Source organism: Zingiber officinale, chromosome 11B (genome assembly GCF_018446385.1).
Source record: "Zingiber officinale cultivar Zhangliang chromosome 11B, Zo_v1.1, whole genome shotgun sequence".
Taxonomy (NCBI): domain Eukaryota; kingdom Viridiplantae; phylum Streptophyta; class Magnoliopsida; order Zingiberales; family Zingiberaceae; genus Zingiber; species Zingiber officinale.
In genome coordinates this window covers 9342548-9414636 of record NC_056007.1, presented here as the reverse complement: position 1 = coordinate 9414636, position 72089 = coordinate 9342548, and the positions used below count along the sequence as shown (strand labels likewise).

Below are 72089 nucleotides of genomic sequence, written 5' to 3'. Positions count from 1 at the left end.
ATTATAAATCGTATATCTTTATTTATTATTTTACATTTAATATTTCTATATAATTTTTATTTAATATTTTAATTTATTATAATTTTTAATTTAATTTAATTTAGGCTTATTTTTAATTTAATTTAATTTAGACTATTAATTAATAAATTAATTAACTAATAATTTTTAATTTAGTTTAATTTAATTTATAATTTTCATTTAACAAATTTATAAATTTTAATTTAATTATAATAATATATATTTTTTAATTTATCAAATATATTTATTTTCAAAAGCAATAAATATATCATTACTCAAATAAATAAAACATTATAAATAAAACAAACTTAATATTTCATTATAATTAAATACTTCACAATTGTTTCGAATAGTGAATATATAATATTATTTTATTATTAATTATTGAAAATTTTAAACATATTCTTAATTAAAAATCTCAAACCTCATCTTCCAAATCATTCAAACTTTTTTGATTTTATAAACCTTTCAAAAAAAAAATGCACTTTCTCCTAACAAATTAGCTCATTTGGTTCACTCTATCGATTAATTTGCACATCCCCGCTCCAACTGTACGTACTCAATCGGCATGTTCAACCCAACTCAAGTCCGAGGTGTTCATGCTAACTTGATATTCCTAATCAAGTCAACACTGACTCATATGGTTCGATTGAGTTGATTTAGCCAATACGACTCATCCTAACAAACTGACTTGACTAACCTACTCAACCCAATCAACAACTCAATCGACATTGTGCCCCGATGGGTTCACAATGCCTGCAGCTGTAATTAAAAAAATGTACAAAATAAATTTCATTGAAGAAACAAGATTAAACAGTTCTGTATCTCAAACCAAACAAAGAGATTTCTATTTTATTCTATTTCTTAAGAAAGCATGAACTCTTCCATAAACCAAACATATACATAAGCAGTTATGGAAATATCTCTCATGAGCTTCAACTTCTACCAAACTGACCATGCAGCAGATTCAGGTAATTCATTTGAAGGAAGATTTCATATATATTCCTTCAGAGAGAATAAATACGATATGTAGACCGTCTAATTCGTACAAAGAACCGAACTAATGTGTTATTACCGAATGTAGTTTCCATACCTCCGGTCATAACCTGAATAGGATGAGCAGAAGATGAGATTTTCAGTGCCATGGTATTTTCAGATAGGAGGTTTGTGATCTTTTGATTTGGTTGGCACTCGATGAAGGTTTAGTATTTACACGCACCATACTTCTCGGAGGAGTTTGTGTCTAACTGAATTAGCTTGTGAGTTTTCTTTTTTGTCACCACTACTAGGGGTGGTTTTGTCTGTGATTCCGGCAAGAAGGTTGTCTAATTCATCCAAGTCGTCATCACTAGTATACCCCTTCCTCTGCACCATGGATGCTCTCCGATCTAGCTCGGCTCTACCACTGACATCACCCACCTTCTCAGCCACATCATCAGCTGCAGGAGGCGAGTACACTACCGGAGCAGCTGCGCAGGGGAAGCCCCCGATTAGCTCCTTTTCAGACAATCTGCGTTCGAGAATGCTCTGCATTTGATCCCCAAGGCAAATGTTATAACTTGATACCTATAATTAGTCATATATATCGTAAACAAATATTATTTGAATACTTTAAGAAGCGGGCAGAAATGCAGATTTCGGAAAGTTTCAGAGCATGGAAAAAGTTTAGTAAAAGGTTCCTTCAGTGTGATCCTCATAAGTAGCTAACCACAAGAGGGGTATCAAGTTCTGGAGTTGGAAATGGAGAAAAAAAATATAAAACAATTGTAGCATGCGGTGGTAGGTTACAGAAATGAAAATGTTAAAATATTGCAATGTTGAAGGGACCACATACCTCGGTGTTCAATTCCTCAAGCACAACTCCAGGAACAGGATTGGGACAGAACTCATCAGGGGTGAAGTTGCAGAGTACCCGTGTTATCAAGGGCAGCCCGATTGAAGGGCAGACCTGAGATTTATAATTTAACCAATAGCCAGAATAGAAAACTGTGAGATTAGAAAGTTGCAAAACAAAGAAAGCTATATTTCAAAAGGCTAACCTCTTTCCTGACTGCCTTTTCAAGTAGCATGTCCTTGGGGAGCATCAAAAGGTCACTTAATTCATTAAGAAGGCGAAAAGATTTTGATTCGGTTACTTCCTTTCCGTTAACATTCTCATCAGTGTCTCCATCCTCTTTCCATGAATCATCATCGTCCATGCCAACTACATCTGTAAGCCATCTAGACCAATTTCCTATCTGCATACAAATTCACAACCAGGTTTGTAGATTACAAAGGAAATTAAAGCACCACACTCTACTGTGTTAGACGATTGAAAAAAGAAAAGAAGTATCATTTATCTTGATAAAGAACAAGAAGATAATAGGAATATGGTCAAGTACAATATAAGTAGGTAAAAATGAAAAGATAACATTAAAAAATTCATCAAGGCACTATCGAGTTTCATAATCAGCACTTGCATGGTCAACTCAGAGTAATCGATAACAACGCTTGTTAAGGTCGGTCCTACACAAATAATTAGGCCTTTAGGCAAACATGTAGGAGCAAGCCTCGAGAAGCATTGCTAAACTATCAAAGATTGAAGAGAGAACTAGCTGAGGTGAACGACCAAGTTAGGACTATGCTCTTTGGTGAACTTCTGTCCCTACTGCCACAGTTCATGGCGGCAACGCCTAAAGAAAGATCCCCTTTTTTGCCTCCAGTGCTTAGGCCTTGGGACTGCATCCGTATGACCAAAAGCTATCATGTCCACAATCCATGACATTCATTAGAATGCACCATTCCTTGGCGTTGACATCACCCTGGGCCAAGGAACAAAGATCTGGCTTCAAAGGTGGTGATCCCTGACCCGACCACCGTCAAGAGGTGGCGTGACTATGGTGGGATACATGTCGAGCCCCTAACGTGCAAACATATCGTGTTAGTTACTACTCCCCCTCACACTAAGGTCTATCACCATGGTAGGAGGGAGTTCAATGTGAAGAATCCAAGCATATCACCCTTGCTCATCTTTGAGCATGACACTTGTGCAATGTGCTAGTTCGCCTACCTCTTAGCTTGTGCTAGCATTCTCCAACAGTCTCGGTTGGCAAGCTCCACTCTTGTTAATTTTATTTATTTTAGGGGTTGTCTTTGGGTGCTCCAGAGGTCCCCATAGAAGTGCCATTCTTTATACTGAGCAATGTATTTGATTACACGCAATCTACCAATAGCCTGGTGCATGTATTGACAAATTCGCTCTCCCATTCGTCCCTGTTTGAGGGTCTTGTAGATCCCAAACACAAGGCGAGGGAGCTTCATTGTCAATGGAAGCCTATGCCTTGTCACCACTATGACATCTGATAAGCTCGTCAAGCTCAAATGGACATATGGGGTGCCTAAGGACTTCATATACTTGGTTCCCTAACAATGAAGCTAAAGAAAAATAATTAAATTTAATAAGAGCATACTGGTGGTCCGATCCTTTCCCAAGACTCTACATTGGTAGGTGCTTCGTGCACCGGATTGTCCTATTTTATATTGGTAGTCACCGGTAGCAAATATCTCCAAAATTTATTTTAGTATAAAGCTGAAGTAAAGCTGGGCTATTTGCTTGAATAGGATTAGTCATTGGTTCCTTCCAACTTCCAATCAAATATCTCAAGTGTAGTTCAATAGATAAATCAGGAACTAATAAATGGACCTCACAGATAATGTGAATGAAAAACAGTAAAATCCCTTCATCAACACCAAAAGAATAATGCAGATAATAATACTTACAGAGTTTTTGAGTTGTGCACCAGATCCAAAGCTTAAATTGCCAGCAGGAATTGGCAAGACATTTGAGTCGATAATTGGATCGGAAATAGGATTGGTAGGAATCTCATAAGCTGACTCGCGCAAAATTGCATTGAACATGGCAACATCTAATCTAGATACACATTGCTCCATCACCTAGGAATACAAGAAATTTATCATCCACAGAATGGATCAATATATATATATATATATATATATATATATATATATATATATATATCCAATGCCAGAACCACTCAAGGAAAAACTCAAAAGAAACCTGACTACTGAAATCTAGAAGGAATTTAGAAATACACATTGGGGTGTTGGACTGTGCAACATGTACTAAAAAGTAAGTTAGCAGAGACGCAAAGAATTAATGTATAATGTTACGGAAATAGAATGCAAGGAAAAGAAAAAACAATACCCGAGAGCAATTAGATGCAAGTCCAAGAGATATAAAATAAGAGAAACCAGGTTAGATGGTATAAAAATGTTCAAAAGCAATCAATCAATTCTATAGTTACAAATTTGAATGGAATGGAGTCAGAAATGTTAAGGATAGATGAAGGCCAAAGAAAACTGAATTTAATGTAAGAAAACTAAATTATCGATTGGAATATTACTAAGGATATTGCCTTACATAGAGCACAATGGAGGACTAAGATCCATGTAGCCAACAAATGCTTATTGTTGTTGATGTTAATGATGAAATTGTTCATCAGCGATGGCAGAGCATACCTTTCTCGCCAATACAGGTACGCAGCCACACTCATGGCCTCCGGCACGGACTGGGCATATTCTACTGAAAGCATTATGAAATGCACTTTTCCATAAATTGATTGAAAAGCTTCCTTGCGGCTGATCACCAAGTGATAGTTCTAGCAATTTTCCTGAGATTCTTGGAGTGTACAAGTCCTCCATTGGTGTTTGCATGTGGGGTGCCAATGTCTGAATTATAAAATCACACATGACAAAAAGGAGGGAAAAAACACAATGCCAATGTCTAAATATGAAAGAAGGCTACCCGAAGAACTAGACGATAACCAAAAAAATCTCTTTGAAATGACTAAAGATGTTCAGCTTACATAATTTGGCCAAATGATTAACACACTGAGGTAGGTAAAATTTGGTAAAATTGGTCTCTTTTCTAATAACTTAACCTTTTGGAATAAGTGGTTAATCAATTAACCATTATAAAATAAAACTTACAGCAAGACCATGAGCAAAATGTTTTGCACTTCTAGAAATTAGCAGCTGATTTGAAAATCCTGAATGTAATTGGATTTCACAGCCTGACATGGAACCATTAGAATGTTTATGCTGAATAAGCAAGTATGAAGCAATCATATATTTTTTATAACACTTCCCATTAGAAAAGTGCGGTCCTAGATTGCTTATGCATATTAAGACACTAGCAAGAATGGCCTAAAAATTATCTCAAGATGACATATAAAAGAAGAAATAAAACTTACTTGCCACCACACTGACTCAACAATTCGGGAGAATATCCAAGATTCAATCTTTTCCAGAGCTTGTGTAAATGTGTTTGTATCTTGCCAATCATATATCACTGACAAAAGGCCAAGGTTTTTTCCTTTTTTGTTGCCAGAATTGTTTTTCCATTTAAGTGTTGTATGTTGTTCATCCGTTTTCCTTGCACCACCATTTGATGCAACCATCTTCATAGTTGCATTGAAATTGGACAAGTTGCCAAAAGTTTGAGAGATAATCTCTCTAAGGACAACTGTGTTTGACAACCAGAATGTCAACCTAAGAAAACTAGCCAAATTATTAGTTGATCAAAAAATGCATACATTCTTAGTTTTTAGATACAAAATTTCAGTACCTTGAAACATCACTACCACAGGACTTTGCAATAAGTATGAGTCCCGACACAGTATTTTTAGCAATTGTAGCCTTCTTGTCCTGAGTCCAATATTTGCAAGCATGAATATATAGCCTTGAAAGACGCCGAGCTGGTGTGTGAACCTTATGTGCTGAACTGCCATGCTCTGGTACAACAGAATAGAGAGAAATCTCAAGAGCAGCAACTTCTCTAAGTTCTTCCTCAAGTTTTTCAATTCTGGACTCCAACTCTTCAATCTTCTGAGATACACATGCCTTGTCATCATTAATGGCATTCTCTTCTGTCTCAACTGTTTCATTGTCTGTACCATTACTCTGATCACACACAGGAGCCTCATCCATCACATCTATTTCCTTAACATCTTCAATTGTTTTGTCCTCAGTTTCTTCAGATGAAGCTATTAAAGGAACACTTGCACTTTCCTTCCTTTTATCGGTAGGAGTTTTAGTTGAATCTGACGCTCTGACAGGCTTTTGACACTTTTTTTGGCTCGTACTTGATGCTTTGAACAGACCATGTTGTTGATGATTAGCACTTCCTCTTGAGGTGCGAGTACCATTCTCAGATGTTTCTCTTTTTGAAACCTTCTTTGGAACCCTTGATGCTCTTTTTACCTTGTCAGCATTTGTTGCAGTTTCCCCTTGAGATGAAAGTGAATCCCTTGCTGGTTCATAATCTGATTCACCATCATTACTATGCCTAAAATCCTTCTCCAAATCACTTGAACAATCATCTCTTTCTTCACCATACTCTTTAGCACCCATTTGTAAACTTAAATCAATAGCAAGTCTTCAGCTCTCTAGGGTCCTTGAAATTCTCTTAAGTTGTACCTCATGTACCTTCTCCCCTGTAGGGTTTACAAGAATGTTAGCTGCAACCAATTTTACTTATGTTACCTGCTGAATTTTCAACCTATGCCATCAACAGTTATGTTCTCTCTGCAGCAACCCCTTTTGGAGTATCTGTGCAATAATCACAGAACTGATCCACAAAACTTGGAGTCCACTATTAATGTATTATTGAAAGCCTCTAACATATTAAGATGCATGTGGTGTGGTTTCCTAACTTATTTTCTCATCAAAGATGCTCTAGTAATGAATAGAAGAAATTATCACAGACCGTTAAAAAACACATTTTTCAGCAGTTTACTCCATCCAAAATTGTCATCCTTTTGAACAAGCATCAGTTTCACAAAATAAATCAAAGACCCACATGATCTAGTCACTAATTTCATGATGATGACGGGTGAACAAAATCAAATAAAATGAGATAGGCTTGCCGCCAGCGATATAGTATCTTAGCAGTAAACATGTGAGAAGTGTCCGAGCATTACTTATGATCATAAAACACATATTGTTGGAATTTTTTAGAATAAAAAGGGTTTTAAGAAGAGTCTTCAAAACATGGAGAAAGCGAAGAAGAGAGCTCTTAGGGTTCATAGAGGCATATAGTCTCATACCTAAAATTTGGAAGGAGATTAAGATATCTAAGTATAAATCCTTCCATAAATTTATGTTGTGATGAAAAGGTGGACTTAGAGGAGGCACCATGTGCTTTGCATAGTAGAATTACCTGCAAAGCATATGATTGTTCAAGCCAAGTGCACACATGATCATGCCATCCATGTGGCACACACAAGCACACTTGGCAAACGAAACTCAACTACCATGGAAAACATGAGGCTCAATGTGGCACTTTGTTGGCTAACTTTGCACTTCATAAGTAGACATTGTTAAGTCGCAAACATAATTTATTGTCATACAAGATGTCTCCCTCGCCTTTATTGCCACGTATGATGGTTGATCCACGTGTGAGTTGTGCACCAACAATCCAATCTAAGCCCAAGTGGTGTGATCCAGCGAACCAATACTTCATGACAAAAGATAAAACTTGTGTGATTGGGATTGTTCCAATGGCAAAGGATAAAACTTGGATGGGTGCAATCCAAGACTATCATGACAAAAGAGTTGCAGATTAGTCTATAAAAGAAAAAGAGTGGGCTAGGCAAATTCACTTCGAATTCATGCAACATTTAACAGTCTCTATTGTCCCTCTAGTGGCAACATAATTCTGCCACCCTATAGAAGAATTCTATGCTTTGACAGAAGGATTAGAAGACATTGTTCCCTTGTTGGGCGGATCATAGGCTCTTCCTCTACAGTGCAGTCATGGAAGAAAAAAATAATTTCATTGTGGATTAGTAAGACACCAATTGCACACCATTAATAGCGGCACATTAAGCCTTTAGGAAACATGATTATGCTATTTGGGATTTTCAACAACTATAAATCGATAAGCCCTTATTCCAACCCATCAACATTGAAAATTCTCCAACACAAATAACATAATAGATCCTTTTAGAGAATGAACACTTTGACGCTTGTATAAAAGAACATGTCCCTATAACTAATTTGAAAAATTACCATTATGCTACACAAATGAAACGACAGAAAGAGCTACATGCACATTTATTTATTTCTTGATAATCGCCTGACTAATCCTGAATTTTTATTTATCACTCACAAGAGGAGAAGTATGGTAAAGAAGTTACGATTCAATAGTGATTTAGAGATACTTTTGCACTCACTTTAATGCAAAAAAGAGGAAAATTCATTACTCATGCCATCTAGGCAACTAATAAAAGCCAACACCTTGGTGGTGCGTCTTGGTCTAACGTCGTTAACAAATTACTGTATCACTCGGCTAACTACAAATCCATTTCAACAAACAAATTCATCAGGATAATGAATTGGTTCAAAAGCATCAACACTGTCGAACCATAAAAAGCAGTGATCCATTAAGTGACGAAAGCAATCAGACACAATAAACTGCTCCAGAACTATCTAGCGAAAATGGAAACAGAAAAAAAAAACACTCATTTAACTCGGATGTAGACCTAGCAATGATTACATCAAATGTAAGTGACACTGTCTAGATCTCAACAAAACCACAAGCCCAGAAATTAATAGGCTCCTCCTGCAGATTAGCCACAAAAGGATTCAGTCCAAATCCCAGCTCCAACAAGAAGCCAACAAAGATGCAAATGTACAAACTAAAATGGATGCTTTCCAGAAAGGCAAAAAGCAAAGCAGACAGGCCCACACGATAAACGACAGGACGGCGGAGAAGAAAACAAGAGAGAAAAGAGGTCGAGGTTAAGAACTGATCACCGGAAAAATTTCACTCCTCCATCCGCTCTTGGCGCCTCCGCGACTCGATACCCGCAAAGTAGGCTGCAGTTCTTCCGCCCAGGTGACTGAGCACGAATGCCGAACTCCACCGAACTCACCCGGAATCTACGAACTCAATTTGATGGCGAATTTGAGGTCCCAGCGCAGACACAGTAGCAGCAACTCCTCTCCCCTCTCTTTCCACTCGCCTTCGCCTTCGCCTTCGCCTTGATCTGTGTCCGTGTTCAGTTTATAGCCGCAGCAGTCGCAGACACGATCCACAGCGGTGGGGATGCTTCAAACTGCAGGAGGTGACGCCACCGCGGTGAGATTAGGCTTCACTGGTGGAGGTGATGTTTGGGTGGACCCGCGCCACGTGTAGCCGTCTGTTGTTCTTCTTATTCTCACTCACGGTGAGCTGACTCTGGGATTTTTGATCATTTACCTTGAAATTGTTCCCCCTGTTGCCATCTCGCCATGTGATTCGAATGAGCTGCGGGGACCGCAAAATGAGAAAGGCTGAAAATGATCGGGTAACCGGGTGGGTATGAATCATGTGGGTGAATGTATCGGACGACTGGGAGAGAGGGTGTCGGTGCCGGCAGATGACCGCGAAGCGGCGGTGGCAGGCTTCGGTTGTTACCCCATAACCCCATTAACCATGAAAAAGTATTTATCAGTTTAGTAAAATAATAATCATCGTTTCACAATTAATAATGGGGCAAAGTCTTCGTTTAGGAGATGGGAGGAAGAATTAAGGATGTAATCGAATTAAATCGAGTTAAATCGAGTCGAGTCGTGTCACGTCGTGTCGAGTTAAATTTTTGAATATTAAATTTGATTCATTTATAATCAAGTCGAGCTCAAATTTTATTTAATAAATATATTCATATCTCACGAATTTATTCGAGCTTTTATCAAATCTAAACTAACTTAATAAATATACATTATAAATTTTAATATTTATTAAAAACTAAATTATATATTTAAAGAAAATTATAATATTCTTATTAAAATTTATAATTTCATTCTAATAAATAAATATAATATATTTATCTATATATATTGTCACGCCTCCAGAGGAGTATCTGTCAGACAAAAATTCGACAACATCTCCCCTGTACCGGTGATAATCTGAGGCATACATAAATACAAAATACATCAGCCACATACGGTTGAAATATACATATAACCACACAGTTATATAATCAGTCCACTCGGCTGGAACAGAAATAAACACAACCAAGCAGTTATATATATATTAATCAGCTCACACGGCTATACTAAAAACCAACACAACGAAAAACACAAATAACGATCACAAAACCACAATACAACTAACTGCGAGCCAGCCCGACCTAACACATAATCAACACATCAAATACAAGACAAACTTCATATAAAATATACAAACACGAGAACAAGTACAAAACCAAATATGCGAACGGAAACAGTAACGGTAGGAGTAGCTCGGTGTGACACGGGACTGGCGTACAGGATCTCCAGGCGACTCCATAAATCCTTTACCTGCTACTTGGCAGAATAATCAGTTTACGAGGTGGTGAGTATAAAGACTCAGCGGATAATAGACAGATAGTGTATGAGTACAGTAAAGAACTAGAGATACAAAGGTATACAGTCTCATAGGGAAAATAGCAGATACAACAGTGATATCGTAATAAGTGTCCATACCTAAAACCATATCCTAGGCTAGTAATAGAAGGTCAGGTGTAGCAAAGTCCTGCTACAGTACTGCTCATAACTACATGGGTAACATGTGAGGTATACTATCAATAAGTACATCAGTGTCTAAACACATACCTCAGGTATATATCTCAACCTATGTGAGCATATCAGCATAAGTAAGCAACAACAGCATAAATAAGCAATAGCAGCATAAGTAAACAATTGCAACAACAGGTATAGTAATAACAGCGTATGCACGGATGGTCACCCCGCCCACCTCTCTACACCACGACCCCTGTATAGTCGAGAGGCCGGTACAATGACAGACTGTACACCACTCTAGCTACCACTACTTTCGAATGGCCGAGGGGATAGTTGCATAGTAACTGAATAGCTACGTCTGCGACGAGGGTCCCTGTTGCCCACGACTCCAGCTATCACTACCCATGAGTGTGTGAGTGGGGGCACGACAGGACAAGCGACACGCTCCGGCTACCACTACCCATGAGTGGCCGAGCGTGCGACCCTGGCTAACGACCGTCTCAACCACAAGGGAGCCAAAGTCGTCGGTAATGCATGCAATGACATGATGCGAACAATGCAACAGTCATCATATATATATATATATATATATAAACAGAAAATAGGTATGCTACATGAAGTCAGCATGCTCAATAAGAAACAGGTATAAATAGCAGTTAAAGCAAGTAAGCATGGTATCTGGTATCTATATATCCAGTATCAGGTATCTGGTGTCTGGTATCTGCTAAATATCATGGATAACAATGAGAGACTGCATAGATACAGAAACGAGTAGCTCAAAGATTGAGTGGAAGTATCAAACGCAGGAAAAATAAGAGTGGAGTCAAGATAAAAACAGTTTCTATCCAAAGATAGCTCATGCACTAAGATCAACATATACTAAAGAGGTAAAACAAGAAGTACCCGCTTTAACTGTAGATCGTGTCAACCGTCTTCAACAAATCCAGAAGATCGCATCCAACTCGAACCCTATAGATACAGAATACGAGATAAAACTAAAGATCTATAATCAATGTGTCAACTATCAACCAACCTAAACCGATTCAAACTCTTTCTTCATATACTTCAATCTAATCCAAGAAAGGCATGAACAAACAATCCAACTTATCCAGTCCAATTTAATTTCCTCAACAACTAAGCATCATGAATCGAACATGCATAATTCTTCCACATAATCAATTTCTAACTACCACATCTGATAATTCAACCAACACAACTAGTTACTCATCCATAACCAATCACAACTACCTTAGATTAAACATGCTATAATCACATTTGATTAAGGCTAAACATAATTTAGTCCCATCAACTCACCCGAATTGGAGACCTCTCTGTTAATTCACAACCGGAGAAGTGCTTGCTACCAAGGATCGCGGTCGGAGCAAGATGGAGTTGTTGATTTCCAAATCCAACACCCTACATAACAATCATCACAGTCATCTAAGCATTAAACTCAATCCCATGTTGACAACCCCTTCTCCAATTCTATAAACATCTTACCTTCATATGGCTACTCCCCTGTTATCTCACAACCGAAGACCTAACTGTCAAAAAGGGTGATCAATGGAGCTGCTGCTAGAACCGGAGATAGAGCTACGAATCGATTCTACAATCCATATACAAATTGAATGAGTGCCATGGCCAATGATCAGAAGAAAAATGGAAACAGAGGGGCTCACCATACCTCACCTACCTTGATGACAGAACCCACCTCAAGCGGTGAAGAAAAGCCCGACGAAATCAGCTCGACTCTAGGGCTCGGGAAGATGATCAAGTGGCGACGATGGGCGCGAGGGGAAAAGGGAGATGGAGAAGTGGATCATCGGCGGCACTCGGGTGGAGCGCGAGTGGCTCTCGGCGCAGGCAGATCGAGTGGCTTTCAGCACGCAAAGGGGCGGCAGCGGAGATTAACGACGGCGCTGCTCCGAGAGGCGACACTTGGGAACAGGCATCGGGGTGGGGCGATCGAGCATTAGGTCATGGTGGTCGGCGGTAGCACGGAGAGGGAGAGGAGAGGTGAGCAGCTCCACACCGGCGGTGTCGGCCAGTAGGTGGCGATGAAGGGGAGAGGCTCGCGATCAGGGCAAGGGAGAAGAGGAGTGGGGTTCGAGAGAATGAATCGGGAATTATAAAGTAATTAGGATTAGAAACTTATGGTTAATTAATCAAACCCTAACTTTATTCCTCAATCAACTCACACTTAATTGGGTATTCCAAACAGGCTTTCTCTATACCGGATAGCTTTATCCTCTTAAACGGCTCATACGAACTCCGTTTAAATCCCAGAAAATTTCTAAAAATTCCTGAAAAATCTAATAAAATTATCTGTCAAATAACCTTAGTATTTGATTATTATTTGGGTGTCGTATTTTACATATATATTTCATAATTAGAGTATAAAATCAACATCAAAACTATTATTTTTTTGTTTAAAAGTTGATTCATGAGCTTAACGAATATGTTCACGAATGAGCCGAATATTTGAAGCTTGATCTTGGTTTGTTTATATTAATGAATCTCATTAAACGAGCTTGATGCGGTGATGATGAGGGGCCCCATGCGAAGGATAACGGCCACGGTGGAGGTCAAAGTCAAGGCGGTCAACGCGTAGATAGCATCGAGCGGTCTGGCGAGCATGACCCGACCGGGGGGAGAAGGTTTCAGTCTGATCCTGCCTTCAACACGAGGAGGTGTTAAATGGCCGACTCTCAATGGAGTATTAGACGCTGAACGGAGGAGGATACTATGTGCAGAAGCCGGGCCGAGCGGCTACCCCTCTCGGCCAGGCAGCAGAACTCGACATTGGCTGAACGGAACTTCGACCAAGCGGCTACCTCACTTGGCCAGGCAGCAGAGCTCGACATTGACAGAGTAGAACTTTGACAGAGCAACTACCCCGCTCGGCCATGCTGCAGGTTTCAACATTGGCAATGTTCAACTTCGGTCAAGCAGCTACCCCGCTCAGCCTGGCAGCAGGTCTCGACAGCGATGGAATGGAACTTCGGTCGAGCGGACACTCGCACAAGAGTAGTGAGATTCTGGCCGATCAGATGGAACACCGAAGCGGTGAAATTCCGGCCGAGCGGCCAACCCGCTCGGCCCACCAATATACTCCCTCTGATATCCATCGACATCCTTTTGGGAGTTGGTGCCACCGATACTGAGGATGGACAGCCAAAAGATCGTACGACGGAAGCTTCCACCGTCACTTCAAAGATATGCTCGGCCTATTAAGGTACTGTGTCAGGGACACTTTACTGACAAGTCTTTTCAGGGAAAACTTTGGGAAGCGTACTCACCTTGGGGAGCGTGCACGTGCGCTATATGAACTCTATATAAAGGGGGGGGCGTCCAAGCATCGGCGGAGGTACGCAATACGCGATAGACACTGTTCTCGCTACTGTTCATTTTGCTCCGCCTTCTACTTCATTGCCGGTGACTGACGTGAGCGTCGAAGGGCCAATGTCGGGGACCCCTTCCCTAGTTCGGCACTGACGTAATTTGTGTTACAGGTCCGAGCGGAGTCTACAGGCGGTCAGCGGGAGCGCCACATCCCCAGTTTTCCATCTCACCAACTTTCGGGCAGGATCATATTTGGCGTCGTCTGTGGGAACTTAACCTGCATCTGACTTGAGAAGATGGAGGATGTTGGATGACTCACAACCGTGACGCTCACCAAAGAGGAGCTCGACATGCTCGTGCAAGCCCGAGAGACAAAAATGTTCAAGCAACAACAACAACAGGCACTAGTCGATCGGCTAGTACAACAGCCGACGGCTTCGGCAGCAGGAGGGCGAGTGAGATTAGAAGACCGACCGTAACCAGTTTCATATGGGGGTAGAATAGAGGTCCGACTGGCATGCAGGAAGCGCCACCCGCGCCCATCGCATTTCATCGCGCCTTGTTCCAAACCCCCTCAGAAATACCTCAGGCGAACCAAGAGAGGGGGTCATCTTCGGACGACGCTCCCATTCAGGATGCACGAAAAGGAAAGGCGCCTAGAAGTCATGCATTGCCCGAGCGGATAAATCTACAGTTCTCTCAAGCGATCTTGAGTGACCCTCTACCGAGGCACTATACCCCACTGGCGATCGGGGAATACAACAGAACGACCGATCCAGATGATCATCTGGATAAGTTTGATAATGCGGCCACGCTATACTAGTACACGAATGGGGTGAAGTGATGAGTATTTCTCACTACTCTCTCCAGCTCAGCGCAACACTGGTTCCGAAGACTGCCGGACGACTCAATACGAAGTTTCAAAGACTTCCGAGCTGCATTCCAGCACCATTTCGCCAGCAGCCGATGTTATCAGAAGACGAGCGTCAGCCTCTTTGCCCTAAAGCAAGGGTCCAAGAAAGCACTCCGAGCGTACATCAGGCGCTTTAACCAAGTAGCCATGGATATCCCCTTGGTCTCATCCGAGACAATGATGAACGCCTTCACTCAAGGGCTCGTCAAAGGAGAATTCTTCCGGTCGTTCATCAGGAAGCCGCCCAAGGACTTCGACCACCTGCTTAGGAAAGCCAATGAATACATAAACATGGAAGAAGCCCAGGCAGCGAGGAAGAAGGAAACGTAGGCCGAGCCCTGCTGGTGCCCAAGCGACGACCATCGAACAACCACCAGCCGCCCAAAAGGCCAAGAGCGGAGGAAGAGCGGCCACACTAAGAGGCTAGGACACATGTCGTGCAGCATGTGGCCCCAGTCGGCAGAAGACTATAGGAGGCAAGGTATGGACGCCAATGTTCTACTCTTTTTACCAGTCGCCGACGCATAACACGCGCGACTGCTATGATCTGACACCGATTGATAGTCGGCCGGCGCAAAGAGTATACCGCCGCCGATCTCCAACTCCTGATCGACGATATAGAAAACGATCTACCGGGCGACGAGAGGATGAAAGAAGAGCGCCCGAGCGGTACAATAGGCACCAGGGGAGGGATAACGATGATCCTGCCCGAGTCCCTGCCGAGCGAAATAGACTCTCTACTCGAGAAGAAGAAAACAGAAGCAACGCCACCCAAGAAGAAATAGGCATGATCGTCGGTGGGCCGACCGGCGATGACTCTAACAGAGCCAGGAAGTCGTACGCTCGGCAACTGGAGATCCATGCCATGGGATGCAGCAGGGAGAAAGCCGAAGGGCCCGAGATCAACTTCAACCCCAGCGATTTGGAGGGAGTGGAGATTCCTTATGATGACGCACTGATTATCTGGGCGGTAATTACTAATTACACTATTTACCAAACTTTTGTGGATACAGAGAGTTCGGTGAATATCATCTTCAAGAAGGCATTCGATCAATTACAAATCGATCGAAGTGAGTTGCTGCCTATGACGACCCCACTCTATGGCTTCACGGGCAACGAGGTACTGCCGCTCGGACATGCCCGATTGACCATCTCACTCGGGGAAGAGCCATTGAGGAGAACCAAGACCATAAACTTCATCGTGGTGGACATACCGTCGGCCTACAACATCATCTTGGGTCGAACGACCCTCAATGAATTTCGGGCGGTGGTGTCTACCTACTGCCAAAAGATCAAGTTTCTGGTAGATGAGCTGGTGGGCGAAGTCAGAGGCAATCAGCTGGCCGCTCGGCGATGCTATGTTGAGATGGCCAAGTCTGAAGCAAGGAGCGCTCGGAAGAATCCGCTCTTGGAGGTGAACGTCGTCACCAAGAAGCTTCATGGGTTGGTCTATGAAGAAAAGGAGGAAGTCCAAATTTGCCCAAGCTGGACGGAGGCCACCATATTAATCACGGCCGATCAAGAACCTAAAAAGAAGACATAGCGGTCGTGGAGCGCGAATCATCTCCAACCCTACAGGGTCGGATGAGAGGTGCACGAGTGAATTTATGTATTTTTATTCCTAAACGCATGGCACAATATGAATAAAAGCAAAGAATGCCTCTTGAGAAATGTCTACATCAACGGTCGAGCGGTGAGTAGTGACCTTAAACCCTTGTCGTCATCAACAGTCGAGCGGTGACCTTAAACCCTTCTCTACATCAACGGTCGAGCGGCGACCTTAAACCCTGATCTACATCAACGGTCGAGCGACGACCTTAAATCCTTGTCTTCATCAACGATCGAGCGGCGACCTTAAACCCTTGTTGTCATCAACAATCGAGCTGTGTTAACTCAACCGCAAGTGCACAATTTTTTCGTAAGTAATAAATAGATATTGAATCCACATGGACTGGTTATAAGTACTAGAGATGTCTCACAACGAATTAGCTAAACAATCGATAAAGGAAATGAACGTACTGAGTATCAACTAGAAATAGAAATAGAAAAGAAAATGTAAGAACTTGGTTTTATGAGAGTTTTAGGAGTTCAGTTTCATTGTTATATTTATCAATGTAAGGTGATCTACCAATTCTTATCCTCAATTGTCATGAATTTACAAGAAGTTGTCGATTCCTCCTGCAGAAATCAACCGACAAGGAATTTTTATCTATACCTCTAGTAATTTGATAGTTATGGTCTCTATGAAGTCAGTTAGTGGGGCAGCCTGTCACCGCTCTGTCATACAACATAGAAGCACATCACCATTCAATCAACATAAAGGCATAAGGAATAAATGCACTCAACCAATCTACCTCCTTGTAAGACTAGCTTCACCCTTCAAGGTGATTCCCTAGATGTCCGTTAGCGGGGTAGCTTGTCACTAGCGCCCCTCGGTCATATGATCTAGGGAATCCCTCTACGAGATCCACAAGTGGCAGAAACATCCAATCCAGTGTGGAAATCAGATTCAAACATAATTAATCCACACAAGATCAAATAGATACAAAACATAACAACATCATTGATATAGGAAATTGGCACATCCATGAGATTCTTACATTAAATCATACCACAAATACTCTCTTGGTCCTAGAACAATGAATCTACTCCATAATGTAAAGATAGAGATTCGAAGATGAAGATATCACAAATATTTCAACTCAAATCGAGAGAAGGGAATAGAAATGCTTATCTAGCGACGATGAGTGATCTTCAGAACCAATCCCTCGCTTCTGGAGTTGAATCTGAGATGGAAATGGCTTAGGAACACTGGATCACAGTTGGAGATTGACCCCAAATTTGATCTCCCCAAAAGGGAGAGCCTTCTCCCTTTGAAAAGAGGAAGAAGATCTTTATATAGTGCAGAGCATGGGCACCACACGACCCGTGGCTGTGGCACACATGACCCCAGCTGCTCTGCCCTTGGCCAAGGTCACACGACTGTGTGGCCTTCACACGGCCGTGTACTGTTCTTTTTCTGGTTGGCTCACACGCCCGTGCCAATCTTTGCCTCAGAACACCTCACACGGTCGTGTGGCACACATGGCCTGGGCTTGCCTCTTCTCTGGAATGCTGCACGACCATGTGGAGAAGTTGCTTAGGTCGTGTAGATCTACATGGCTAGGTTTTGGTTGTGCTTGCTGGGATGACACGGTCGTGCCAATCCAAACGACCATGTCATTCTCCTCCTCTGATGAAGCTACACGACCTGTCTGCTCCACACGGCCAAGGTTATTTTCCTTCCTGCTCCTTTGACACGGCCGTGTGGCTCACATGACCAATGTTGTCTTCCTTTGCTTGTTGCCTAGATCATCTATAAACACCATTTCTTCTCTAAATTTGACTCTTGAAGATAGAAAATACATAAGAGCAGATCTCCGAATAAAGAAAAGTGTTTATGCTGAAAATAAGTCAAAGAGCATGAAAATGTATAGACAAAGCATGCGTAAAATATGTAAATATGCGTTAAAACATGCTAAACAAGTGTATACAATCTACGCACATCACACCCCCAGACTTAAATTTTTGCTTGTCCTCAAGTAAAATGTCACAATCTAAACTCAGGTGTTCTATTATGCATCATAATCCCTAGTGCACTTTCCTAGCCCTATCTACAAGTTTCATTGATGAACATGATCATGGAAATAATTCATGTATGGCCTAAGCATAAGTCTCTTATGCACAGTGCAATAAATGACTCAAACTCTTCAAGTTTTGATCTTTGTCTTAGTCAAGTGGTCATCCAATCGAGTTTCTAATGTTCCCGGTGATAGACACTTACCTACCACACACTTGGTTCATGTTTCTCAATCCACCTAAGGTCTCAAAGGCGTGCTCGATATCAAGAGAAGCCTAGCAGTCATTTCCCCAGTAACCTAACTCGGTCTCAAAGGGGTAACTTGCTAGTTTCCACTCACGAAAATTATTTTTTATATCCCTTATTCAATTTTTTTTTAATCTTAAGTGATTGCAATGTACAACACTTGAACACAAATGCACATAAGTACAAATGTTGGAATATTTCAATTTTTTCAAATGAGCTTACATGATTCGAGCATCATCCAGTAACCAAAATATAGTTTGAGAAATCACCATAGAAACTAAGTACTAAACAAATAAGATGAATCATGACTATTTCAATGATATCAACTATTCAAGTTCAAGTAAAATGAAAATAAGATCCTTAAGCTTAAGCCAAAACTTAAATTTATCCCCGTACAATACTTAGATCATATCATGCTACTTAAGATAGAGAAAAGAGGAGTACTAGACATACTAGCATTATACCAATAACATCATGAATTAAGATATAAACGTGCTAACAATTTTGCTCTTAAACAAGTCAGTAGTAGAAAGGAATGATGTTCTCAGTGTGCCAAAAGGTTTTAAAGGATAGTCAAGTGACAGTAAAAAAAAAAAACAAATTTGAACCGAAAATGCAGAAATTTTCAAGTTGCAAACACCCCCTAGACTTAAAATTTTCATCGTCTTAATGAAATCAATATGGGAGAGGTGGTGGAGGAGGACGGGTAAATGGAGGTCGGGGAAATGGAGGTCTACGCGGTCGACCAACAGGAAAGCTCGGAAAAGCAAGAGTCTTGCTCGAGATCCTATGATATGCATAGAGGGCATCAACTTGTTGACGCGTAACGTTCATGCCCTCCATGAACTCTCTCATTCTAACTTGATCCATATCATAATCCTAGACAAATTCAGCCACTTGACCCTGAAAGTTTCTCGTGAACGGAAAATGATTTTGTACCTCTCTATATTGGTCATCGGATAAGCTAAAGCGGCCCTCCAATATTACTCGTTGGGCCTCTTACTTCTCATGCAACGAGTCTAGAGAGGCGCAAAAATCAGAAAAATCAAATCTAGAGTGATCTATACCATAGGCGAAAGAGTGTCTAGCAGGTTCTAAATGTCTGGATGGCTGCGGGTGTCCAGATGTCGATGGCTCACGATGGGGCTCGATGTCTCCGGACAAGGACGAGACATTCTTAGGATCGACATTAGTGATCACCCAATTAGAAGGGTTGCGAACAGAGGTCCGCTCGGGATAAGGAAGTGGTAGTGGAAACCCTTCCTTTTTAGGAAAGGCAAAACCATTCTCATCCCGGCAAATCATTTTTATAGAAAGACAAGTATCGATATCGATCATGTCATTGCCATGAATGATTTCTAACTCATTTAGATCACAACCCAAATTTATAGCTATTTGGCTAATCAATCCTCCAAATACAATCGATCTGGAGGATGCTTTCCCGACTCCCACTAAGTTTTGCAAAAAATAGAAACCAGAATCAAAGTCAACCTTATGTAACATAGCCCATAGAGCATAAAGTTCCACCTTCCTAACAACTCCTTCGCTTTCTCCTCTACCAAAAATAGTTTTACTCATAACTCGATGTAAGTATCTAAAGATGGACTTTTGCATATGGGAAGTTTTAGCTCTAGAAGGCTCATAAGGATGCTCTAATATGGTGATTTGATTCCAAAAATTATTCCAATTAAATCTAGGGTCAAACCTACAAGAGTCGCCGGTAGGCAAACCAAAACAACTATTGAAATCACTAAATGCCCACTAAAATTCTTGATTCATTAATCTAAAAGTAATCTTCCCAATATAATCATCTTCATTAACATAATGGACATCTAATGAACTCAAAAATTCAAATATAATTCGAAGGTATGTAGGAAGATGTGTGTACATGATATCCTCCCAATCTAGAGAGATAATCATCCAATCTACATCATCTCTAATTCCTAAAATGTTTAAAATAGTTGGGTCCATGTATCGTATACACACAACCTTTCTTGTGGTAAGAATATCAAATCAAGCTTTATGATCCTCATTTCTAAAAAGAATATTGAATTCATTATCGTTACCTTCGCCACGTGCTCTCTGTTTGCGTTTGCCCTTTACGACTTTCTCCTTTCCCTTCTCCTTTGATGGTTCCTTTTCTGGGCTTGAACCACCACTTCCTTTTCGAAGCTTCTTCAATAGGTTAGACATGATGTTGAGTTTAAAGAAGGGAAGAGTGTTTGGTTGGAGAAGTAAAATATTAAGAAGGTAGATCCAAAAATGAAGATCTTATTTAGGGAGTTTTCAGATCTTGAAGGTGGAGGAGAAGAATTTCTATTCAGATCTAGATCTAGATCCTATTTATGAAGAAGAATGAGTGAGGGATCTAGATTTGTGAAGCAAAGAAGAGAAGATGAAGATGAGATAAGTTAGAAAAGAGGAAATTTGCTTGGTGATGTGGCCAACACGACTTTGACACGGTCGTGTCTTATAGACAGCCAAGCAAAAGTGCTTCACACGACCGTGTAGATCTACACGGCCTAAACTGTCCTCCCCACGGCTAGATCTACACGATCATGCTAAAATGGCACGGGCACCACATGCTCCTTCTCGGCTTTACTCACACGGCTGTGTTTATCACATGGTCGTATTCTTTTCCTTTTCTGCTATTCTCGCACACCCATGTGGCACACATGATCTTCTTCATCATCATCTCTAGAGTTCTCACACGGTCGTGCGAAGTTGCACGACCTTGACCTCCTTCTTGTCGGATGGACACATGGGCAGTGTGAATCACACGACTTTGTGCTCCTCCACCCCTGTAAGTGTCACACGACCATGTATGGTACATGGCCGGGCTCTATCAAGGCTGAAATTACTACACTTCCTCCTTGGTCACTTCTCCAATGCTTCTATGTCTATGAAATAATCATGGCCAGCTCATGGAAGCTATGCTCAACCTGAAAATAGAAATAAAATCAAATTAAAAACTCTAATTAATGAAAAAAAACTCAAATTAAATCTAACAAAAGAACTCTTGGGTTCCATCCCAAGAAGTGCTTATTTAAGGTCATTAGCTCGACTCCGTCTCCGTTTCCACGACTATACCCAAGGAGATATGGATTTCTCTCCTAGGGTTGAGTGGGTTCATTCTTCCCTCATTCTTGCCCTCGGAGGGCAAATGTATTTTTCACTTTTAATGGGAGGCCTTCTCCCAATGCTTGTCGGATCAGGTTCTTCATCCGACGACCTCCCATAAGGATGGAAGTTCCAATCCTCGAATTTGCAAGCATATGCCCCGCTGCAAACACTCACCAGAAAAGAAGAGACATGTTTAGAAGAATTAGATAAATCATATTCCAACCTTTTCTTACCGATTACCAATGAAAGTTTATGATTTTTACATCAATTATTGCGCCAGCTATTGCAAGGAAGGGTCTTCCTAATATGATTGGAGTTTTCGGGTCTTCTTCCATGTCAAGTACCACAAAATTTGTGGGAATAATGCTCCCATTAACTTCTACCGGCACATCTTCCACAATACCCATAGGGTACCTGCAAGAATGATCAGCTAATTGCAGTTCCATGGTAGTAAATTTAAAGTTTTTGAGCCCTAGCTTATTACAAATTGAGTATGGAATAAGGCTAACACTTGCCCCTAAATCACAAAAAACCTTTTCTATAAATTTAGCTCCAAGAGTGCAAGGTATATAAAAACTTCTTGGATCTTGGAGCTTTGGGGAAGTGTTCTTCTTAAATAAAGTGCTACATTCTTCAGTAAGAGCTACGGTCTCGATGTCTCCGTTTTTCTTTTGTTGGACATAATATCATTCAAAAATTTGGCAAACTTCAGCATTTGTTGAATCGCATCAATCAAAGGTACCTCAACACAAATATCTTTAACTTTATCCAGAAATCTGCCCAACTCTTCATCTTTCTTCATCATGATTAATCTTTGAGGAAAAGGGATTACTTGACTTTGATGATAAAGTGGAAGAGTCTCTTCAACCTTCTTGGTAGTCTCCTCTTCATCTTGAATTTGAATGAGTTCAAGTGTTGGAGGAGAGAGCTCTTCTTGGCTTTTCATTCCTTTTGGAGCAGTCACTTGAGAATCTCCCGAGGTCCGTCCGCTCCTAAGTTTAAATTTATTACAATTTTTCATTGGGTTGACATCAGGTTTTCTTGGAAATTGTCCTGGTGCTCTTGAAGATGAGGAAGCTATTTGGGCAATTTAGCTATCTTGTATTTTTTTGGTGCTTCTCTTAATTGTCTATTCTCTGAGTGAGTAGGTTGATCTCTTGCTTCATTTCGTTTTGATTGGAAATAACTTCTTCAATCATTTTCTCTAATTTAGAAAATTGATACCCTTGAGAAGATTGTTGTTGATAGCCTTGCTGTCCAGGCTGATAGCTTGGTTTAATCCCTATGGATGGTCCTTGTTCTTGATTATTTATATAAGAGAAGTTGGGATGATTCTTCCAACCAGGGTTGTAGGTGTTGGAGTATGGGTTATTCTATTTTTGATTGTAACCCATGATAGCATCACACTGCTCTATTTGATTAATTTGTGCAGAAATAGCTCCTAAAGGACATGAGTCTTGAGAATGATCTGAGATTCCGTAAGTTTCACAAACACATACTATGGCGTTTATCGTGCTAGAACTTGTACCCATGTTTTCCAGCTTTTTAGTGATAGCATCCAGTTTTGAAGACATCAAAGTAATTGCATCTACATAAAATTTTCCTGATACTTTAGCTGGGGTGCATAAGAATAGTCTCCACTTCTTTCTGTTGCCCATTGATGATGGTTTTGCGCTACACTCTGAATTATATCCTCGGCCTCATCTAAACTTTTATTCATAAGTGCCCCTCCAGCTGCAGAATCTAGAGATACCTTTGTATGATAGTTGATGTCATTGTAAAAAGTATGTAGAACCAACCATTTTTCTAATCCATGATGTGGGCATTGTCTGAGCATATTGTTGTATCTATCTCATGCTTCAAATAAAGATTCTGAGTCTGATTGTCTGAAGCTTGCAATTAGATTTCTCATGTGAGCGGTCTTACTTGGAGGATAGAATTTATCAAGGAAATGTTGCTCACATTTCTCCCAAGTGGTTATGCTATTTGTGGGTAAGGAATTCAACCATTGTTTTGCTCTATCTCTTAAAGAAAACCCAAATAATAATAATTTCACGGCTTCAGATGGAACACTGTTCATCTTCATTGTGCTGCCGATTTCATAGAAAATTTCAAGATGTTGATTAGGATCTTCATGTGGTCTGCCTCCAAACTGATTTTGTTGCACCATAGTGATTATTGCAGGTTTGATCTCAAAATTATTGGCTTCAATAGATGGTCTTGTGATACTAGAATGAAGACCTTTGGCATAGGGTGTTGGATAATCTTTCAATAGTTTGTTTGCCATAATAGAGCATTCTTGTTCTTCTTGATTTCTTTGCAAAATCTTCCTTCTATGAAAAGTTCTATCAATCTCTATATCAAGAGGTAATAAATTTCCTGCAAAGTTAGATCTACGCATACAAGAACAAGATCTCAAGTTTTTTTTTAGAATTTCTTTTTACTTGAAAAACAAACTAGATCAAAATACTGAAAATATAAAATACAGAATTTGAATTGCAGCAAGTTAAATTGCAATAAAAAGTAAAGAAAAATAAAAGGAAGGATTGTGAAAACAGAATTTCTAAGACTAGTTTCAACTATGTAATAGAAAAGAAAAGAAAGGTCTAGTCTAACTCAAATGATTATCTCTAATATTATAGACGCAGTCCCCGACAACGATGCTAAAAACTTGTTTACTCAGCCGCAAGTGCACAATTTCGTCATAAATAATAAAAAGATATTGAATCCACTGGGACTTGTTATAAGTACTAGAGATGTCTCACAACAAATTAGCTAAACAATCGACAAAGGAAATGAACGTACTGAGTATCAACTAGAAATAGAAATAGAAAAGCAAATGTAAGAACTTGGTTTTGTGAGATTTTTAGGAGTCTGGTTTCATTGTGATATTTATCAATGTAAGGTGATCTACCAATTCTTATCCTCAATTGTCATGAATTTACAAGAAGTTGTCGATTCCTCCTGCAGAAATCAACCGACAAGGAATTTTTATCTATACCTCTAGTAATTTGATAGTTATGGTCTCTATGAAGTCAGTTAGTGGGGCAGCCTGTCACCGCTTTGTCATACAACATAGAAGCACATCACCATTCAATCAACATAAAGGCATAAGGAATAAATGCACTCAACCAATCTACCTCCTTGTAAGACTAGCTTCACCCTTCAAGGTGATTCCCTAGATGTCCGTTAGCGGGGTAGCTTGTCACTAGCGCCCCTCGGTCATATGATCTAGGGAATCCCTCTACGAGATCCACAAGTGGCAGAAACATCCAATCCAGTGTGGAAATCAGATTCAAACATAATTAATCCACACAAGATCAAATAGATACAAAACATAACAACATCATTGATATAGGAAATTGGCACATCCATGAGATTCTTACATTAAATCATACCACAAATACTCTCTTGGTCCTAGAACAATGAATCTACTCCATAATGTAAAGATAGAGATTCGAAGATGAAGATATCACAAACATTTCAACTCAAATCGAGAGAAGGGAATAGAAATGCTTATCTAGCGACGATCAGTGATCTTCAGAACCAATCCCTCGCTTCTGGAGTTGAATCTGAGATGGAAATGGCTTAGGAACACTGGATCACAGTTGGAGATTGACCCCAAATTTGATCTCCCCAAAAGGGAGAGCCTTCTCCCTTTGAAAAGAGGAAGAAGATCTTTATATAGTGCAGAGCATGGGCACCACACGACCCGTGGCTGTGGCACACACGACCCCAGCTGCTCTGCCCTCGGCCAAGGTCACACGACTGTGTGGCCTTCACACGGCCGTGAACTGTTCTTTTTCTGGTTGGCTCACACGCCCGTGCCAATCTTTGCCTCTGAACACCTCACACGGTCGTGTGGCACACTTGGCCTGGGCTTGCCTCTTCTCCGGAATGCTGCACGACCATGTGGAGAAGTTGCTTAGGTCGTGTAGATCTACATGGCTAGGTTTTGGTTGTGCTTGCTGGGATGACACGGTCGTGCCAATCCAAACGACCATGTCATTCTCCTCCTCTGGTGAAGCTACACGACCTGTCTGCTCCACACGACCAAGGTCATTTTCCTTCCTGCTCCTTTGACACGGCCGTGTGGCTCACATGGCCAATGTTGTCTTCCTTTGCTTGTTGCCTATATCAGCTATAAACACCATTTCTTCTCTAAATTTGACTCTTGACGACAGAAAATACATAAGAGCAGATCTCCGAATAAAGAAAAGTGTTTATGATTAAAATAAGTCAAAGAGCATGAAAATGTATAGACAAAGCATGCGTAAAATATGTAAATGAGCGTTAAAACATGCTAAACAAATGTATACAATCTATGCACATCACACCCCCAGACTTAAACTTTTGCTTGTCCTCAAGCAAAATGTCGCAATCTAAACTCAGGTGTTCTATCATGCATCATAATCCCTAGTGCACTTTCCTAGCCCTATCTACAAGTTTCATTGATGAGCATGATCATGGAAATAATTCAAGTATGGCCTAAGCATAAGTCTCTTGTGCACAGTGCAATAAATGACTCAAACTCTTCAAGTTTTGATCTTTGTCTTAGTCAAGTGGTCATCCAATCGAGTTCCTAATGTTCCCGGTGATAGACACTTATCTGCCACACACTTGGTTCATGTTTTTCAATCCACCTAAGGTTTCAAAGGCGTACTCGATATCAAGAGAAGCCTAGCAGTCATTTCCCCAGTAACCTAACTCGGTCTCAAAGGGGTAATTTGCTAGTTTCCACTCACGAAAATTATTTTTTATATCCCTTATTCAATTTTTTTTAATCTTAAGTGATTGCAATGTACAACACTTGAACACAAATGCACATAAGTACAAATGTTGGAATATTTCAATTTTTTCAAATGAGCTTATATGATTCGAGCATCATCCAGTAACCAAAATATAGTTTGAGAAATCACCATAGGAACTAAGTACTAAACAAATAAGATGAATCATGACTATTTCAATGATATCAACTATTCAAGTTCAAGTAAAGTGAAAATAAGATCCTTAAAGTTAAGCCAAAACTTAAATTTATCCCCGTACAATACTTAGCTCATATCATGCTACTTAAGATAGAGAAAAGAGGAGTACTAGACATACTAGCATTATACCAATAACATCATGAATTAAGATATAAACGTGCTAACAATTTTGCTCTTAAACAAGTCAGTAGTAGAAAGGAATGATGTTCTCAGTGTGCCTAAAGGTTTTAAAGGACAGTCAAGTGACAGTAAAAAAAAACAAAAACATCAAGCAAAGCAAAGAAAAATTCAAGACTGAAAATGTAAAATGTAGAAATTTGAACCGAAAATGCAGAAATTTTCAAGTTGCAAACACCCCCTAGACTTAAACTTTTCATCGTCTTAATGAAATCAATATGGCAAAGGTGGTGGAGGAGGACGGGTAAATGGAGGTCGGGGAAATGGAGGTCTACGCGGTCGACCAACAGGAAAGCTCGGAAAAGCAAGAGTCTTGCTCGAGATCCTATGATATGCATAGAGGGCATCAACTTATTGACGCATAACGTTCATGCCCTTCATGAACTCTCTCATTCTAACTTGATCCGTATCATAATCCTGGACAAATTCAGCCACCTGACCCTGAAAGTTTCTAGTGAACGGAAAATGATTTTGTACCTCTCTATATTGGTCATCAGATAAGCTAAAGCGACCCTCCAATATTACTCGTTGGGCCTCTTACTTCTCATGCAACGAGTCTAGAGAGGCGCAAAAATCAGAAAAATCAAATCTAGAGTGACCTATACCAAAGGTGAAAGAGTGCCTAGCAGGTTCTAGATGTCCGGATGGCTGCGGGTGTCCAGATGTCAATGGCTCACGATGGGGCTCGATGTCTCCGGACAAGGACGGGACATTCTCAGGATCTACATTAGTGATCACCCAATTAGAAGGGTTGCGAACAGAGGTCCGCTCGGGATAAGGAAGTGGTAGTGGAAACCCTTCCTTTTTAGGAAAGACAAAACCATTCTCATCCCGGCAAATCATTTTTATAGAAAGACAAGTATCAATATCGATCATGTCATTGCCATGAATGATTTCTAACTCATTTAGATCACAACCCAAATTTATAGCTATTTGGCTAATCAATCCTCCAAATACAATCGATCCAGAGGATGCTTTCCCGACTCTCACTAAGTTTTGCAAAAAATAGAAACCGGAATCAAAGTCAACCTTATGTAACATAGCCCATAGAGCATAAAGTTTCACCTTCCTAACAACTCCTTCGCTTTCTCCTCTACCAAAAATAGTTTTACTCATAACTCGATGTAAGTATCTAAAGATGGACTTTTGCATATGGGAAGCTTTAGCTCTAGAAGGCTCATAAGGATGCTCTAATCCGGTGATTTGATTCCAAAAACTATTCCAATTAAATCTAGGGTCAAACCTACAAGAGTCGTCGGTAGGAAAACCAAAACAACTATTGAAATCACTAAATGCCCACTAAAATTCTTGATTCATTAATCTAAAAGTAATCTTCCCAATATAATCATCTTCATTAACATAATGGACATCTAATGAACTCAAAAATTCAAATATAATTCGAAGGTATGTAGGAAGATGTGTGTACATGATATTATCCCAATCTAGAGAGCTAATCATCCAATCTACATCATCTCTAATTCTTACAATGTTTAAAATAGTTGGGTCCATGTATCGTGTACACACAACCTTTCTTGTGGTAAGAATATCAAATCAAGCTTTATGATCCTCATTTCTAAAAAGAATATTGAATTCATTATCGTTACCTTCGCCACGTGCTCTTTGTTTGCCTTTGCCCTTTACGATTTCTCCGTTCCCTTCTCCTTTGATGGTTCCTTTTCTAGGCTTGAACCACCACTTCCTTTTCGAAGCTTCTTCAATAGGTTAGACATGATGTTGAGTTTAAAGAAGGGAAGAGTGTTTGGTTGGAGAAGTAAAATCTTAAGAAGGTAGATCCAAAAATGAAGATCTTATTTAGGGAGTTTTCAGATCTTGAAGGTGGAGGAGAAGAATTTCTATTCAGATCTAGATCTACATCCTGTTTATGAAGAAGAATGAGTGAGGGATCTAGATTTGTGAAGCAAAGAAGAGAAGATGAAGATGAGAGAAGTTAGAAAAGAGGAAATTTGCTTGGTGGTGTGGCCAACACGACTTTGACACGGTCGTGTCTTATAGACACAGCCAAGCAAAAGTGCTTCACACGACCGTGTAGATCTACACGGCCTAAACTGTCCTCCCCACGGCCAGATCTACACGATCTTGCTAAAATGGCACGGGCACCACATGCTCCTTCTCGGCTTTACTCACACGGCTGTGTTTATCACATGGTCGTATTCTTTTCCTTTTCTGCTATTCTCGCACACCCATGTGGCACACATGACCTTCTTCATCATCATCTCTAGAGTTCTCACACGGTCGTGCGGAGTTGCACGACCTTGACCTCCTTCTTCTCGGATGGACACACGGGCAGTGTGAATCACACGACTTTGTGCTCCTCCACCCCTGTAAGTGTCACACGACCATGTATGGTACATGGCCGGGCTCTATCAAGGCTGAAATTACTACACTTCCTCCTTGGTCACTTCTCCAATGCTTCTATGTCTATGAAATAATCATGGCCAGCTCATGGAAGCTATGCCCAACCTGAAAATAGAAATAAAATCAAATTAAAAACTCTAATTAATGAAAAAAAACTCAAATTAAATCTAACAAAAGAACCCTTGGGTTCCATCCCAAGAAGTGCTTATTTAATGTCATTAGCTCGACCCCGTCTCCGTTTCCACGACTATACCCAAGGAGATATGGATTTCTCTCCTAGGGTTGAGTGGGTTCATTCTTGCCCTCGGAGGGCAAATGTATTTTTCACTTTTAATGGGAGGCCTTCTCCCAATGCTTGTCGGATCAGGTTCTTCATCCGACGACCTCCCATAAGGATGGAAGTTCCAATCCTCGAATTTGCAAGCATATGCCCCGCTGCAAACACTCACCAGAAAAGAAGAGACATGTTTAGAAGAATTAGATAAATCATATTCCAACCTTTCCTTACCGATTACCAATGAAAGTTTATAATTTTTACATCAATTATTGCTCCAGCTATTGCAAGGAAGGGTCTTCCTAATATGATTGGAATTTTCGGGTCTTCTTCCATGTCAAGTACCACAAAATTTGTGGGAATAATGCTCCCATTAACTTCTACCGGCACATCTTTCACAATACCCATAGGGTACCTGCAAGAATGATCAGTTAATTGCAGTTCCATGGTAGTAAATTTAAAGTTTTTGAGCCCTAGCTTATTACAAATTGAGTATGGAATAAGGCTAACACTTGCCCCTAAATCACAAAAAACCTTTTCTATAAATTTAGCTCCTATAGTGCAAGGTATATAAATGCTTCTTGGATCTTGGAGCTTTGGGGAAGTGTTCTTCTTAAATAAAGCGCTACATTCTTCAGTAAGAGCTACGGTCTCGATGTCTCCGTTTTTCTTTTGTTGGACATAATATCATTCAAAAATTTGGCAAACTTCAGCATTTGTTGAATCGCATCAATCAAAGGTACCTCAACACAAATATCTTTAACTTTATCCAGAAATCTGCCCAACTCTTCATCTTTCTTCATCATGATTAATCTTTGAGGAAAAGGGATTACTTGACTTTGATGATAAAGTGGAAGAGTCTCTTCAACCTTCTTGGTAGTCTCCTCTTCATCTTGAACTTGAATGAGTTCAAGTGTTGGAGGAGAGAGCTCTTCTTGACTTTTCATTCCTTTTGGAGCAGTCACTTGAGAATCTCCCGAGGTCCGTCCGCTCCTAAGTTTAAATTTATTACAATTTTTCATTGGGTTGACATCAGGTTTTCTTGGAAATTGTCCTGGTGCTCTTGAAGATGAGGAAGCTATTTGGGCAATTTAGCTATCTTGTATTTTTTGGTGCTTCTCTGAATTGTCTATTCTCTGAGTGAGTAGGTTGATCTCTTGTTTCATTTCGTTTTGATTGGAAATAACTTCTTCAATCATTTTCTCTAATTTAGAAAATTGATACCCTTGAGAAGATTGTTGTTGATAGCCTTGTTGTCCAGGCTGATAGCTTGGTTTAATCCCCATGGATGGTCCTTGTTCTTGATTATTTATATAAGAGAAGTTGGGATGATTCTTCCAACCAGGGTTGTAGGTGTTGGAGTATGGGTTATTCTATTTTTGATTGTAACCCATGATAGCATCACACTGCTCTATTTGATTAATTTGTGCAGAAATAGCTCCTAAAGGACATGAGTCTTGAGAATGATCTGAGCTTCCGTAAGTTTCACAAACACATACTATGGCATTTATCGTGCTAGAACTTGTACCCATGTTTTCCAGCTTTTTAGTGATAGCATCCAGTTTTGAAGACATCAAAGTAATTGCATCTACATCAAATTTTCCTGATACTTTAGCTGGGGTGCATAAGAATAGCCTCCACTTCTTTCTGTTGCCCATTGATGATGGTTTTGCGCTACACTCTAAATTATATCCTCGGCCTCATCTAAACTTTTATTCATAAGTGCCCCTCCAGCTGCAGAATCTAGAGATACCTTTGTATGATAGTTGATGTCATTGTAAAAAGTATGTAGAACCAACCATTTTTCTAATCCATGATGTGGGCATTGTCTGAGCATATTGTTGTATCTATCTCATGCTTCAAATAAAGATTCTGAGTTTGATTGTCTGAAGCTTGCAATTAGATTTCTCATGTGAGCGGTCTTACTTGGAGGATAGAATTTATCAAGGAAATGTTGTTCACATTTCTCCTAAGTGGTTATGCTATTTGTGGGTAAGGAATTCAACCATTGTTTTGCTCTATCTCTTAAAGAAAATCCAAATAATAATAATCTCACCGCTTCAGATGGAACACTGTTCATCTTCATTGTGCTGCCGATTTCATAGAAAATTTCAAGATGTTGATTAGGATCTTCATGTGGTCTGCCTCCAAACTGATTTTGTTGCACCATAGTGATTATTGCAGGTTTGATCTCAAAATTATTGGCTTCAATAGATGGTCTTGTGATACTAGAATGAAGACCTCTGGCATAGGGTGTTGGATAATCTTTCAATAGTTTGTTTGCCATTGTAGAACATTCTTGTTCTTCTTGATTTCTTTGCAAAATCTTCCTTCTATGAAAAGTTCTATCAATCTCTAGATCAAGAGGTAATAAATTTTCTGCAAAGTTAGATCTACGCATACTAGAACAAGATCTCAAGTTTTTTTTTAGAATTTCTTTTTACTTGAAAAACAAACTAGATCAAAATGCTGAAAATATAAAATACAGAATTTGAATTGCAGCAAGTTAAATTGCAAGAAAAAGTAAAGAAAAATAAAAGGTAGGATTGTGAAAACAGAATTTCTAAGACTAGTTCCAACTATGTAATAGAAAAGAAAAGAAAGGTCTAGTCTAACTCAAATGATTATCTCTAATATTATAGACGCAGTCCCCGACAACGATGCTAAAAACTTGTTAACTCAACCGCAAGTACACAATTTCATCGTAAATAATAAAAAGATATTGAATCCACAGGGACTGGTTATAAGTACTAGAGATGTCTCACAACGAATTAGCTAAACAATCGACAAAGGAATGGAACGTACTGAGTATCAACTAGAAATAGAAATAGAAAAGAAAATGTAAGAACTTGGTTTTGTGAGAGTTTTAGGAGTCTGGTTTCATTGTGATATTTATCAATGTAAGGTGATCTACCAATTCGTATCCTCAATTGTCATGAATTTACAAGAAGTTGTCGATTCCTCCTGCAGAAGTCAACCGACAAGGAATTTTTATCTATACCTCTAGTAATTTGATAGTTATGGTCTCTATGAAGTCCGTTAGTGGGGCAACCAGTCACCGCTCTGTCATACAACATAGAAGCACATCTCCATTCAATCCACATAAAGGCATAAGGAATAAATGCACTCAACCAATCCACCTCCTTGTAAGACTAGCTTCACCCTTCAAGGTGATTCCCTAGATGTCCGTTAGCGGGGTAGCTTGTCACTAGTGCCTCTCGGTCATACGATCTAGGGAATCCCTCTACGAGATCCACAAGTGGCACAAACATCCAATCCAGCGTGGAAATCAGATTCAAACATAATTAATCGACACAAGATCAAATAGATACAAAACATAACAACATCATTAATATAGGAAATTGGCACATCCATAAGATTCTTACATTAAATCATACTACAAATACTCTCTTGGTCCTAGAACAATGAATCTACTCCATAATGTAAAGATAGAGATTCGAAGATGAAGATATCACAAACATTTCAACTCAAATCGAGAGAAGGGAATAGAAATGCTTATCTAGCGACGATGAGTGATCTTCGGAACCAATCCCTCGCTTCTGGAGTTGAATCTAAGATGGAAATAGCTTAGGAACGCTGGATCACGGCTGGAGATTGACCCCAAACTTAATCTCCCCAAAAGGGAGAGCCTCCTCCCTTTTTAAAGAGGAAGAAGCTCTTTATATAGTGCAGGACACGGGCACCACATGACCCATGCCACGACCGTGTGGCACACATGACCCCAACTACGCTGCCCTCGGCCAAGGTCACACTATCGTGTGGCCTTCACACGACATGTACTATTCTTTTTCTGGTTGGTTCACACATAGTCGTGCCAATCTTTTCCTCTGGACTCCTCACACGGCCGTGTAGGAGACACGGCCAATCCACACGGTCTGGGCTTGCCTCTTCTCTAGAATACTGCACGACAATGTGGAGAAGTTGCTTAACCCATGTAGATCTACATGGCCAGGTTCTGGTTGTGCTTGCTGGGATGACACAGTCGTGCCAATCCACACAGTCGTGTCATTCTCCTCCTCTAGTGAAGCTACACGACCTGTCTGCTCCACACGACCAAGGTCATTTTCCTTCTTGCTCCTTTGACACGCCCGTGTGGCTCACACGACCAATGTTGTCTTCCTTTTCTTGTTGCCTAGATCAGCCACGAACACCATTTCTTCTCTAAATTCAACTTCTGATGACAGAAAATACATAAGAGCAGATCTCTGAATAAAGAAAAGTGTTTATGTTGAAAATAAGTCAAAGAGTATGAAAGTGTATAGACAAAACATGCGTAAAATACGTAAATGTGCATTAAAATATGCTAAACAAGTGTATACAATCTACGCACATCAAGCGGCGACCTTAAACCCTTGTCGTCATCAATGGTCGAGCAACGACCTTAAACCCTTGTCTTCATCAACGGTCGAGCGGCGACCTTAAACCCTGGTCTACATCAACGGTCGAGCAGCGACCTTAAACCCTAGTCTACATCAACAGTCGAGCGACGACCTTAAACCCAAGTCTTCGCCTAGTCTACATCAACGATCGAGCGACGACCTTAAAACCTGGTCTACACCAACGGTTGAGCAGCGACCTTAAACCCTGTTCTACATCAACAGTTGAGCGGCGACCTTAAACCCTTGTCTTCATCAACGGTCGAGTGGCGACCTTAAACCTTGTCATCATCAATGGCCGAGCGACGACCTTAAACCCTCATCTTCCCCAATGATCGAGCGACGACCTTAAACCCTTGGCTCGATGAACGAGCAGGCAATGATCTTATAACTCAAGAATAACGAATGGTCGACCGGGAAACATAGCGACCGTTCACGATCATTCTTCAGAATACTTGCATCACCAATCAGAAGGTCACATAATCATAATGAGTAACTCAAAAAATGAAACGGCTCGATCAGCTGGATAGAATAGTCACTGCTGATCGAAGAAGTCACGAGGCCACGAGTTTACGCAATGTTTGAAAGACGAGTGCAAAAACCAAATACTAGCAGAAGATATTAGCCACTCGACGCCTTCTTCTTCTTGACTTCCTCCTCCAAAAAGGTGAGCCTTTGGCACATGGCCAGGCTCTCTACCCAATACTACAAATAACCAGGAAAGTATTAGCGTCGATCGAGGAATATATTGAGAAAGTACAATAAAACACCACTTACCTCAGTAGACATCTGGGTGTGGCTGTCCGTAAGCGCCCCAGGAGACATCATCGCCACACTGTCTCGGGCGTCCGCCCATATCTGTGCGAGCGGTTCTTAGATAATTATTTGGTGCTCGGGGGCTCTAGATGCAGCGCCAGTCGACTCGCGCCATTCTTCGGTCAGCAGGTGAATAACCGCCGTAATATGGCACTGGCCGCTGGGGGCTGACTGGGCAGAGGGAGATGGCATGAAGGCCACTGGCAGTGTGTAGAGAGTACCTTCTGGCAGGCAAGATAATGATGGCGTCTGATCGGATGACTCAGGGGTAGCGAACTCTTGGACTGGCGCGGGGATCGACGTTTCCACCTGTTCGGCAAACCGCACCACTAAAGATGCAGAGTGTGATGAAGGCTCCGCCTGGCGCCTCTTGCGCTTGATCAGCGACTCTCCTGAGGAAGTCGAACCAGACGCCGCTTCAACTTGAACGACCGGGTGTCGTTTGGAGGGAAGTGATGATCCACCAGCAGCTCCACCACTCACCAAGACTGGAGACACTTCGCTCTCATCTTGAGGGTCTTCTTGGGAGCCAACTGGCTGCAGGCCATGACTCTTCAACTCCTCCATAGCTATTGCATTGATTGCGACATCCACAAGCTTAGTCTTGCCAGCCAAACACGCGCGTAGCATGACTTCGGTTGTAAAAGAGGAAGAAAAATCAGTTAGAATCAAAGGAAGGAGTGAAGAAGTTGCATACCTAAGTTGGACGGAAGGTAGATGTGGATCAGACTTAAGTCGAAGATGTAGAGGACACCCTCCAGCAACAACTTATGGATGCCATATTTTTGACCGACCAACATTGAAGCTACGTTAATGTAGTCTGATCGACTCTTGTACTGTTTCAAGTGAGGTTGATTCACCACTTTGAGCTGCCAGTGGATTGAGAAGTCTGGCCGCTCGGGAAGGCATACAAAGAATTAATATTCCCTCCAATGCTTGTTGGAGGTTGACATTTTGTCGAAGAAAACTAAGCCCACTTGGGCTTAGAAAAGAAAGTCCTTGGTTCGGACAATTTCGGGTAATAAAAGTAATGAAAGATCCGGGAAGTGAGAGTAATGTCGTCCAAGCGGAACAGAACAACTACCCCGCACAACAACCGAAAGGAGTTCGATACTAGTTGATGAAGGAAGATACGAAAGTATTTACAAATAGCGGGAAAAAAGGGATGAATAGGAAACCGCAGACCGGCGGTAAACTGATTCCTAAAGAAGGTAAGACAGTCGGGCGGCGGAGAGTGTGGCCGATCGGAAGAAGAAGGAAGAACAATCTGTTGGAGTGTATACTGAAAGCCTAAGCTTTTGTAAACATTTGTTTTGAATAAAGAATCACATTTGGTCAAATTATCTACATTTGTTTGTAGTTGTTCAATTAATTTATATTGTAGATAACATAGCATGTGGTGTCACATGCAGAAGATAATGTTATCAGTACCTTATAAATTATAAACAGTATCTCACGACCAAAATGGAAAGGAACAAATCATTAGAAGGTCGTAGTGTAATTAAGTATCAGTTTATCTTGACTGTATAATTACACTAGTACACTTAGAGTGTATTGAGTAGGACCATTAGAGGTCGTTTCTTTTATACTGACTTTATAAAGGAACAAAAACCTCAGTTATTATGGAAGTGTGTGCTCTTAATCCTAATATAATAACAAGCATATATATTTGATATTTATTTCTTTAATTTTTCAATGGGTGAGATTTAGTTCGATGAATCAATAAGCCCGATAAGTTGGGAAATGATATCACTTATAGTGTGTGTTGTTGATTATAGAAGGAAACTGTGTCCTAGAGATACTAGGTTGATAATGTCCCCAAGAGGAGCTCATAAAGATTGTCATGTTAAACCCTGCAGGTGGACTTAGTCCGACATGACGATAAGGTTGAGTGGTACTACTCTTGGACTTAGATATTAATTAAATGAGTTGTCAGTAACTCACTTAATTAGTGGACATTCGATATCTTAAACACAGGGAGACTAACACGCTCATAATAAGAAGGAGCCCAAAAATGTAATTTGGGATTGGTGCGGTAGTTCAATAATAGTTCTCTAGTGGAATGAATTATTATTGATAAAATTAAGTTGTGTGTTAGGACGGGATGCTTAATTTTATCGGGAGACCAAAACCAATTCCTCCTCTCGGTCCCTATCATAGCCTCTTATTTATAGAGTATTATACCCACCTATACCCACCTTCTATACCCACCAATAGGGGGTCGGCCAAGCTAGCTTGGGAACCAAGCTAGGGCCGGCCTAGGTATAAAATTGGGTGGCCGGCCCTAGCTTGAACCCAAGCTAGTGGGGGCCGGAAAAATTAAATTAAAAAGGAATTTTAATTTTAATTTTTATTATGTGGAAGAAATAATTTATTAAAGAGAATTTAAATTAAAATATTTCTCTTATAAAAGATCTACAAAAGATTAAAGAAAGAGATTAGATCTTTTTCCTTATTTGTAGATTGGTGAGATATTTTATTTTCTCTTTAAAATTATTCACATGTTGATAAAATTAAAATTATATAAATTTCCTTTTATCAACCATGAAGAGATTTTTGAAGAGAAATTTTTTTTTTTTAAATTTCAGGAAACAAATTAGGAAGTTTTAATTGTTGATTGAAACTTGTCCAATTTGTTCTTCATGATGTGGCCGGCCACTTGAATTTAATTAGGGAAATTTTATTTTATTTTTCTCAATTAAATCATGTCAAGGAAATTAAGGAAATTTTATTGTAATTAAATTTCCTAATTTGTCTAGGCCAAGGAATATAAAAGAAGGGGTGAGGGTGCCTTCATAAGAGACAACCTCTATTATTTTCTCTCCCTCTTTTGTTCCTTGGTGTGGCCGGCCATCATCATCATCTCCCTCTCTTCCTCTTGTGGTGGCCGAACCTCTCTCAAAGGCTTGGAGCTCTTGTGGTGGCCGGATACTACTTGGAGAAGAAGAAGAAGGAGGAGAGGAAGCTAACATCTCTTGGAGCTTGGTTAGTGTTTTGATTTTCTTCCTTGGTGAAGCTTCTTTCTTTGTGGCCGAACCTAGCTAAGAGGAGAAGAAGGTGGTTGGTGATTTCTCATCTCGGAAGATCGTTGCCCACACAACGTCCGAGGTTAGAAGAGGAATACGATAGAAGATCAAGAGGTTTTTCTATAAGGTATAACTAGTAATTTTTCTTTCCGCATCATGCTAGTTATTTATGGAAATAATACCAAATACAAGAGGCTTATGTTCTAAAATTTCGAATATATTTTTCGATGTTGTGTTCTTTTGTTTTTTCTTTTCCTTGTGATTTGATTGTTCTTTTCGGTTAACCTAAAGTTATTTTAGAAAAATTAAATATTAGATTTCTATAAAAGGTTTTGTCTAGTCGGTGGTGGTTGCTCCCATATCCAAGAAGGCCGTGTGCCTCGCCACGTCAGTACTGGGAACCAATTATGGAAATTAATATTTAATGGAATTAATAACTTAAGGTGATTTGGGTCGAACGTGTTAAGTTCCGCAAGAGATCCAAGTCAAAACCTAAAAGAACAAATATATTAAGTTTTGGATCAAACGTGTTAAGTTCCGCAGGCGATCCAAAATTTAATTTAAAAGAACACATGGTAGCTAGGAAAAGGTTCAGACCTTTGTACAAAATTTTTGTACAATGGAACCTCTAGGTTTTCCGAGTAGCAACCAACACAATCTTGTATCCAGAAGGAAAGTCAAAGGCGGCGGTCAAACTCTCAGTATCGCCGGCATCAAACCTGGACTCTGTAGAGGTGTACCAAAGCCCAAGGATGCCGGCGGGAGGCTGTGAAGAGCTTGCCATTAAAATTAAAGCTTAATGGAAAATAGGGAAGAAATGTGACTCAGAAAAGAGGATCTTATGAGCAACGAACAACTTCAATCAAAGGAAGACAAGAGCTTACTAGAGAGATCACAGAGCTGACCGGAAAAGGAAGGCGATGGAGCGAAGCACGGTGTCACCAAGAGGCTTGTAGGTGGAGACGATGAAGTAAAGTGAAGAAGACGGAGTAGGCGTTGCTTATAAACTACGGGGTCGGCCGACCAGAGCCGTCCGATCTAGGTCACGGAAACCCAGGCAGAAATAGGACCGTTGAATTTGAATCGCCAAACGTCACATCGCCAGCGGATATCCGCTTGTCACGTCAAGCGTGTGCCTGCAATGGGCATGACACGTGGCTCTTCACCATGGGTCGACATTTAATGAGGGCATGGGGGCGCGCTCAACCATAATACGCAGGGATTTGCACGGTCTCCCAGAAATATGGTTGACGTAAGCCTGGATCGCGCTCGCCCAAGACATCCCAAGAAAAGATTTCACAAGTATAAATGTTCGTTGTGTCGATCGGCTTAAGGGAGCAGATCTACGGTCGAACGACAAGCTTCAATAGGATGACTGGCAGAGAGCAGTCACATAGCCGACCGTTGCGCCACGTTATCCTGATCAGAAACAAAGGTCGCATAGCCGACCGTGTCAGAGCCGATCGGGTGGCCCGTTTCACACATAATTTTGTCCAGTCAGTCGGACTTGCAGTCGCCTTCGACTAGACTTGAAGGGGAGGCATGTGATGCAGTGATGATGAGGGGCCCCACCCTGTGGAGGATAGCGGCTATGGTGGAGGTCAAAGTTAAGGCGGTCAACATGCAAATAGCATCGGTCGATCAGGCGAGCATACCCCGACAGGGGGAGAAGGTTTCGGTCCGATCCCGCCTTCGATACGGGGAGGTGTCAAATGATCGACGCTCAATGGAGTATTGGACGTTGAACAGAGGAGGAGACGATGTGCAGAAGCCGGGCCGAGCAGCTACCCCTCTCGGCCAGGTAGTAGAGCTCGACGTTGGAAGAGCGAAACTTCGACCGAGCGACTACCCCGTTCGGCCAGGTAGCAGGTTTCGACATTGGCAGAGTTCAACTTCGGTCGAGTGGCTACCTTGCTCAGCCTAGCAGCAGGTCTCGGCAGTGGCAGAATGGAACTTCGGTCGACCGGACACACGCACAGAAGTAGCGAGGTTCTGGCCAACCGGACGGGACACAGGAGCGGTAAAATTTTGGCCGAGCAGCCAACCCACTCGACCCAGCAGTACACTCCCTCTGATATCCATCGACATCCTTTTGGAAGTTGGTTCCACTAACACTGGGCATGGACAACCAGAAGATCGTACGGTGGAAGCTTTCACTGTCACTTTAGAGATATGTTCGGTCCGTTAAGGTACTGTGTCGGGGACACTTTACTGATAAGTCTTTTCAGGGAAAAGTTTGGGAAGCGTGCTCACCTTGGGGAGCATGCATGCATCCTACAGGAACTCTAAATAAAGGGAGGTCCAAGCATCGATGGAGGTACACAATATACGATAGATACTAGTCTCGCTACTGTTCATTTTGCCTCGCCATCTACTTCATCGTCGGTGACTGACTTGAGCGTCAGAGGGCCAACGCTGGGGACCCCTTTCCTGGATCGGCACTGATGTAATTTGTGTTACAGGTCCGAGCGGAGTCTATAGGTGGTCAGCGGGAGCGTCACATCCCCAGCTTTCCATCTTACTAACTTTCAGACAGGATCAGAGCTCAAGCGAGCTTTTATCGAATCGAGCTTTGAATTGCTCATGATCGGCTTGGTTCATTTACACCCTTAGGAAAAAGACTTGAGAGACGATCGACGATGTTCAGTAACCCTAGCCCCGATCCTGATCGACGATGTTGGATCCGACCGGTTAGACCAGTGACGATTGTTCCACCTGTTGCAAAATTTTATTATATAGGAGATTACTGTTGGTGTGATTAGCACTAACGGTCTAACCCAAGTTTTGATGAATGACAAAGTAGGTTAAGTTAGTTTCATATTGATCTAACAGTTTGATGAAGTGTGTAGGAGAAGTCCAGCTAGATCAACGGGTCAACCTGATAGCTGGCACGAAGCTTAGACTGGTCGACGGGCTGACCGAATGTCTGGCACGAAGTCCAGCTACGTCAACGGGTTGACCTGATAGCTGGCACGAAGCCCAGATTGGTCGATGGGCTGACCGGATGTCTGGCACGAAGTCCAGCTAGGTCGACGAGCTGACCTAATAGCTGACACGAAGTCCAGATGAGTTGAAGGGCTGACCAGACGTCTGACAGGTAAGTTGAGGTAAGTCACCGGAGGGGAGTGACTGTGAGGACCCGTTCCTGGGAAGGGAACTTAGGCACCGATCTAACTTAGAACCATTTCGGAACTCTAAGTTGAGATCTTGACTAGATTCCGATCTCGGTGAGATGGAATCTAATTAATACTCCTGTTTAGTTATAAAAATTGTGCTTTGTTTTGCAGGATATATAATTTGCATTTATGCTTCGGACTAACATTTTTTTTATAGGGAGTTGAGCTGCTAGAAAATAGAGGTTCGGGCGCCTGGAAGGGATTCGGGCGCCTGGAAGGGATCCGGGCGCCCGGAATGCAAATTCTATCCCCGACACACGGTGCCACATGGAGCACTCTGGTTGGATGAGCTACGTCACATTCCAGGCGCCCGAAGGAATCTGGGTGCCCGGAGCCTCCTATTTAAGGAGGATGCACCCTGGAGCAAAGAATACTCACAACAAGACCTTCCAATGCTTGCTCTACTGTGTTGTGCTCCTGCAACGCTGAAGCTTCTCCGACAACGCGCTCTTTCTTTTATTTTTATTATTATCGGTACTTCATCTCTTTTAGCATTTCCTGTACTTTCAATTTGTAAAATCTTATTCGAATAGTTAGTATATTGCCTAACGAAAGCACTCGACGAGTGCGGACCTTGGAGTAGGAGTCGACCAAGACTCCGAACCAAGTATATTGGTTCTTTTTAGCATTGCTCTATTTTTGTTTTTCCATTGCGTACTTAACTTAAACGTTTTCGATCGGTATTCACCCCCCCCCCCTCTATCGACTTTCACGATCCAACAATTACTGGATAATCTGAATTTGAAATTATACCATTAAAATCAATCTTTTTGGTTAAGATGATCTAAATTAATAATTTTAAGCTGACAAGTGGGGAAGAAGAACTATTTTGAGATGACTATGCTATCTAGAAAATTAGACTATTTTGACTAAGTTCGAATGGCCAAGGGATGTCCGAGTAATTGAGTGTCAAGTGCTCAAGTCTGAGTTAGTTGAGTGTCGAGTGCCCAAACCCGATTTAGCTGAGTGTTGATTGCCCGCGCCCGAGTTAGCTCAGTGTCAATTGCTCGAGTTCGAGTCAATCGAGTGTCGAGTGTTGAGTGCCCGAGTTCGATTTAGGTGAGTGCTCCTGAGTGGAAGTAGAGTCTGAGTCCTCCAAGTGGAAGCCAAGTCGTTGAGTCCAAGTCGACCGAGTGCTCCCGAGTGAAATCGAGTCATCGAGAGCCTGAGTCATCGAGTCAACTGAGCACTCTAGATGCCAAGTTTGGTTGAATGCTCCTATCAAGCCCAACGAGAAGATATCGAGACCTACGTATGATGCAATTTCTTTAAAACAGATTCACCCTACTACCTGTTTATTTTCTATACACAATGAAGTTCTCTCTATCCACTTGTTTATTTCCACATATCCAATACCACCACCACCTCGTACGGGGACGTAGAACAGCTCATCTTGGGGGGGACGACTTCAAAATCCACTCCGTGATGTGCTTAGTACAATGAAGTTTGTTCTTCCATTCTGGATTTCCTAATGAAGGGCGAAGGAAGATGGTCTGATGCAATCTCACATCTCCTTCCACTCGGCGGACAACAGATATAATATTGATTGTTCAAGACGATCACAACTTTCTCTGTAACAATTTCTCGAGATGTTGCAATGGCTTCTTCTTCATCTTATTCCACTGCACAGAACATGTAAGTCTTTTCAAGTTGTTCTATATATATTTAGTTTCAAAATCTTTGTCCTTTATGAAAAATTCAATCTTTGTTTCAAAATCTTTTCAGTGACATGTTAGAGCAGCTCCTTAGTCTTCTTTACGACTATTTTATGAAACCTCAATAGCTTTTACTTTATCAAATCAATGAACAAGTAAAATGATTAGTTGCTTGTTTTATAGTGCTAATAATGGTACCTTCTTTCCCCTTCCTCATGGTTGATACAATGTAAATGATCGGTTGTCGGTGGAAAATTTTCATGTGACTGAATTGGTCACCTCAAATTTAACATTACTTGACCTAGTTAATATTTTTTTACTCCAAAGCCCACACTTGTGAAGTGCTTTCATTGGACAATCATTATTAGTTCGAAAATGTTTACAAAGTTTAAGTACAAGGACTGTTAAATTAAAACATATCAACAACAGAAGAAGAAATTGCTTGAGCATTGATTGTCGGAGTAGCCTTTCGGTGTCGTGAAAGTCTTATCGGAGCAGCGGACAAGTCCAAAAGTTAGAGCGAGTGATCTAATGGAGCTGTTGCTCGAAGTCCTTTTTATAGGTCATCTCCAGGCGCTCGGACCAACCCCCGGGTGTTTGGAGTGCTGACATGGTTGCATATTATTGAAAGTTTATCTCTGAAATTTTTATCCATCTCCAGGCGCCTAAACTGGTCTGAGCACCTGGACCCTAACATGTGTCATCCACTCAACGTCTGCCATGTTAGCTAGTCTCCCGCTAGCTTCACCCCTTGATTGGGCTCTTAGAGCACCTCCAGACACAAGGACCTCCAGGCGCCTGGACCAAGTCTAGGTGTGTGGAACCCTTTTTTCAGTCTTTTGCTTTCCTGTACCATAAAGTTAGCATAACAAGCAATAATATGAAAATGAGTAATATATTTGACAATCTCCAGATTGTCCGATCATGACTTTGAGTTTTGTTGAAATCCTAGGTCAAACTAACACCTACTGTTATCTCAACCGGAAGCACATCCTCATTAGATCTCTCCTCCAGTTGCTTACTTCCACTTACCAATCACATACTTCCTTGATGTCAAGTCCCTTGACCCACCAGGACTTCTTGCCAGATCTCAACCAATCTGAACTTCAACTAGTTGACAACCCAACTAGTCTTCCTCCTGTGAAATCTCAATCAATCTGGACTTCATGTCAGCTATCCATCTAGTTAGACTTCAGCCTGGTGTTTCTATCCTCTAGACCCATCAAGTTCATATCCTGTATACTTGGTAAAAAGATTAGATCACAACATAATCTAACTTTAACCTTTGTCATATATCAAAATATGAGTTTGATTATTAATGCAACTTGCACCAATACAAAATGTCCAATTGAGATCAATTGATTTAGCCTAAGCCAATCGATTGGTATGTCTCCTAATCGATTGGTCAGACAAAAAAAGAATCGTGCTCAATTTAATTAAAAATATACTAGATTCTAGTTAAATATGTTGAATTTAGGAGAAATTATACCTTCTTTTAGACTTTTTATATCTATTAAAAAATGAGAGTAATTAAGTATATTGGTGTACATTAAGGAGTTGAAGCAAAAAAAAATATTTTTTTGATAGAGTGAGAACAAAGAAAATCTGAGTAAGGGATGGAGGAGGAAGCTGAATTTGTCTTCACTTATTTAATGCAGAACTATTTTACATTTTAACTTATTAAATTTATATTTAACTTGGATGCACGAAATGCTCAAGGAACGACTCAGCATTTCCTACGTGGAAAAAAAGAAATAAAAAAAAAAGAAATGAAATGAACAACAAAGCTTTTGCCCTAAAATCCTCGTGGCTTCTCCTTCTCCTCCACCCGTGATGCGACTTCTCTCTTCTCCACCCACATCCGCGACATGGCTCGGCTTCTCCCTTCTCCTCCACCCATGGCCACAGCTTCTCCTTCTCCTCCACCCACGACCGCGGGAATTAGCAACGAAACTAACCTAAAATCGCTACCTCTCCCTTCTCCTCTACCCTCGCCGCTTCTCCCTCCTCCTCCACCCACGACGAAAGGAGAAGTCGCGTCGCGGTTGGAGGAGAAGGAGAAGCCGCGGGGATTTTAGGGCAAAAGCTTTGCTGTTCATTTCATTTCTCTTTTTTTATTTTCTTTTTCTCCACGTAGGAAATGCTGAGTTATTCCTTGAGCATTTCGTGCTCCGTATTCTTGTAGCATATCATTTCTCATCTGTTTAATAATAAAATTATATATATAATGAACACTATAATTGAAAGTATAAAATTAATATATATATATAATAATAATAATAATAATAATAATAATAATAATAATAATAATAATCTTGAATAGTAATCGTGAATTATGAATTGGCGGTTTCTAACCGTGAACTGTAACCATCTTGGAGGGTTAAGATTCAGGGTCAATGTTCCAGGAACCATTAAATCGACGATTTCGAATCGTTTGAACAAGGAATTTCAAATTGTTTGAACCAGTAATTATAAACCGTTGAACTGGTGATTCCAAACTGTCAAACTTAGGATTGAATATTCGGTTAAAATCGAACTAAATCAAATTAATTGAAATTGAACAAACCGTCATAACCATCTCGTCGTATCATGCGTATTGCCAAATATGTGTTTAAATAAACCTCCGAGGGTACTATCCGTCATTTTTAAACCTTCAACTTTGCAACCCAGTATTACCGCAATGTGGGTAGCAACCCTTCTAAAATAATAGGACTTGTGGAGGGAGAATTTCCTAATTTTGCAATGTGTTTCAAAAAATGAAATACTGTGTTAATTGAAATTTCTCTATCATCGCTCATAAATAATATAATTCAGATAGTCTCACTATTTCTTCACTATCACATCATTCAAATATTGTATTCCTCATAACCAAGTGAAGATAATAAAAAATTAGATTAGTAATATTAATAACCTTAGATGAGTGCGGATCGAAGATATGTTTACCACCAATTGATCCCCATAAATTTGAACTATTAAACCTAGGAAGTATTTTTCATATTCCATCGCATGGAAAGTCAAAACATGCATTAAAATCATCGAGAGTTCATTCATAATCATCATTGTACAATCGAAATGTAATACTCCCCAACTCATGAGCATTTTGGAAATTAACAGAGCTTAAAATTTTTAAAACTATTATAGGATATGTTGAGTATTTCATACACATAAAATTATTCCATTCTATCCTCTTAAGAAGTCATTCAATATCATCCTTGAAGCTTAGAATATCTAAAGGTTTCATAGTCCAAATATTTGGTGCACATGATAAAATGCTTCAATAATGAATCAAATCGATGTTTTTGATCATCATTAACAAAAACAATACTAAAGTTATTATATATACCTTTGAAGTGTGCATTTAGTTCTCCTGAAGTTTCAATCTTTTCCTTGCCCTTGCTTGTAGTGTCTTCAAGAGTATCTTTCTTCTTGGAGCTAAACCCTTTCTTTAGTCGGTTCAACATCATGGAAGAAGGTGAAGCCAAGATCAAGGAAAGATGAGATCTCTAGAGAGGGTAGGAAGGGTGTATGGCAAGAGTTGAAGAAAGGAAATGGAGGAATAGGGGAAGAAGAAGTGAAAAGAGGGGGGGGGGGGGGGGGGGGGGTTGTGACGACGGCGGCACAGGTGTGTTTAAAGCACATGCCATGCCCTAGTTGTGGGGTAAAATAAGACATTAGGGATGGCATGGCCATGTGTGATAACAAAGTTGTATCGTGTTAGCTTCAGCCAAAGAAACACGATCGTGTGAAACCACATGACTCTGGCTCAGGTACTCGCTCTCTAGAGATGTTTATTCTTCAAAACCCTAAAAATAAAAACTAAACATCAACTAGAATGAAACGGAAAACAAAACTAAGAAACCCTTGGGTGCTCCAAGTAGTGCTTGTTGCGGTCATGAGCTCAACCCCTGTTTGATTCAGTCCGGGGGATGATGTTTGGAAAAATATATCTTTTTGTCTCCCTCTATTGGCGTTCCTAGGAACTAACTCTTCAAATGTTACCCATTTACCTTGCAATCCATATGTCCATTGCTCCATACAGATATACTTTTTGAACTTCAAGGAGCCCGTCCACCATGATTTTTAACTTGTCGGGGCAAAGTTTTAATCTTGAATTGAATAGTAGTACTAAATCTTCTTCTTTGAACTCCCGTCATAGAATGTGTGATCATGTCATTTGTTTATTCTTTCTTTATAGGACTTAACATGTCCGTACACATCCATTCTCAATTCATTAAGTTCATTAAGTTGGAGTTTTCTTTTCTCCCCAACTACTTTCAAATCGAGATTAAGTCATTGAATTGCCTAATAAGCCCTATGCTCCAATTCAACTAGGAGGTGACATGACTTTCCATAGACTAGCCAAAATAGGGTCATTCCAATTGGAATCTTGTAGGCAGTCCAATAAGCTCATAAAGTATCTGTTGGGGTTGCAATGTTGCAAACATAGTCCCATATTGGAAACACATGGGAAAGATCATGGGTTTATAAGAGAAAAGATATCTCCATTGGCATGAGGCCTTTTGGGGAGAGCCCAAGAGCAAAACCATGAGGGCTTAGGCCCAAAGTGGACAATATCATGCAATTGTGGAGATATCTAAATTCTTTTCGATCCTACAATTGGTATCAGAGCCCGGACTGCCAGAAGGTTTAACCGCCGACTGTGCACAAGAGTTATGGTCTAATTGAACCATGTGAGTACAATATTGACTATGGTCTAATTGAACCATGTGAGTACAATATTGACCTCGAACAAAGAAAGTGGGGGCTCCTATGTTCGGATCAAGAGGACCAGACACCAGACAGGAAGTCCTAGTAGGTCGTGTGGACCGAGGGGCAGGAAGTCCTAGTTGCGGCTAGGCAAGGAAGTCCTAGTAGGTCGGGTAGACCGAGGGGCAGGAAGTCCTAGTAGGTCGGGTAGACCGAGGGGCAGGAAGACCTGGTGGGTCAAGGATCGGACGTGGGAAGCCCATGGTCCTTTGTTTGAGGGGGGGATTGTTGGGGTTGCAAGGTTGCAAACATAGTCCCATATTGAAAACACATGGAAAAGATCATGGGTTTATAAGAGAAAGATATCTCCATTGACATGAGGCCTTTTGGGTAGAGCCCAAGAGCAAAACCATGAGGGCTTAGGCCCAAAGTGGACAATATCATGTCATTATGGAGATATTTAAATTCTTTTCGATCCTACAGTATCATCATACCATAAAACCTATTGTTAAACTTGTAGACAGTCCGATGAAATCAAAAACTTGTTAAACCGTAAGTGCACAGTTTTGCCACAAGTGATAAAAGATATCGAACCCACATGGATTGAGTTTAGAACTAGAAACTTATCACAGTGAATTATCTAAATGATCAAATGTTGTGAATTTACGCACTAAAAGAGAGGAAGAAGTAGAGAGAAGAGAATTGGGAAGGAGAATTGATCGAGGAAGTTGGTCAAGTGTTTTAGGGTTCAATTTCATTGTGATGTAAATTAATGTACTATGAATTGCTCATCTCTCATTTTTTATCCTTATGCGTATATAGGAAGTGTAATCAAATACAACACTCCCCGCGATGGTTGTTTCAGAGTGTTGCCCCTAGTGTTATCAAATATCACTAAGTAAACGAGATAACTTAGAGAGTACGGTTAAAGGGATACCCTCTGTCACTAAAGCCTCCTGATCACACAATCGCTAGATTACACGAGACACTTATTAACACAACATTAGGAATAACCCATTAAGCCTAATTAAATACTTTATTGTAGAGAATTGTTCTCCTTTTCAAGGCGACATTTTAGAAAGTCTAGTTAAAGGGATACCTTTTGTCACTAAGGGCCCCTTGATCATATAATCTGGGACATCCCCTTTACAGGGCGAGCAATCAATACAACCATCCAATCAAATACTAAATATAAACACAAATTCATCACACACATTTAATCAAATTGGTACAAGGCATAAATATGTCATACGGATAGGAAATTGGCAAATTCAATGAGTTTACATCAATCACGCATCATAGTTACTCTCTTAATCCTAAACCAAGTAGATCTACTCTATAACAAGAGGAGATATACCCAAAGACATGATAATTGTAAACTTTAAATCCAAATCTAAGAAGAAAGAGGAAGAAAGTTTAACCAATGCGATGAGAAGTCTTTGGATCTAATCCTTTGCTTATAGAGGTGAGGAGATGTCGAAAATGACTTTGAATTGTCGATAGGAGTGCAAATGAAGAGACAATCTCGACCAAATAGGACTCCCCAAAAGGAAAAACCCTTCCTCCCCTGAAAGGGGGAAGAACACCGTTTATATAGGCAGGGTCGTGCCCTAGCTGCCTAGGCCGTGTCACGGTCGTGCTTCTAGGCATGACCAGAGTGTGAAGAGGATAGGGTGGAGAGGCACAACCGTGCCTAGGGCACGACCAACCTATGAACCGGCTCTAGAAGGGAGACACGGTTGCGTGATTTCACACGATCGCCCCTAGATTAGCTGCTGATGGGAGGCACAGTTTGACTCTGCTTGCTCTTTGATGAGGGGGCATGCCAGGACTCTGCTCCTCTTTTAAGATTGCTCCGAAGCATGTCTTAGCTCCGTTTTCACTCTGAAAATTACATTCTATCAAGAAAAACCAAGCATGAGCATATCTCCAATAAAGAAAGTAATTATGCTAAAAATATATATATAATAAAGAAAAGTGTAATAGCATAGAATATACTCAGAGAATATAAGTGAATATGCGTCAAATTATGCATAAAAATATATGTAATCTATGCACATTAGCATCCATTCGGCTGAGTCGTATGTCTAGTACAATTAGATCGAGAGGACTTGATTCTGAATTGAACTAAGATGGTTCGGGATTCCATTGAGTCAGGGGGACTTGGGATCCGATTAGACAAAATATTCGATTGGCTGGCCTATTCGACTGAGCCACGTGACCATGCTTGTCCCGAGTGTTGACCCCTCCTTGACTTTGACAACCACATTAGTCATCTTTCTAAACTTCGCCCCTAATTTCGGGAACTCTACTTTATTTGTTGTATCACTTCTCATTCCTCTTCCAATCATTTCACTGAATTTTCCTTACCAATGTTGGGCGAGTTAGGGCATGAACTCCAGGAGATGTCTGATCAAAGCTCAAAGTAGAAGAGCTAAGCAAAAGAGAGAAAGAAAGAGAAGAAACCCTTATATGCTTGAGGTGAGGCGGCGAGAGATCCTTTGCGGATGTTTGGAAGGGTTGGGCAAGGCTCCTGCTGTCCCTATTTCTTCCAAACTTAAAAGGACTTCTTCTCAACTTACATTGCCTCCTTCCGGTTCATGCCCTCCAAACATCAGTTTAATTGAATTTTGATTTTTAACATCGAAACCGAACCAATTAAACTGATCTTTTAAGAGAAAAAAATAGAATTTCAAATTAACTGAATTGATATTTTTAATTTCAATCGATTCGATCAATTAATTCAATTTAATTAATTAAACTTTTACTTATCCTATCCTAATTGAAACTGACACTTCTGAGGATCTAATAAGAAGGCATCAATGCTGAAGGATTAGTGTACCTGAAATTCATCAGGAGACTGTTTACATCACCTCAAGTTTAAAAGTGCATCGATTTTCCAAAAATTCAGTTTCTGTAAAAAAAAAATTGTTTGTTAGTTTGTGCTATAGCATCTGATCCAACACTGTGGAATGTAGAATTTCCTCCTTTGCATATTCCCCTTTCAGGAATTAGCGGAGCAAATTCTTTGGAAAGACAAGAACACAGCACACGGTTCCAGGCGGCATCGTCATCGTCATCCTCATCCTCACCGCCTGATGGAATCCTGAAGCTGCTCTGAACACACATCCGATTCTGTAACCTAATCTCACTGCTCGCAAGAATCGTATGAGGTGACAGGTTCCAATTCTCTCCATCTCAACAATTCAAACAGTTTAGAGTTCCAGACCATGTAACTCATCTTTTCTTATATCAGGTTTTATAAAGGCCAGCGCACTCTCAACTCTCAATGTCCAAAAAAACAATTAAAAAAAACACAATTTATCAAGACGAATTTAAAATTATGATATTCTGAAAAGCGCATCTAACTTTTAAATTTTCTAAAATACATATTTATATTTCATTTTATCTCGTTAAAATTGGTGATGAATTTTATAATGCAGCATTATAGTATTGGTGTAAGGAGTGCGTAATTTAGAAAATCTAAAAATTAGATTGTCTTTTTTGAGATTTTTATAATTTTAATTTCGTTGATAATATATGTGATAAAGATGATTTACTTATCGTGAGTATTTTTTATCAGTAAATTAAATAGGAGGAGGTTTTATTTTGAGTAAAGTAGAGAAAAATCTCCAATCATAATTTAAATTTTATATTCAATCCCCACTCATAAAAAATTTTATTTTCACTCCATGCAAAGTTTTATTTGCTTCAATTCCCTGATGCAAATATTGTGATCTAATTGCCCCTCAGATTTTTTAGGTACAAAATGTCTAAAAATGAGTATAATTCCTCTTAAATTCAGTACTTTACACTAGAATCTAGTATATTTTCTATTAAATTGAGCATATTTTTTCTGTTTTAATATAATTCCTCCTAAATTCAATACTATTTAAAGAAAATCTAGTATATTTTCTATCCAATTAAGTATCATTTAAAGAAAATCTAGTATATTCGAGTATATTTTCTATTAAAATTGCCCTTCATATTTTTTTTAGGTATAAATAGTCTAAAAATGAGTATAATTCCTATTAAATTCAACACTTTAAACTAGAATCGAGTATATTTTCTATTAAATTGAGTACGGCTTTTTTCCTACTTAATATAATTCCTCCTAAATTCAGCATATTTAAAGAAAATCTAGTATATTTTTCATCCAATTGAGCATCATTTAAAAAAAATCTAGTATATTTTCCATCCAATTGAGTATCATTTAAAGAAAATCTAGTATATTTTTCATCTAATTGAGGTGAAAAAAGAATCGTGCTTAATTTGATAGAAAATATACTAGATTCTAATTTAATGTACTGAATTTAAAAAGAATTATACTCATTTTTTTATTTTTTATATTTTAAATATTAAGAATAATTAAGTAAATATATTTAACTAGGGAATGGAAATAAAAATTTATTTCAATAAAAAATACATGTAAAATTATATTTGTCAACAAGAATTGTATGTAAACTTTTCTTTTTATTTTCAAATAATGACTAGTTTGATTATCATGTAGCTTACAGCTGCCTTCGTGGTCAAACACGCATCATACGTTGTTGTTGTCCTCCTCGTGCTAGAAGCGTTGACTTATTGAATTTAATAATTGCTTGGCTAAAAGGGCAGCAAACGAGGCAGTTGAGAGGCTTACGCACAGTGGTTCAAATGGATCAGCAGCCGTACAACATAAATCACACGGTTCTGACTTTCTTTTAACATTATGGCTTTTAGTTACGTCTCTGTGGTTTCAGCCCGTGATTAATCCGAAGGATCTAGACCGTCCTTGGGCGATCGAACGGCGAGGACTAGCAGTCCGGTTGATCCAGAAAGCGACAAGCCGACACGGGATATAAAGAGGCGTCCAGCGTGGCAGATAAGATAACGTCAAAACTCCTCCCCATGCTACAAAAAACAATCTGAATCGAGTTTCTTAAGCAGCCGAAAAAGGTGACGTATTTGGCAAAATACGGCGAGGGCAATACGGTAAATACGAAAATACGGCGCCTGAATCCGCGTAGATTCGGGGGTATTTCCGTCACTTTGGTTTATAAATAGCGGGCGGAGGCGGAGGGACTCGGATTAGTTTGCGCTGCTGGTGCTCCTCCGGTGGAGAAGGATTTATGTGAGTAGAGAAAAGTAGAAGATTTGTTATTACTTTGAAAATTCAGCGTTTTATCTTTCGAATTCAATAGATTAAGGTGTGTGTGTGTGTTTTTTTTTCGCTTTTAAATTTGATTTACGGCGGATTTAGGAGAGCAGAGGAGGAAGAAATGATCTACGGATCTCCGCCGCCGGTGGAGAAGGAGGAATCAGAGTCCGAACTCCAGATTTACCAGCAAGATCAGCACCTGCAGTTGAACTCCAGCCTTCTCCGTTTCCGGTCAGCTCCGAGCTCTCTGTTCGGAGAACTCGCCGGCGCCGGCGCCGCCGCCGCCGCCCAGAGGAGCTCCCAGTTTCAGCCGCCGGAGTTGGTCAGCTCTCAGCAGGCCGTTCCTTTCTCTTCGGCTCAGTCTATGGTTTACCATCTTCCCACTCACACTCACTTATTGAACCATGGCTTGACGGAGAGATCCAACCACATGGAGATGCAGCGGCAAATTGAGATCGGCGGCGGCGGCGGCCGGAAATCTTCCAACCTGAGAAATCTTGTGCGGCAGAGCAGTACTCCTGTGGGCTTATTCTCTCACTCGAATGCCAGCAATGGTACCGCCTCTCACTAACAGAATAAAGAGGGTTAAATCATCAAAGCTATCTTCTTTTTAGTTTATGCTGTGTAAAGTTGTGATTTTTCAACTGGATCATCAATCTTTTAGGTTATCCGATGATGAGAGAACTGAGTGATGGTTTCAGAAACAGGGAACTTGCTCCTGCTCCTTCCATGGGGGATTCAGGGAGAGGAGGACTAAAGAACCAGATGAGCTTCCCGTCGAGGCAAAGCTCGCTGATGTCACAGATATCAGAGATGGGGAACGAGGAATTGTGTGGAAGTAGTCCTGATGACAGTAGCCAGTGTTACTTGGCCGGAGTTCCGATAACATCTTGGGATGAAACCTCGTTGCTTTCCGGCAACAAGTTGCCCGGAACAAGAAGCAGAGAGGAAGAAGGGAAGATGGTTTCTGGCCTCAACCTATCTCAATTGACTCAGGCAGTCATTTATTCTAGCTATATTTAATCATTGATTCTCATGCTTAATATTTAACCATAGTGATTTGTCTAAGAACAGAATGGTCTCACACATCAGCTCAGCTTGCCGAAGACCACAGCGGAAATGGCCGCCATGGAAAAATTTATCCAGTTCCAGGAGACAATCCCTTGCCAGACCAGAGCCAAACGGGGTTGCGCTACTCACCCGCGAAGCATCGCGGAGAGGGTGATTCTTCTCCTCCTCTTCCGTCCGATCGATAGCCCTGATTTGGGGTTGGACTCTTGATGTGTATTGGTTTTGATTTCCAGGTGAGGAGAACCAAAATTAGCGAAAGGATGCGAAAATTGCAAGAACTAGTCCCCAACATGGACAAGGTGGGCATTCCTGTTGCTTCCAATGGAACAGAAACCATCATTTAACCTGTGCTGCTGATTCAATTTGCAGCAAACCAACACCGCAGACATGCTCGATTTGGCGGTCGACTACATTAAGGATCTCCAGAGACAAGTTAAGGTATTCTAATGATTAACTCATGATCTGAATTCACTTGGTGCATTTTTGATTCTTGTTTCTTCATGCCCTGTTTCAAGGTATTAAGGGAAGGCCAAGCAAGCTGCACCTGCTCATCTAGCAAGCACAAGTCTTTCCACAAGTCATGATTGATGCCATTATATTAGAACTCGAAGCATACTGCATAGGATAGCAATATACAGTGTGGTGTTGTAGTGCACCTATTTTCTTTTTGCAAACACTGAATGGGGGAACTTTCGGTTGGATCTTGAGAAGAATAGCGAACGGCTAGGGGAAAAGTATGCTGAGCAGCTGTTTCCAACGAAGGAGATGAAGTGATCACTATGCATGAGATCTACTTTTCACCGCCACTGTTGGTGGATGCAGAACCACCACCACCACCACCATCAACCTCACCACTCACGGAGACTACTTTGGCTTGTGATTCAGTAGATTTCCTTTATCTGAGTTTAGAAACTGCTCTATGAGTCAGGATGCTGCTAGTAAGGTTTAGGTCGAGCTCGTCGAGTAGACATGTATATGAATGACTGTTGGACTCCAAACTTATTTGATATTGGAAATGCATTAGCAGTCAATTTGTCCTCAGTGCCTTCACAGTTCGAATTGTCCTTAATTTCCATGCTGTTTCATTTCTCTTTTTTTTTTTCTGTCTAATAAAGGTAGAAAATAATTTTTACAATATAAGATAGGACTACGTATTGGTGGGAACTTTTATATAATATGATTATGTTAAGACTATAAATGAACTAAATATTCATGAATAAATTTATTATTTGACTTAGTAAGAGATTATTTATATTTGTTCAATAAACACAACATAAATTAAATAACAAACTTAAACAATATGTTAAACTAAATAAATAATTTTGAATATATATGTTCAGTTGGTTAATATTCGTGAACACATTTGTGATCAATGTTCATAAATATGTTTATAAATAATATTCATTAATAAAACTCTTATCAATATAATAAACAAAAAAAATTTAAAAATAAATAAATAACTTTGTATTATCAAAGTCAATAATCAAATTCAATAACCAACCAAACAAGTTTAAAATGCAAAAGTTTTAAATAATCAAACAAACTTGAATTGAGAGGTCGATAATAACTAAATGAACCAAGCTTAAATTAAGTTTGAACCAAGCTCAAGCTCATAAAAAAAAAATCAAGCCAAGCTTGAATAATCATTTCAACAGGTTGGTTCATTTTAGTATTGGTTTGGCTTGACTTGACTACTTTACCAAACAAGCTTGAACACTATAAGACTTGGTCTATCTTGATTCGTTTACAATCCTTGTCTTTGGTATAATAGTCAGAATTAGTTGTAATGTTATTGATCGAGAGGGTAATTAGTGGGTGCCACATGGATAAGAAAAGATTGGAGACCTTTCCTGAGATGGTGGTTCAAACAAAGGGGAAGTCGAGTTGACGCTCGACCCCTTGGCCTCCTAGCTTCCGGGCCTCCCGACTCTCGGGTCTCCTAGCTCCTTGGCCCCCCCGGCTCCTTGGCCTCCCGGATCCTTTGCGACACACATCATAATGCATGACCATTTCTGGAAAAAAAAAAAATAACCATTACATAAATCTCGGATTATTTCGGGAAAAGAATAATCCTCCCACACATCTCGAATTATTCCAGGAAAAAGGTAATGACATGAATAAATATTGCATTATTTAAGAAATTAAATAATAATAACATAAAGATTAGAATGAAAGGAAACAAAGTCTGTTGTCTCTATATAAAACATAGCTCTATCTGACATCCAAGGTACATACACACACTTACGTACATCAAAACCCTAATATTGTTCTTTTCCTCATCCTCTAACTTTAGAGTCGGAGTAGTTGCGTTGGGAAACCTCTAGCTGTCATTCTAACCTCTTTTCCTCTTGTTTGTTGTTGTCTAGGCTCACAGAACCACATCACCCTCGTTGTCATCCAGTGATTAAGTTGGTCACAAAGCTAACTCACCAGTGATTCATTTGTCGACATTAGTGGGTACGAACAAATTGACACCGTTTATAAGAATACTAAGTTAAAGACATGAATCAATACTTTAAGATGGATGATGTTGAAAGACCTAACATCATCACCATGGCAATAGAGAATTTCGACAAATTGGTAGCGGCGACGATGCAAGCGTTGTTAAAGGGGCAACCATCACATCCTCCACCAATGATCACTCCCTCAATCGAACCACCGCCCCGGTCAGTTGAAGAAACACCGGTGTACCAAAGGGTACCTTCGCCTACGAGGATACCATAGATTGCTTCTCTCATACCAATTAGTAAGTCCATTGCGAGAGAATATTTTGTAGAATCTTCTGGCGAAACCCCTCATAAGGATTTTCTAAGGGAAAAGGATCCCAAATCTGGTGAAACGAAAGCTCTTTGAGGCCCTCCATTTTCATGGGACATCCTCTAGGATGAGTTGCTGAGACACTTTCGATTGTTGCAGATCGAAAATATAATGGTATTACATATCTGAAAGATCACATCTACAAATTCAAGAATGCTTCTTTATTACATCAATATATGAATGACATCAAGTGTCGAGTTTTCCTGATCATGCTCTCGGGGTCAACGCAGAGATAGTTTAGTTGACTCCCTACTTCTTTTATTCGAACTTTTGAGGAGTTTAATGTCTTCATGCAGCACTTTGTGACCAGTCGAATATACTAAAAAATGTCGCATAATTTGTTTGTTCTAAAGTATAAATTCAAAGAACCCCTAAAAGAATATTTGTAAAGATTTAATCGGGTGACCATGGACGCTCCCTTGGTTATCCCAGAAGTGCATGTTAGTGTTTTCTCGTAAGGCTTGATCGATGGAGGTTATTTCAGGTCTTTGGTGAAAAAGCCTCCAACCAATTTAGAAGAACTACAAATCTAGGTGCTTAAGTATATCCAAGTCAAGGAAGCCTAGTCCAGGAAGAGAAAGGAAGTTCCAACTTCCACTCCTATCCCCACTCATCCAAATCGTAGAGCCCCTCCTCCGCCTTTGCGAAATCAAGAGTTCACAAATCAGAGAAGGGAAAAGGTGGTTCAAACAATGGAAGAAGTCTCGACTTCTACTCCTAAATCCAGTCAAAGGTCCCTCGAGATGATTTAATATTGCGCATACCATCAATCAAGTACTCATTCCATTCTAGATTGTCAGTAGTATGGGAGGGAATTAAAACGAATAGCTAATTAACGGAATGCTAACCGAAGTGGGCCTAGCAAAAGAAAATCTCTTGACCCCTACAAACGTCATCACCATCATGATGCTGATATCGATCGATCCACAAGTCAGCGATCCCATTATCCCTCAAAGGAACCCCGGGGTTCCTCTTGGTCTCGTCAAAAGGCCAAAGAAAAAGATACAAGTAAGAACAAGATTGATGCTCGAGAGACTACAAACATAATCTATGGTGGACCCATAGATAAGGACTCCACTCGAGTCTGAAGGGCTCATGGTAGAAGGCTGGAAAGTTAATGTTGTTAGCACCAGTCGTGGAAGAGGACAAGGTTCTTCCATAAATTTTAGACCCAAAGATTTGGCAGGAATTGAGGCCTCCATGATAATACTTTAGTAATTGAGACTTTCATTACCAATTATCGAGTGAAGAGAGTATTTATTGATACCGACAATTTTATTGACATCATCTTTAAAACATCTTTTGATCATATATAGTTGGACGGGGAGGAGGCTTCATGGGGCACAAAGTACAATCCATTGGCTAGATTAAACTCTCCCTTTTCTTGAAGAAGGAGCCACTAATGCAAACTCGACAAACATCTTTTATCATCATAAACATCGTCTCAGCCTGCAATGTCATACTAGGGAGGATGGCATTGAGTACCTTCCAAGCGGTGATCTCCACTTTTCATCAGAAAATTAAATTGCTAGTGAGGAGCCAAGTTTGAGAGGTAAAAGGTTACCAGTAAGTAGCGAGGAAATCCTATGTGGATATAATATGAACCAACTAGCGCAAGACAATCAAACTCAAGACAATGCTATCCAAGTCGTCCAATAGGCACCGATCTTAACTAAAAGAGAATCATGAAAGTGTACGAGTTTATCTCGACCGTCTAGATGGAGTCACCCGAATAGCTGCCAACCTTCCTTGTGGGCTTAAACAAAAATTAATTGCTTGTCTCTCACATAATCATGATGTCTTCGCCTGATCATCAAAAGGTGTAGGAGTTTCCCCAATTGTAATTGTTCACCAGCTGAACACATTGCTAGAAGTTCAATGCGTTTGACAGAAGAAGCAAAACTTCTCACTAGAACAAGACCATGAAATTCAGATGGAGACCACAAAGTTAATGGAAGCTCGAAACACATAGGAGGTTCAATTCCCTACTTGACTCGTTAATGTTGTACTAATGTCCAAACCAAGAGGCAAATGAAGAATCTGTATCAATTTTCATAACCTCAATAAAGCTTATCCAAAAGATTGCTACCCTTAACCCATATTGATAAGCTGATAGACTCTACTTCCGATTGTAAACTCATATACATGCTGGATGTTTATCAAGAATATCATTAGATTCCCTTGGCTTTTGAAGATCAAGAAAACGTTAGTTTCATAACTACTAATGGAACTTTTTATTATATTTCCATGTCATTCGATTTGAAGAATATAGGAACAACCTTTTAAAGACTCATGGATCTTGTTTTTAAGAATAAATTCAGGAGAAACATTGAGGTGTATGTTAATGACATTTTTATTAAGTTTGTTTGATCAAAGACCTTGACTCAGATATCGAGGAGACATATCGCATGCTCATGTAATACATGCTTAAACTTTACCCCAATAAATGCTTATTTGAGGTCAAAAGTGGGAAATTTCTTAGGTACATTATGACCGAATGAGGAATCGAGGTAAGCCTTTAGAAAATCCAAGTGTTCCAGAACACACTCCTCCCCCCCCCCTAGGGAGGCACAACAATTGATTGGGCAAATTACAGTACTTTTGCAATTCATCTCCTGCTTAACTGATCAGAGTCTACCCTTTTTTAAGATATTATGGAAAGCTTCCAAGTTTGAGTGGAACGTGAAATACGATGAGGCTTTCACCGAATTGAAAGAGTATTGGTCTCCATTACCTTTACTCTCTAAATCGATAGCAGGAAAAATGCTATGGGTATACCTCTCAGCATCCGAAGGAGCAGCCGCTACAGTCTTGCTATGATAGGAAGACAATATACAACACCCCATCTATTTTCTAGACCATTTGTTGAAGGATGCCGAGAGCAGATACACTAATATGGAGAAATTGGCTCTTAGATTGACCTTTATTGCCTGCCGACTGAGGTCATATTTTCTTACTCATCCTATTACAATCTTCACCAATAGTACTCTGGGCCGGGTGTTAATGAATCCTGAAGCCTCGGGGAGGTTGATCAAATGGACCACCAAGTTGAATGAATACAATATCTAATATCAACTACGAACAACCATTAAAGCTCATTCTTTAGTAAATTTTTAACAGAAGTTCCTGACCAGGAGGCAAGTAGAACATGAAAGATTTATGTGGATAACTCCTCCACCTGATAAGGCAATGGAGTTAGGATATTACTAATTCCCCTTCAGAAGATGTATACTAACTTTCTGTCCGTCTTGATCGACTTTTGTGCATCCAACAATAAAGTTGAGTATGAAGCCTTACTCACAAGACTTCAAATAGTAAAATAAATCAGGACCTCCAGAGTGATCAATTTTTTGGACTTGCAGTTGGTGGTTCAACAACTAGAAGGAAGTTTTGAGATCAAAAGATTCCTCGAGCAGATAATCAGAAGGCAGATGAGTTGGCCAAACTAGTAAATGCACTAGCAGGTTGGAGAACGAATAACTGCGTATCTCATACTCTACTAGTTTCCCAGGTCGAATAAGATTTAAGTCAGGATAAGCCTACTGATTAAAGAACATCCATCATTGTTTATCTCAAATAAGGAATTCTGCCTATCGATCCAGAACAATTTTGATTATTCAAAAGAAGGGTTCCCCATTTCACTTTAATTGGGGACGTATTATATCGACGATCTTTCTCGTGTCCCTCTTCAAGTATCTCAGTCTAGATGATGTTGTTTATGCAATGAGGGAGGTTTTTAAGGGTATTTATGGAAACCATATTGGAGGGAGGACACTTACTCAGAAAACATTACTAGCTAGGTATTTCTAGCTGATAATGCAAGCCAATGCTGCCTGATTAGTCACAATCTGTATTCATTGCCAAAGGCATCAAAATATCTCTCATCGTCTGATAGAATTCTTGAAGACCTTCACTGTATCAACTTCCTTTGACGAGTGGGACAAGGATATTATGGGGTCTTTCCTAGTTGGGCCTCAACAGAAGAAATTCCTCATAGTTACTATGGATTACTTTTCATAGGTTGAGACTGAAGCACTGGCTCGAATAATTGAAGATGCAGTAAAGAAATTCCTGTGAAAGAATATCATTTGCTAATATAGCATCCTTCACAAGCTTGTCTTCGAAAATGATAGGCAATTTCAGGGTCGCCGACTAAAAGAATGGTGTGAAGGATTTATAATCCAACAAACCTTCACTTCAGTAGCCTGTCTACAAAGCAATGGTCAAACCAAGGTGGTTAATCGAGAAATAGTTCGTGGACTCAAAATTAAATTAGATAATGTTAAAGGTTGTTGGGTGGACAAGTTGCCAAGCATCCTATGGGCTTAACGAACCACACCTCGAGAGAGCATAAGAATGACTCATTTTTATCTTATTTATGGAGAAGAGACAATCACCCCAATAGATATTGGGGAAGAATCAATTCAGAGAAGTACTTACGGACAAGATAATTATGAATAACAACTCCTAGATGTCACACCCTGAGAGAGTCTCTGTCCGAAAAACAGATAACATCTCTCCCCTCGTGACAATATATAGAACCTGTATACAATAGCCACACAACTGTACAAGTATAATATATAGTCTCTGTTCAAAACAAAACACAACTATGTAGTTTAATATACAACCCACACAGCTGGATCAAAAATACAATGGAAGACAATAAGATAAACAACGTAAAGCGCAAATCGACTAACTGTGAGTCGGCTCGGCTTGACACAACAACCATCTAACCGAACAAAAGACCAAGACAAGATAAAAAATCACACTCAAGTTAATTATTACATAAACATATTGGTAAAACCAAAATATGAGTAAAAGCAACAGTAGAAATAAATCTCTCAATGCGGCGTGAGATTGGCAGGTAGGATCCTTCAAGCAACTCCATACATATATTATCTATTTGCTACCTGAAGGAAAAATATAATAGGTAGTGAGTCCAAATGACTCTGAGAGTAATAGAAAATAGTGCATGATAATAAGATACAGAGAGTAAAGATATATAGTCGCAGGAAAATACTTATTACAAAAGCAAGTGTGTCACTATAATCGTCTGCTAACTAAAGCATAACCAACAATAATAATCCTCCACTAACCTGCTCAACCAGATATGACCAATAAATCGAGAGTACATATAGTACATCTTAACCCGTACGAACAAATACATGAACGACATATAGCAAATATATAACATGCATTGACTGTAGGAGAACGCTCTACCACAGATGGTCCCATGGGTAGTCAAGGTAAACAAATAGTCACTATCTGCAGGCGAATTCGCTACCGCGAATGGTTTCATGGATTGATAGGGTAAGTAAACAGTCATTATCTGCGAGAGAACTCGCTACCATGAATAGTCTTGTGGGAAGAACGGGTATATACATAGCTGTCTAGCTACGGACTATATGCGAATTCGCTACCACGAATGGTCTCATAGGTAGTCATATATATCATTATCGCTGATGACTCTCTCAACCATGAGTGAGATATAATGGTCGATAGGATAAATCAACGGTCGCTAACGACTCTCTCAATCAAAAGTGGAAGACAATAGTCAATAGGATATAACAATGATTGTTGATGACTCTCTCAACCATGAATGAAAGACAATGGTCGATAGAGTATAACAATGTAACAATATGTAGAAAGGTCTAACCTCACTAGTGTTTAGGCATGAGCCTAAATAACAGATAAGGTCAAGTAGGATACTCAATATCCTACACTACGGTATGATCTTATAAATATACAGGCATGAATAAATATCAAACCGGTAACTTAGTTTAATATTCTATAGCTATGCTACGATATAATATCACTAGCATAATAGTACGAGTATAAATGATCATACATAACACAGATAATAATGAGACTACATGGATATCAAAATAGATCAATATACAAGATTAAGAAATAAAAGATCAAGCTCAAGAAATAAGAACGAATAGAGTCAAGGTAAATATAGTAACTATCTAAACATAGGTCATGCACGTAGTAAAAGAACAAGGCAGGAAGTACCCATCTCGAATGTCAATCAAGCAAAACGTCCACACGTTAATGTCTACCATGGGCTTAAAGTCTTGCAACATAAAAAACAAGTTATTACAATGCTCTAATGTAAACCAAATGACCCTCCACAATCCTAATCAATTACAGAAAACCATAATTAAATCAACCTATGATCAAATCAAATAGTAGTTCTATCCTCAATTGACTTCGTTTCCTCTTCTAATTAACATACACAACCACTACCATATCAATCAAACCCAATCAACAATATAGATCCTCTAGCCTTACGCTCATTTGATTAACATGATAACTCAATCGATTGGCGTTTTAAACCATCAACGAATTAGTCAACCTCCTTCTAAATCACTAACATATCTATTTTTAATATAATCAAAGAACATCTCATGAATTGTAATAACAAAACTTAGGGAGGGAGATTCGTTACCCTATGACTTCTTCTTTTCCAACAATGGCTCATGGCAACACGACAATGAGTGGCTATGGGAGAGGAAATGATCCCACTGGACAAAGGGGTGCTAGATTCCTGATTGTGGTCGAAGAAGGCCTGGTGATGTCAGCCTGTGCTCATAGCAAAGGAGCAGACCAACACTGGCACGCGTTGTAGACGCGAGGGGAAGGGAAGCAGCTATGCAATGGCCGACGATGTCTTGCAATGGTTAAAGCGTCGTCCGGTGTGCCTCACTTGAGCAGGTGTGGCGGCGATCTAAAGGTAGCTCTCTAGGATGGTCACTGCCTCAGTAAAGAGGTTGATAACAACTCTGAGATGGCCATGAGCTGCGAAGAGCGGTAGCGGCGATGGTCGTTGATTGTGATGGTGTGGATCGGAAGATGGCGATGTCACTGCATTATCCTCAGGCGAAGGGGCGGTGATAGCTAGCTAGGTTGGAAGATGGCCACAAGTAAGGCGACAGTGGACCAATCTATGGTATAGCGGGGTTGGCGATGAATGGTTGGCGGGTGGCGTGACACGCGTCGCTGCCGTGAGGGGGAAGAGAGGGGAGACAAAATATGTTAAGTTAGTTTTGTTGTTGATCTAACACTTTAACTGAGTGTGCAGGAGAAGTCCAGACAAGTCGACGGGCTGACCGGATGTCTGGCACGAAGCCCAGCTAGGTCGACGGGTCGACTGGATAGCTGGCACGAACTCCAAACGGGTCGATGGGCTGACCGAACGTTTGACACAAAGTCCAGCTAGGTCGACAGGCTGACCGGATAGCTAGCACGAAGTCCAGACGGGTCGAAGGGCTGACCGGACGTCTGGCAGGTAAGTGGAGGTAAGTCACTGGAGGGGAGTGACTATGAGGACGCGTTCCCGAAAAGGGAACTTAGGCGCCGATCCGACTTAGAACCATCTCAGAACTCTAAGTCGAGATCTTGACTAGATTCCGATCTCGGAGAAACGGAATCTAATTACTGTTTTTCTTATCTATAAAACTGTGCTAACAATCTGTGTTGCAGGGTATAATTGCCTCGGACTAAAAATTTTCTTGCAGGAAGGAGTCTATTGGAAACTTGGGTTCGGGTGCCCGGGAGGTACCCAGGCGCCCGGAGGTAAAGTTTATCCTCCTCACGTCGTCGCCACGTGGAGCCTTTGGTTGGGTCGACTACGTCATGGTCGAGGCGCCCTGAAGGTTCCAGGTGCTCCGAACCTCCTATATAAGGAGGGTCAAGGCTGGAGCTAAAAAATGTACTCAGAATTCAAGATCCACTTCTCTGTGCTCCTGCGACGCTGCGAAAAGATCTCCGACTTAGTGCTATCTTTTATTTTTTATTCCATAGTCGATATTTTCTTTCTATCAGTTCTTGTACTTTAATCTTGTAATTCTATTTTCGAATTGATAGTGATTGCCCATCGAAAGCACCCTCGTGTGCGGACCTTGGAGTAGGAGTCGCCAAAGACTCCGAACCAAGTAAATCGTTGTGTCTTCTTTGGCTTGTCTTTTGTCTTTCCGCTGTGTTTACTCTTTACGAAAGTTTTCTGTTATCGATATTCACCCCCCCTCTATCGAACGTTCACGATCCAACAAGAATGAAAGCTATAAAAGAAGCACTTGAACTTTGAGCCAAATACAACTTTCAGTCTTCTTATTTACGCGCTATGCTTCTTCTATGCTGGTGCAAGCTTCGACTACTATGACGCCGTGAAGTCTCTGACAACCTGTAACTTCTTTTTATACTCATATGTTGTTGGTATATTTAATTACTTGAACTTTATATTCACATCTATAATATTTCTCTGTCATTTAGTAGATTGTCCAACGAAAGTGATCGACGATTACGGGCCTTGAAGTAGAAGTCATTAAAAGCTTAGAACCAAGTAAGAAATGACCTTGTCGTTTTGCTTATCTTTTTATTCTACTACGTACTCTGTTTTTAACTAAAGTAAAGAAAAATTTCAAAGTGATGAGATTCACCCTCTCTCTCGACCTCAATGATCCTTCGTGAGCTCAACTCTGGATGATCGAAGAATCACCTAAGTGATTGGATGAAAAAATAGTCAACTTTAAAGTTGACTATGTCTAGGCACCCGGACCTAGACTTGGTTCGGGGGCCCAAACTAGACAAGACTAGCTTAGTGAGTCGTTACCGAAGGGATCATGACAAAATCCATGTCAGCCCAATCTAGCCGCTTGGACTTGGTCCAGGCGCTAGGGAACCAATAAACTATTAACGAAGAGTCGTTGTAGAATGGATTGAGGTGACCAAGTCCTAACACCCGGACCAGGTCCAGGTGCCAGGGAGCTGTCACGTCAGCCAATGACTACACTCGACCAGTAGACTATAAATAGAGCTCTGGTTCTCGAAGTTTGATACAACACACTTGTATTTCCCTATGAATTTTGTTTCAACTGTTTGTCCTTTAACTTCTGTAAGAGGCTTCTCCACCTTCAACAAAGGAGACTTTCTATTGGAGCTTACACTATCTTGGATTAGAAACCTCCCCGGTTGCAAATCAAGTAAACTTGGAGTCTTCTCTTACTTAATTTTTATGCATTTATTTTTTCTTAACTAACATATTCCCGTCATTGCTAAGTTCTGAAAGCAAGAGAAATTTCTAACCTTTGATAATAGGGTTATTTACCCCCTCTAGCCGGCATACACGGGACCTACACTCCTTGACTCTCCCATTGGGCTTGGCGCTTTGGCCACCAATTGGGTAGCCACCTCTATTGGGGTTGTAGCCGGAGTCGGGGGTGCTCCTTCCTCTAGTGTTGCCTCGGTAAGATCAATGATGGCCACTATGCGTACCTCCAATTTTGTCGTAGTAAATTTCATCACCTTATTCACTGATGCTCTCATCATCGTGTTAGTTGCAAAAAAATAACATTCCTTTAGTTAGATATAAAAATTTTAATGATGAGAGTTCTTACCAAACAAAGCGTTGAGGGGAGTCAATCTTGGAGTCATCCCGAACATATGCAGCAGTCATTTCTCGATTAGGACATTGCTGCTGAACTGCAAGCCCAGTAGCTTTTGGGACACACTGAAGTATCCCTTCTCCAAGTGGTAGTCTTTCAAAGCCAGAGGTGGGGGCAATTCTTGCTGCCAACGAGTCGGCTAAGAAATGGAACATGGGGGTTTAACAAAAAAGAATTGGAGTTTTCATCCCTTATGGGATGAGAAAGCTCCTTGATCAGGTTAATCTCGAAGCAGGAGGAAAATACGAAGACCCCATCCTCCATCTTCTTCGGGTAAAAGAAAAAAATGAAAGAAGTGAGGAGAAAGTGGAATACGTTATAAATAGAAAAGGATTACTACGCTAGCAAGATGCGAAAGGAATTGGGGCCAAGCTATGATAATGGGATACAGAAATATCGTGATACTTCCATGAGGAAAATTGGGATAGGAAAGCATAACCCACTCAACATGTGGCTTTGGAAGAAGGTTACAAAACCTAGAGGGGGTGATTTAGCCGGTCGTTGCCATTCGGAAGCCCTAATAGATGATTGGCCAGAATTCCATCGGTCGTCCTTAATTGATCAAAGGATGCATCAGTGAAACTTGAAGCGGTAGATCTATACTAGAGAGTAGAAGAGGATTCTCCGGCATAAAGAGTGCTACCGAAGATTGGTGAAAAGAAACATCGTAGAGATGAACTGAAACAACATATTGGGTGAGAAGGAGAGCTCAGAGATGAAGAATGACGATTACAAAATCAACAATTATGTGCAGGAACATTCTTATTTGACCTAATATAACCTGACTCATTTAATAGGGACCACTAGATCTCTGGTGTTACAAGAGGGATACATTTTCTATCGTAGGATCAAGCACACAGAACAAATAAAACCCAGAGTAATTATTGCTTGGTAAAAGACACTTAGTCTTTATCATCGCAGGTCACATCACATTAATGTGATGCAACATCAGAGGCACACTGGTGTATTATGGGCTCAAGAATCAAAGTGAATGATACATACGACGTGTTTAAAAGAAGTAGCTACATTTAAAGGCAAAATGATTGAGGCATGTTGACATTTATTATATAATCTCTTCATAAATACATAATAGATTTGCCACGTAGCTTAAGTAGTTGAGACAACTGAAATTATTCTAAATACACTATAGTCTGATCAGTCGAATTCTCGCCTTTTCGACTAAACTTGAAAGAGAGATTTGTGATCTAGAGGGTAATTAGTGGGTGTCATATGTGATCCCGTCCGGAAGCTGAGTCGGATGAAGGCGGGCCTTGCTGTGCTAAAAGTTAATGGAGAGTCGTTGAGATGCTGAGTCAGCGAGGTACCCTCTGGACAAGTTCGCACGGGCGGTTCTACGGAGAGAAATGATCAGGATGATGACGCTATTGATCTGCACACACTCAGACGAGTCCACCGGTCGTTAGAGACCAGAAACCAGGGAAAAAGTCCCTGGGTCAGGCCCTCCGACGCTCAAGTCAGGTACTTTTTTCTCAGAAATCACAGAGAAAGCACGAAAAGTAAAAGACTAGTAAGAAATGACAAGTGAGCGTACCTGCGTAAGGGACAAAGCATCTCTTTTTATACTGCAACTGAGGCTTCTGGAACCTAGCGAATGTCAGGGAATGTCGGATGTCAGGCTTTGTCTAGCGGTGGTCGACACGTGGCTTTTTCTTATAGGCTAGCGGAGGAACCAAGAGGAGTATGAGCCTCCCACCGTTAGAATATTCCCTGACATGTGATGATTGTTCTCTGACAGGTGGTTACGATTCCTTGCAGGTATATTTGTCACATAGTGTCTGGCCTCCTGACCCACCTTTGTCTGCATCATTTGAAGCATGTACATCCCGACGACCTGTTGATTCCTGACCGCCTCTGCTTATTGCTATCCAAGGCAAGTATGTTCCGACCTGCATGCTGGGTCTAATTCCCGACCCGCATCTGCTTATTGCTTATTGCTATCCATGGTATGAATATCTCGACCTGCACGCTAGGTCGGTTCCCTGACCTGCATCTGTCCACTTTTATCCATGGTATGGACGTCCCAACCTGCACGCTAGGTCGATTCCCTGACCTGCATCTGTCCGCTGTTATCCATGGTATGAACGTCCCGACCTGCACGCTGGGTAGGTTCCCTGACCTACATCTGCCCGCTGTTATCCATGGTATGAACGTCCCGACCTGCACGCTGGGTCGATTCCCTGACCTGCATCTGTCCGCTGTTATCCATGGTATGAACGTCCCGACCTGCACGCTGGGTCGGTTCCCTGACCTGCATCTGCCCGCTGTTATCCATGGTATGAACGTCCCGACCTGCACGCTGGGTCGGTTCCCTTACCTGCATCTGTCCGCTTTTATCCATGGTATGAACATCCCAACCTGTATGTTGGGTCGATTCCCTGACCTGCATTTGTCCGCTGTTATCCATGGTATAAACGTCCCGACCTGCACGCTGGGTCGATTCCCTGATCTGCATCTATCCGTTGTTATCCATAGTATGAACGTCCCGACCTGCACGCTGGGTCGGTTCCCTGACCTGCATCTGCCAGCTGTTATCCATGGTATGTCCGCTGTTATCCATGATATAAACGTCCCGACCTGCACGCTGGGTCGGTTCCCTGACCTGCATCTGCCCGCTGTTATCCATGGTATGAACGTCCCGACCTGCACGCTGGGTCGATTCCCTGACCGACATCTGTCCGCTATTATCCATGGTATGAACGTCCCGACCTGCACGCTGGGTCGGCTTCCCGACCTGTATCGCTTCATCGGAAGTCTTATTTGATATACCCATCCAATCAATAAGCTGACTCCCTAGTCACACCCAATCCCTGATTGTACCTGACCCATAGGCCGGATCCTCAATTGAATTTGGTCATGTGGGTCGGGTCTATTTTCGATTCCCTTCGAGGTCAGATCCGACCCACCTCGTAAATACTGTCCTTTGACCAGTCCTTCAATTGAAGCTTTGACTTTAGCCACGTGTGCCGGAATCTTGACCTCCTTGTAACTCTGATCCTTGACCTCCATGATGACGTTGCCACGGAGGCTAGACTTTTGACTTCCAGGCTGGTGTAACTTTTGACTAGCCATGAGGGCTAGACTTCTGACCTCCAGGCTGGCGTGACTTTTGACCCTTCTGTGGCTTTGACTCCGTGCCAGATCATCTCACAGACCCCACATTTATACACCGTATCAATATGGATAAGAGAAGATTAGAGACCTTTGCTGAGATGGTGGTTCCAACAGAGGGGGAGTCAAGTTGACGTTAGACCCCTTGTCCTCCTAGCTCTCGAGCCTCTTATCTCTTTGGCCTCCCGACTCCCCTGCCTCCCAGCTCCCCAACCTCCCGGCTCCTTGGCCTCTTAGCTCCCATGCCTCTTGGCTCCTTAGCGACGTGTATCAGGACGTAAGACTATTTTAGAAAAATAATAATTATCACACAAATATCAAATTATTTTGAGAAAAGAATAATCCTCATGCAAATCTTGGATTATTTCGAGAAAAAAAGATAGCGACATGAATAAGTCTTATATTATTTAAGAAATTAAATAATGATAACGTAAAGATCGGAATGGAAGGAAAAAGTCTATTGTCTCTCTATTAAAGGTAGTCCTATCCGACATCCAAGGTACATACGCACGCTTATATATATTAAAACCCTAATATTATTCTTTTTCCTCATCCTCTAACTTGAGCGTCAGAGTGACTATGCCGAAAAATCCTTGGTTGTCATTCTAACATCTTCTTCTCCTATTTGCTATCGTCCATGCTCACAAAATCACATCATCATTGTTGCCATTCAGTGATTAATGATTAAGTTGACGACAAAGCTGATTCACTAGTCGACGTTTACGGACAGGATCAATTATATATAAATTAAATTATTTTAATTTGTTAAAATTAAGTAAAATTATTTCACTTAATTTAAATTATTACAAATTGGTTAAACTTGCTATTAAAATGTCTCCACACTAATATAGTAGTAATTTTAATTAAAATTATTATTGCATGTTTAAAATAGATATTTTTTTATATTAAAATTGCCATAATAGTATGGAAAAAAGTATTTTTTTTAAAAAAAATAAATACAGAATAAGCTATCTTTAAAATAATTTTGGAAATAATTTTTTTTTACGGAAATAAAAATATAAGAAGCCAATTTATATATATTTATTAGTTGCTCCCACGTCGTACCGCAAGATCTTCCATTTCTTCCTTCGTCCTCTTGTTTTTCCTGATTAAAAATTAGTAGTGTTGGATTCCACGTGGCGCGATCGCCAATTGCGCAAAACTGCAAATTTCCGTCTTTTTTTTTTTCCGAAAAAACTTTACGGTGATCGCGAAGTCCGTAAAGATCGCATCTTTGGCCCGAGATCCCTGATAATTCATTTGAATCTTGGATTCCGATGTCCCGGCTTGGTGAAGCACGAGAGGGAGAAGCGGTGGGGAATGAGAAGCACGAGAGGGGCCGCAGCAGTAGGCGGAGCTGGCGGCGGCAGTGGCGATCGAGTGTGTGCGTGGCGGGGAGGCGGCGACACTCCACCCCGCCTTCAAGCGCAGCAACACCTCCATCGAGGTCTGCGGTTCTGCATCGTTCCCCACCGCCCCCCCGGCACCAGGCGATGAACATCGTGGCGGCGACCGCCGATGGAACCGCTTCCGAGAAAGGAGACGGTGAAGTACATGCTGATGCATGAGGAGGAGCAAGTTCAACCCTTTCCGACTCACCTCGCTACTCTCCGGCGCCGTCGTCGCTTTCCGGTGAATAACACTTAATTTTATATACTTTTTCTTATCCATTCTCCACCCAATTGTTTGTTGCAATAGCCATGCAACTCAACACGTCGTCTGTGGTCTATGAAAAAGCGCTAATCGCCGGCAAAACTTGGGCGGCTCTCCAAATGGCATCAGTTTCGAGTGCGTTGACTTCCTTTGTTTTTTTTTTGTTTTTTGCTCTAATTTGTGAAACGCTCTTACAAGTTTAGAGCATCTGGAATGTGCGAATCTATTAGCTGGTGCGTTGGAGATAAAGAGGCTTTCCGATCGCAGATTTCTGAACTATCGACGTCAATTATTATATGCGGAGTTCGCGATGTCCACGGAATCCGAAGATTCCGATGCCAGGATAAATGTTGGCAACAAGCGTTTGTCCTCTTTCGTTTTTTTCTATTACAATACGTCCTTTCGTCATATCTTACGTGCAGATGCTTTATCCAACATTCCAATGATTTCTTTTTTGTGATTTTCACCTATGCGATGAACATCAAAACCGAGATTCGCTCTAGTAACTACCCCGATTGACCTGTTGGACTTTTGTCTGACTTGCCGGTATGGACGGCCAACTGTTTGTTTAAATTCCGACATGAAGAATTCACCTCTTGCATTGTGGAGGGGCGGCCACGGGTGGAGCACCACTCAGCCATTTGGCCGTGAATTTAGTTCGAGGCATCAGGTAGCCTTATTTATTTGACGATGGCTTTACCAACTGTTTAATCTCCTGTTATATTTATAGTTTCATGGTAATTAACAACCATTCCGAGGCATATATATGGTGGTTTTGGTTATGAAAGATGTCTCCTTTGGAATGCTGTTGCTATTCTTAACCAAATACCTTGAGGTGAACCCTCTTAAAACCGTCTTGGTTAGTTTATTAAAAGTTTGGGACTCATGTGATGATTCATATGAATATATGAACAATGTCAGAGCCCTCTTTATGGTTTTTCAGCTGTGTGGTTATGTCTTTAATGTTGTCTCGTTACCAACTGTTTAATCTCCTGTTATATTTATAGTTTCATGGTAATTAACAACCATTCCGAGGCATATATACGGTGGTTTTGGTTATGAAAGATGTCTCCTTTGGAATGCTGTTGCTATTCTTAACCAAATACCTTGAGGTGAACCCTCTTAAAACCGTCTTGGTTAGTTTATTAAAAGTTTGGGACTCATGTGATGATTCATATGAATATATGAACAATGTCAGAGCCCTCTTTATGGTTTTTCAGCTGTGTGGTTATGTCTTTAATGTTGTCTCGTATCAAAATTGGGGCATGAATTCTCTGTTGTATGCTTCCCTTGATTTGGCAAATTCTCTCTTCATTATTTTTACAACATTATTGTCCTGTTTTTCTTAGTGTGGATTGCTCCTCTTATGTATCTGCTGTCTTGTATTATTGGAGCTTGTTTTGTAAGTTCTTTGCTTAAGAGTTATCTACCTGTGATA

At 40.6% G+C, this 72089-nt stretch overlaps 3 protein-coding genes and 2 non-coding genes across 6 annotated transcripts in view; 4 read left to right on the top strand and 1 right to left on the bottom strand.

Annotated features, from left to right (window-relative positions):
* Positions 1-786: 786 nt before the first annotated feature.
* LOC122033669 lies at positions 787-9164 on the bottom strand. The gene is made up of 8 exons (XM_042592758.1): positions 8836-9164; positions 5645-6512; positions 5271-5568; positions 4537-4746; positions 3778-3951; positions 2058-2255; positions 1853-1966; positions 787-1545 (listed from the first exon to the last, which is right to left on the bottom strand). The coding sequence occupies exons 2-8, from the start codon at positions 6427-6429 to the stop codon at positions 1228-1230; spliced, it is 2097 nt and encodes a 698-aa protein (XP_042448692.1). The 5' UTR covers positions 6430-6512; positions 8836-9164; the 3' UTR covers positions 787-1227.
* Positions 9165-23614: 14450 nt separating this feature from the next.
* LOC122035550 lies at positions 23615-23724 on the top strand. Its single transcript, XR_006127096.1, has one exon. It is a non-coding gene; the product is annotated as a small nucleolar RNA R71 (small nucleolar RNA).
* Positions 23725-31426: 7702 nt separating this feature from the next.
* On the top strand, positions 31427-31536 carry LOC122035537. The gene has a single exon (XR_006127086.1). It is a non-coding gene; the product is annotated as a small nucleolar RNA R71 (small nucleolar RNA).
* Positions 31537-52447: 20911 nt separating this feature from the next.
* Positions 52448-54647, top strand: LOC122034490 (transcription factor bHLH130-like). 2 transcript variants are annotated; one of them, XM_042593766.1, is made up of 7 exons: positions 52448-52508; positions 52638-53089; positions 53200-53531; positions 53610-53756; positions 53840-53905; positions 53976-54044; positions 54122-54647. In XM_042593766.1, coding segments are annotated over exons 1-7 (1137 nt in total). In that variant the 5' UTR covers positions 52448-52506; the 3' UTR covers positions 54191-54647. The 2 variants fall into 2 exon arrangements, with proteins under 2 accessions (XP_042449700.1, XP_042449701.1); XM_042593767.1 differs by having other exon boundaries at positions 52452-52508; positions 52646-53089.
* Positions 54648-70159: 15512 nt separating this feature from the next.
* LOC122034255 overlaps positions 70160-72089 on the top strand; it is a 10411-nt gene continuing 8481 nt past the window's right edge. Inside the window, exons 1-2 of the mRNA XM_042593422.1 lie at positions 70160-70786; positions 70882-71321. The gene's annotated coding sequence lies outside the window, so the exon portion shown is untranslated. The remainder of the gene's footprint in view (positions 70787-70881; positions 71322-72089) is intronic.

Excerpts from the sequence above, each read along its gene's own strand:
- LOC122033669 (XM_042592758.1), bottom strand. The coding sequence starts at position 6,429 with ATGGGTGCTAAAGAGTATGGTGAAGAAAGAGATGATTGTTCAAGTGAT. Across the intron at positions 3,952-4,536 it reads TACCTGTATTGGCGAGAAAG|GTGATGGAGCAATGTGTATC; the intron begins GTATGCTCTGCC and ends TTGTATTCCTAG. Across the intron at positions 2,256-3,777 it reads GTGCACAACTCAAAAACTCT|ATAGGAAATTGGTCTAGATG; the intron begins GTAAGTATTATT and ends ATTTGTATGCAG.
- LOC122034490 (XM_042593766.1), top strand. Across the intron at positions 53,532-53,609 it reads ACCTATCTCAATTGACTCAG|AATGGTCTCACACATCAGCT; the intron begins GCAGTCATTTAT and ends GTCTAAGAACAG. Across the intron at positions 53,757-53,839 it reads CGCGAAGCATCGCGGAGAGG|GTGAGGAGAACCAAAATTAG; the intron begins GTGATTCTTCTC and ends TTTGATTTCCAG.